The sequence below is a fragment of the Podarcis filfolensis genome, assembly GCF_964270895.1.
Source record: "Podarcis filfolensis genome assembly, chromosome: 4".
NCBI classification, from domain to species: Eukaryota; Metazoa; Chordata; class Lepidosauria; order Squamata; family Lacertidae; genus Podarcis; species Podarcis filfolensis.
In genome coordinates this window covers 57,272,903-57,344,991 of record NC_139607.1, presented here as the reverse complement: position 1 = coordinate 57,344,991, position 72,089 = coordinate 57,272,903, and the positions used below count along the sequence as shown (strand labels likewise).

Sequence of the window (72,089 nt, the reverse complement as noted above, 5' to 3'; positions counted from 1 at the left end):
CACAGTCACCCCTATGGACCAATCCAATATTTCTAATTATAAAATATCAGGGTCCCATAATATGTCAGAATCAGCTAAACACGAATTGGGAGCATCCTATGTACATGCTAACATGTAGCGTCCAATGGTCCCACTCCAGCATTCGGAAAGAATGAGAGAAAAGCAGTGTTTCCTTTCCCAGAGCTCCAGTGTGATTCCACTCTTGAACTCCAGCCCAGAACCTCACTGCTCTGGACTGACTTGACCTGGCTATAAAAATTTCTGGATCAGGTCTTGATCCCAGTTAGTCTTCTTAGTGTGGCTCGACAGTTTTTGTCTATACTCTTCTTCCTCCTTGCCTGCCTGCTTGCGTGCCCCTTGATCTCTTTGCACATAAGGTGCAGATCTCTGTGATACAGATACTCTGGTAGTGGGACAGAACACAGACAAGCTACAAAGAAAGAGCCTGGGGTGGACTTCACTCAGTTTTTATTATCACGGGGGCAGACCTTAGCAGTCTTTGATGGTTCTCAAGTGGAGCCATGGAACACAAGTTGTCAGTTTAACCAAGGTATATGTCTACCCAAGAAAAACAGGTGAAGAGGGGAAACTGCATCTGTACTCTCATTGTTTAGCCTAGATGCTGAGGTCCAGCTCTGAGGACCTTCTGGCAGTCCCATCACTAAGAGATTGAGACTATAGGGAACCAGAAGGCCCTTTCAGTAGTCACATTGGCTCTGTGGAATGCCCTCCCAGCAAATGTCAAAGAGTTAAACAACTATTAATTTTTTTGTAGGCATCTGAAGACAGCCCTGTATTGGGAAGCTTTCAAAGATTGTTGTTGTTTTTCCTGTATTTTTGTTGTAATCCATCCAGAGTTGCTGAGGCAACCCAGTCAGATTGGTGGGGTATAAGAAATGTATTATTATTATTATTATTATTATTATTATTATTATTATTGCAACTGGCCTGAAGGCGGGGAAAACATTTACAGGCAATGAACAATTTGCAATCCTACATGCACACTAACCAGTCCTTCTGCCTTTCTATCAGCCTGGCTACATATCTGCCCAACATTTCCCCATATTACTGAATCTCCACTCCAACCTTTTTTGGACAGACTTCTTGATTCATAAATCAATCAGTTAAGTAAATTAGGCTGCAACACTTGTCTGGGAGAAATTCCCACTGAACTCAATGGGACTTGTGTCTGAGAAAACATACATAGGCTCACACCACTTGTCATATTCAATGCTTTTATGTCTATTTTTCTCCACTTTAATACAACAGTAGCCATAACTGAGAATACTGAAATGTGGGGAAACTGCAGATTGATTTTAGATTATGTGGGACTGTGGATTGATGCTGATATGACCCTTTAAACAAACCTTCCTTTGCCAGCATTAACTAATAGGTACACGTTATATAACAGACCTCCTTAAACGTCCTGGGAGGTTAGATAAAAAAATGGTACTGCCTATGTTGATAGGTATCTCTTTTTGCATCTTACTGTGGCCAATGCACAAAATATTTTCTATTTTGAATTACAGGTGTTATGGCTACTTCTCATTTATTTTAAATAGTATGCTTGCAGAAGGCTAACATATTAATTAGATAAAATTCATATATCATAAACTTAGATAAAAGCAATCATGTTTCCTTCTTTCTGTTTGCTTTTTAAGGAAGATATTTGTGGACTTTGTCCAGAATTGATTTCCTCCTATATGAAACCATGGCTCTTATCTATCTCACTACACTGTAATCTGTAATTATATTGGCAAGCAGCAGGGATTGCAAACACACCCTATTTCTCACAGTGCCCAGTATGATTTAGGATAGCAAATAGGAGAATAGATCCATCTGAGTGCATTGCACATCCTTAACCAACAGCAGACTTGCTGACAATGAAAAATATTCCTCATAATTGTACATAAATGTAGAATCACTGCCCCTCTAATACTATGGCAGTTACTTCTGAGTAAGTTTGCACAGAAGTGGAACATACTGTAAGAATGTCTACTCAGATGGCTGCATCAAATTTAATTGGGTTTACTCCCAGGTACATGGTTATAGGAGGAAATCCTATGATTCTCTGAAACTCTCAGTCTAGGGAACTTTGGGAGTGGCCTTCAATTAACTGCAAGTACCGTAGTTGGGATGACAAAGAAGCACAAAAAAACTGGGATAAAGATGCAGAAGCACTGGCATGTGTCAAAAGTGTTCTTGTTGTCAATTTTGATACTGTTTTCTGACCCCTGAGCCATCTGAAGGCAATCCTGTATAGGGAAGGGGTTTTTTATGTTTAAAGTTTTATTGTGTTTTTTTATATGTTGGAAGCTGTCCAGGGTGGCTAGGGCAACCCAGTAAGATGTATAAATAGTAAAATTATCATTATGGAATGGGACGTCCCTATTTTCATTGGAGAAATGTTGGGAGGGTATAAAAGTGATATGGTTGTATCCAAATTTAGTGATATTCAGAGTAGACCTATTGAAATTAATGGACATGACTAGCAAAGGTACATCAATTCCATTGGGACTAATCTAGTTAGACAGGGGTCAGCAATTTTTTTCAGCAGGGGGCTGGTCCACTGTCCCTCAGACCTTGTGGGGGGCCGGACTAGTTTTTTTTGGGGGGATGAACAAATTTCTATGCCCCACAAATAACCCGGAGATGCTTTTTAAATAAAAGGACACATTCTACTCATGTAAAAACACACTGATTCCCAGACCGCCCATGGGCCAGATTTAGAAGGCGACTGGGCCAGATCCAGGCCCCAGGACTTAGTTTGCCTACCCATGGATTAGAATTTAGTTGGATACATCTCAGGATAGTATCCAGAAAGGATACTATCCTTTAGGATAGTCAGAAAGAATGTCATTTTTATGCCACTAGTATGGCAAAATCTTGAACCTATGTAGAAGAAAAGTTTCAGATGATTGGACTGTATATTAAATTATTAAATTACATGCCTCTAAACAAAAGCAAAAATAAACAATAGCCATTAAAAAAATAAAGGAAAGGAAATTCAAAATCCCTTTAACAAAGAATGCATATTACCACCAGGGGGCATGGGTGCTCTTTCTCAACATCTTTAGCTATCTTGCTATGAAGAAGCTGCTTAAAATTCTCTGAGCTGGGATTTCAGGTTTCTGTTTCTTCATGAAGAAAGATAATATACAGTGCTAGTAATATTATTTCTCAGACAATTCACAGTGTAGAAAAGCTTAGACCAGCATTTGTGCTTAACAACTAGCATATGTTGCAATGTATATGGATAAATATTGCTAGCAAGAACTGGATAAAGGGACTATACTGTCCAATTTTCTGATGAGCTCATTATTTCTGAGTGTCCAGGTTAAGATAAATTGTGCCCAAGCTTCAGAATTGCTGAGGATTAAGAGCTTTGATTAAAACCAATGACTGCTAAAATAGGAGTAATAGCTGGGCACTTGTATGTTTCAAAGAAAGCTATTTTCAAACCAACATCCTTTTTTAGGAATCAGAATTATCTTTCGAATATATTTACCAAAGAACATACTGCACCCAATTTTTAAAACTTTACCACTGACGAAGGTGACAGAATTCAAAAGGCCTTTTAAAAAAAAGTCCTGGTATTAAGCCTAGAAATATAAATATATGAGGTTCTGGAAAATGGAATGATCAGCTGGATATTCAAGAAATACTTCACATAAGGGGTTAAAGGTTGTACTTTGCTTTGGAGGCCAGTTCAAGGCACCCATATTGGTGTTTAAAGCTCTAAATGACTTAGACCCCAAGCATTGAAAAACCACCTCCAAACCTACAGACTCTTGGTAGTTGAGAGGGTGTTCTCTTGGTAGTTCTGTCACTCTCAGAAGTGCGAGGAAAGGCTAACCAGGAGATAGCTTTCATGCTGGCCACATGACCCGGAAGCTGTCTGCGGACAAACGCCAGCTCCCTCAGCCTATAGAGCAAGATGAGCGCTGCAACCCCCGAGTCATCTGCGACTGGACCTAATGGCCAGGGGTACCTTTACCTTTAATTTTTGGAACACTCTCTTTACAGAGGTGCATCTAGCATCTTCATTAGACAGCTTCCATTGTATGCTGAAGACGTACCTCTTATTTTGGCCTTTGGCAGTAAGGTATTTTTGTGGGACCTTCTGCTTTGTTGAATCTATACTCTGCTGCAATTTGGAATTGTTTTAAGTTGTTTTTATAATTGTATATAAATCGTTTTATTTATTTTGCCTGTATAACTCTGTAAACCACTTGGTGACCTTATGGGGTAAGAAACAATGTAACCAAATAAATAGAATTGGGTATGACTTCAGACACACATATACATAGACACCTCCAAGACTTAAGTGAGGAGGGAGCACCTTCTGTTTCCTTTCATCATTATCCCATCCTTTTTTTGCTTTCCATTTCAATCATATTGGCAGGCAATGTGATGCCATAAGAAGACAGCATAAGACCAAGATGTAAGGGCAAACTGGTGTTAAACCATGCCTGGAATAGAACTCTTGATGGGCACTTCTGCATGGGAATTAAGAATATTGTGCTGGATGGAGGTACCAGGGTTTCCAGAAACCAGGTGAAGATATTTAACTGAAATTATTTATCAGGAAGATTGTCTTCTGTGAAGGCTCTTTCAACCCAAAATAGTTCCCATGCTTCTTCTTAGAAAAGAATGGGGGAAATGGTATGAAGCATTTCAAAGCATACTCCTCTGTTAGGATTGTTGGTATAGATTGGTTAATCCACTTTCAGAATCACATGGCAGTCAGATTTTTAATAACTGATTTTATTTCTGCTTTAGTATATCCTGCAATTCTGAAATATTCCACAGTGAGAAATACGGAGAAAGAAATGAGTGTAACAATTACTTTGACTTCTGCTTTCTTGCACTGAAATTTACAGTGGGGAGGAAGAAGGGAAGAACAGTTCTTTGGGAAAATAAATTAGTTTTAATATGAAGAATGAAAACCTACTTCTATTTTCATCCCAAAGCATTCACAATTCAAAACATTAACCCCTCAGTGCCGTGAACTCTAAATCCACAAATTTAATGTTCTGTCATTTACTGTATACACGGTCTCTTTAGCATTAAGTATTGATTAAATACTACAACAGGAACAGTGGCCTCCCTATAACCCACACTTTTCACACCTTGTTGTGGACCTGGGTTCAAAGAGTTGTGTGACAGATGAAGTGGAAGAATGGCAAAATAGCCTGTCGTGCCTCTGACCCAACAATTCCCAGATTTCTTGCAGGGATTTAGGGGGTTGGGAACAGTGGGCAACTTAACAGAACAGGTAAACAACTAGGGTTGATTTAACAAGGGGAGGAGAGCAAGTTGAGTAACACAGATTTAAAAAATACTGTTGTGATAAATCTCTATACAAAAAAATAGAAGAGAATTGAGGCTGATAAAAATAATTATCCGCAGGAGAGCAATTAGAGTCTCTCAGACCTGTCTATGTCTGACTATACAGCCCTGGGCTGGGATGTAGTTGTAGCCACAGTCTCTGTTATTCCCTGGTGCTAGAGCTGCTGCTGGGTGATGGAAGACGGCAGCCCTTTTCTCCCTCGCCCACTTCTCAGGATGGTTCCTTTCATTCACAATCACAGCAGTCTCCTCAGTTTCCTTTCTCTCCCCCCCCCCCCGAATTTCTCTCATTAGCTTTCCCTTTCTGAATCTTTTCAACGAATGCTGCTCAGAATATCTCTGAACTCTTCCTCAATTTCTTCCGAAAGAACCATTCCATCCTGTATAATAGCTCCTAAGACCTTGTATGAATAGAAGCACATTCCTCTAACAGTGTGTGTGTGTGTGGGGGGGGTGTTGCAGCAGTTAAAACCAGGAATTTTCATCTGAGGTAGCCTAGGGTTGCCATATTTCAAGAAGTGAAAATCCGAACACAAACAAATTGTTGACCTTTCTTTAGAAAATTCCCAAAGTTGTTGAATTCTTTTGGGTAAATTGCTCATTTGTTGAGGTTTTTTTAAAGAAAAAAACCCCTAACCCCCTCCCCAATGACTTTTCATTTATGTTGCCGCTTTTCGGAAATCCCCCCTGGACGTCACTTCTACCATAGAAGTAGTCACTAAGGTGGAAATTGAAGCAGGGACAGTCTTTTCCAGATTAATTAACCCAGAACATATTTTCCTCTCTGGCTCCATCCATTATTGACTCTGGCTTCTCTCATGGTCGGTATGTTATCTAGGGCAGATAACTCTTGAGGGAATGCAGTCCTTGGCTTCAAAAAATATTGCCTACTTCTGCTGTAGGGCTGAAACATAGGGGACACCTGAGTTGATTATGTGATGCTAAGAATTGATCTCAATGGGAGATTTTAGGAAAGGCTATTGAAATTATGAGATAGACAGACTTGGACATTCAGTCCATATAAAATTGACTGTGCATGCCTAATAGATTCTTGATGTGGTTATTCTTGATGTTGATTAATCCTATCGATGGCAATACAGTTCAGTGGTTTTCCAAGAAAGATCCCCCTTTTTTTAGTCTTCTGTTTCCCGGAATGGGTCAATAGCCTTGACAAGAGCAGCTAGCATAAATTAAAATATCTCTTCCACAAACTTTGATTAAAAATACAGACACATCTTATACATAACATGATGTGGGCTCCAACTTTCAGTATCCTATATGCTTTTCCGCTAGAAATTTCTGTATTTAGGTGACAGTGCATGCCAAGTCAGAAGGTCACCAGTCTTTAATATAAAATGTAATGTGAATGTAGGGCAGCAAGTTATAAATTCAGATCCATACTCCTCACAGAGGCAGCAAAGGGGAAATAATAATGGCTAGGTTAACTATGAAACAAATTAGCTTTTCAAGCCCTGATACTGGCTACCAGACTATAACATTTTTATCATGGTTGTAACAATAAATTAATGCATTGTTTGCAATCCTGTCTTATGACCATACGGTGCTGATGGGAATTGTAGTTCAAGAGATCTGGAAGACACCAAGTTGGATGCACGAGGCCTTCTTAAATCCACCTAGCTGATGCCTAAAACATCTTGTATGAGGCAGACAACAGATTGTACCTTCAAGACTAGAGAGAACTCAGACTGTTTTATTTGCTGGCGGTTAGTCATGCAGTTCTAAACAGGGCATATTACAAATAGCGCTGAACGTAGATGTTTTTTCCTACTGGTGTGCAGTTTACTAATGGGATTTCACAAAAGAGCATGACCTCTCATCATATTAATATTTAATCAGGCAATAAACATGTCTTGCTCAGAAGCTCAAGGCTGACAGAATCCTCAATGGCTATGTTCTCTCCGTTAAATTGACAGTAATTATTGTGGCACATTTTGGCGGTTCGGTATGGAGAGTCTGTATAGTCATAAACACGCGGACACAGAGGACGTGCACTACTTTTAATGTATACCATGAATATATTTATATTTGATTCAGATCCACACGGCACATATAATTACCCTTTCTTAAATTCTCAGTATTCCTAGATAATGTTGCCTGCTTCCAAATAGAGCTTCCAAGGGAGAACATCATTGCTGCCCTTCTGATCTGTGAATTCTCCAGGGAACTGGCTGTGGGGAGCAGGGCAGGACAGGGGATGAAAGCATACTAGATACAAATGTACCTGAAAAGGTTTTAGCAGGCACTGCTTAGAGGATCATAGATTTCACGACGTTATAAATTGGTAGTTACAAGAAGACAAAGCTGCGAATGCATAACTGGCTGGGCTCCAGATCAGGGCAAGTTCACATGTTCATTCTTCAGTGGTGGCAACATCAAGTGATGACTTGAGTAAAGCAGGTATCACAATTCAAGCATCACAGACTGAGGTGCTAGATTACCTGACATCACCTCAAACATAATGTTTTCCAGTGAAGGCTATTCACACATTTAGCTGCTAGTCTCCCAACTGTTATAATATTCTGCTCACGGACATGATATCCTGAGAAGCTTTCCAACATGCCATCCTAACGATTAAGCATCCTATCTTAGTAATTACCCTGCATTCCCCTAAATCCAAAACCTGTGTGTGTGTGTGTGTGTGTGTGTGTTTGCGTGTTTGCGCGCGCGGGCTATACTGTAGTATAAACAATTTGCTAGAAAAAAGAAGAGAGACAAAAAAATTGGCATTTGAGACTGTTTAATCGGCAGCAGATTGAGAAGGTTATTGGAATGCATGGCTCAAACTGCACTGATGATGAATATGCATACAAAACCCTAAAAATGGCTAAATCAACATTGTAGTTAGGTAAATTTAGACTCTGGATTTAATAGTCTTGACAGGGAATATGGCTTTTTACATGGGATTATTCCCCCACCTGACTTACTTCAAAATATGGCAAGCAAGTGGATGGCTTTCTGTTTATTCTGTCAATTGGACCCTGGATCTCTGCCGCAAAATTCTGCTCCACTGGCTAAATGTAGCGGCACATAAGTTAAAGCAGAGTTCATGTTGTGTAACTATAAAATGTTGTTTTATTCTACCTGGACCTGATTTTTTAAAAGCACCAACACCATTATGCTCCGCAAACATCAGTGGGAATAAAGGGGAAGGGAAGACAAATCAGAAGAAGAATCAGTAGTAAAGGGAAGCAGAAATTTAGAGTTTCAAAACTGCTTTAATATCACTGTTGCCTAAGGCAAGACAGTCTCCCAAATGTGATGGATTGACTTAATAATGAATTTGTGCTGGTACAGCTAAAGCGCGAGGCCTGCTCTACACAAACAACAGATGAGGTGGTGAAATTGTTCTTGGACTGTACCACATCAGAGTGCAAATGTGGTTCACATGACTGAATGCTTTCTCTTATAGGAAACTTCACATATAGTAAACATTAAATACTGGGAAAGTGTTTAGCCTAGCCTGCATGGCATACTATGTGCAGATATTTGTTTTTGGTATTCCCTCCCTTTTCCACTGTCACCTGCAATCTGAATCGCAGCTTCCAGGAGCAGTTTCATTATTCCCACCAATTTATCATTTCTCGTGTTGTCCTGGCCGAGTTCTGCACCCAGGGTGCACCTGACTGTCTGGATGAGGTTTTCAAAAAAAAACAAAACAAAAAAAACATTTTTGTTCCCTTTTACTTTCAGATCCATTGGTGCATCTTTGTTTAGTTTCTATAGGGCAGGCATGGCCAAACCTGGCCCTCCAGCTGTTTTGGGACTACAGTTGCCATCATCCCTGACCACTGGTTCTGTTAGCTAGGGATGATGGGAGTTGTAGTCCCAAGACAGCTGGAGGGCCAAGTTTGGCCATGCCTGCTATAGGGCAACAAGGCCTGCAGAATGTGGCATAACAGGACCAAGGTATAATGGCCCTCAACCAGTACAACTCTTCCATCCTGCCAGTCCTAAGATGCTTGCTGGAAATGTTGAGCTGCTCCATCCTGCTAAGTGGGAATCATAACATTAACAGACGTTAATGTTATATGTGTCACAGGGAAACTTTTTTTCAGGGCGATATAGGGAAAAAGTCATTGACAGGGATGATCAACATGAAGCTTTTAAGTAATAATACAGTAATGATATTTCTCTTTCTCTCCCTCTGGTATTTTGTTACAACTGACTACATTCTTATGTTTTTTATTATTTTTAGTAACAATTTTAGTAGGAAATGTTTAGCTAAACATTTTAGGGGGAAATAATGTGCACTGATTCAGGGACTGTTTAATGCCTTTATAAATATGACGGGTGAGTGATTAAGATAAAAGCATCCCTGAATTGACTGAGATGCTCTAAGAGATTAAAGTAATGAAACAAAATAACATCACAACGTTTAAAAGTCAAAGACTGCCAAAGGTGACTGACTGTACTAGTGGGGCTTTTTTATGGTGGCTTACTCCTTGGGCAGATATAACTAGGGCATACCTATTATTATCTACTTGTGCTCATCTATCATGTACTGAGGGGAAGAGCAAGATTTATAACTGCAAAGAGGTAGAGATTACTGTAAAATCTCTTATGTGAGTGTCATTGGTTTGTTGTTTCAGAGTGCTAAAGGAACAGACCATTTCTGTATATGAAAATGAGTGCAGCTTGATCTTCCCTTTGTGGCTTTTGAAGGGAGTTCATAAGCTGCTCACAGTGCTGTATTGTGATGAAAGAAGCTGTACCTGTGTGTCGATGCGACACATCTATGAAAGCAAGGCTTTCAACAATTGGGCTGCCAGACGTTGTTGGGCTCCAATTCTCACCATTTGTGACAATGGGCCATGCTAACTGTGCAGTCCAACAGCATACGCCTTTATTAAAGACCAGGAACAGTCTGTGCCTCCTGCCAGTAAGATCACTGCCATTTACTGGCAAGGAAAGACAGAGGTAGCAGAGAGGCCAGCAAAGTGCAGACACATTGGCGGGAGTGCCATATTGGATCCATCCGTGCAACCACAGAGTGCCAACCTCCCTGTCATCTTGTCCCTGATTTCCCAGTGATCAGCTGCTCCTGTTAAAGACATGGCTGATCTAAGGACTGGTGGTCTCTTTCTCAGCTCCCATATGCTGGGCTGTAGAAATTTGGGAACGGCATGAATGTCTTCCATTTTCCACTTAAAACTACAACACTATGAAGCTACAAGCTGACTCATTTTGCCGAAACACCACAGATCTACAGGGCATCGTTTCAAGAATCGGATTGATTCTCTGTACATCAAAAGAAAGGGAGACAGTAGCTTAAAAAAAGAGACATTTGTGGCATTTATGAAAGGATTTATAGTGTCTAGGTGTCTCTTTACTTTGAGAAAAATGAATCTTTCAGACACTGGGTCTATATTCATCCTAGAGATTCTTTCTTCTATTTCCTGTCTCATTTAAACCAAGCTTTCCTCTTTTCATTTTTCATTGGTACTTGGACACCACAAATAGAGAGAGAAGCATCCAGGAGCATTGGTTCACTAGAATAAGAGATCAAATAATGAATATAAGTATCCAAGTATTTACAAGCATGATTTTATTCTTGCTATTGAGCTGCCTTGACATAGGGTTGCCATATTTCAAATGTCTAGGCAGGCCTACCTAGACAACCCAGATGTATAAAGTGTAAGGACCAGTACTAGAGTTGAGCTGAGAAGCTTAAACATTTGTTTTTCAACCATTCATTGAGTCAGAGGGGTTGAATAAATCTCTGCCCCAAAGGGAAAGTACATTTCTCATCAGTGTGCAGGAAGGTTGTTGACTACCTAACTTAATCTTACCTGGTAGATGAGGGTCACCAGGTTTGTGTGTGTGTGTGTGTGTGTGTGTGCGTGCGCGCGCTATTCATTCATTCAAAAGCTTTGCGTGGCTCACAGCACTAAAGCTCTCTTCACTTCCCACCAGCCATGTTTCCTGGAGTGCCTTGAGAGTGAAGCCACACCATGTCACATTACAGGGTTGCAAAACTGAGGAAGTACAGCTGGCAGGAAACTGTGGAGAGAGACTTGCAAAAAATAATAAAAGCAGGAAAAAATAGAAATCCCACAGCTATCTTGTAAGGTTAATTAAGGTGCCAACCTGAGCCTCACAAAATTCTTTACCAAGAAAGCAACAGAAAATAGACTTCTGTTTTCACAGCAGAGAAGATTTTCAGGAAACCAATACTTTGTGTGTGTGTGTGTGGAGGAGGGGTAAGACCAGCCTCAGTACTTAGCATTTTCTTGCTGAATACAGCTAGCTCTTATCAGTTTTAGCTACCAGCCTAATCTGCCCAGTTGCCACCCTGTCAGGAATCTGAACCCATATAAAACCCAGAAGGACTTGGTAATAGCATTTGTTGCCCAGATGTCATCTGAGAAATATCTACTTGCAGTGGCGTAGCGTGGGGGGTGCCAGGGGTGCCGGCCGCACCGAGCGCAACATCTGGGGGGGGCGCGAGTCCAGAGGGAAGGGACAAGTTCCTTCCTCCGCCGGGCTCCCCGCTGCCGCCGCCAGCCTTGCGCCCTAGCGCGCGCCCCCCCCGCCGCCGCTGCGGCTGCGCTCCACTCACTGCTCGCAGGAGGAGCAGCCGCTGCAGCAGCAGCCTCCGCACCCCGATGCCGACGCCGGCGCCATCCCCTCGGCCCAGCCACAGGCGGCGGCTGCTTCTGCCGACTGGGAGGGAGGAGAGCTCCGAGGGGCCTCGACGCGCCCTGCCCTCCCCAAAACCCTCCGAGAGGAAGCCAGCGGGCGGGCGAGGGTCTCCCGTCGGAAGGGGGCGCCGCTGGATCCGGCTCTCAGCGCAAGTCTCAGCCGCGGGGGAGGGGGGGCGAGGACGGAGCTCGGCTGGAAGCCCCCGGACCCGGCCGGGAGGAGGAGAGGCGCTCGCCAAGCCCGGATCTGGAGCGCCTCGGAGCGCGGGCTCCACCTACAGCCCAAGGAGAGGAGGGGGCGGGGAGGCGCCCGAGGGGAGGGGGCTTCGGCTGCCTCGGCCCGCGGGGGCTCCGCAAATAATAAATTTAATAAATTCCTGCTGAGCCTTTGGGGGGGTCTTTGGCTCCTTCGCTCGCCCCCAGCCCCAGTGGCGTAGCGTGGGGGGTGCAGGGGGGGCCGGCCGCACCGGCGGCAACATCTGGGGGGGGCGCGCTCGCACTCGAGTGCTAAAATCCACGGGTTAAGGGGCGCAAATTACTTGCCTTGCCCCGGGTGCTGACAACCCACGCTACGCCACTGTCTACTTGTCAGCTTGGCTCCAGACTCATTGCAGGAAAAGCTGAGCTCAGAATTTACAAAGCAGAAGTTTTGAGCTTACTGTTTAAGCCACAGGACATGACCAGTTTCAGCATCTTAGGCTATGGTCCTGTAACCAGTGATCTGGGAGTAAGCCCCATTGTGCTGACATTTGAGTAGATATGTATAGGCAGAAGCAGTTTTAGGGTTGCACAACCAGTGTGATAGCACTGGGTGCCACCCTGAAGGGGGCACCAAAACAATGTCTCAGAATGGAATGCAAGAGGTGCGGCAGAGCACTGAATTTTAGTGTTGCCACTGAAATTTGAGAGCCCAAAGTCCACCACAGGTATCGGATTGTTCTGTTAGTGTCTTTGACTTTCCAAATGCATTTTATTGTATGTAGAACAAAACTGTATGCAGATTTTTAATTTTTTCCCTTGGATTTCTTCATCCCCTTCCCCCCATAACTTGGCTTAAGGGAAAAGAGAACAGAATGTCTGGAAGAAAAGTTGAAATAATCTTTTATGGTGAAGTTCTAAAGGCTCATAAATTTTCAATGTGAAGCAATGCATCAAGCTTCATTTGGGTGGTCCACTGTCTGTCAGAAAAAAATACCATTAAAAACCATACAGCATCTAGCACTTAATATTACACTTGCTAAAATAGAAAAATAATTAAGTGGTTTCCCAAGATCCTCAGCAGTTTTCAAGTGGTCAAAAGTTTGGTCATCCTTGCATTAGATGCTACTTGATTGGATTGGTGCTTATTTTGGCTATATCTCTTGCCTTTCTTAACAAAAAAGCACAGTGGGTATCTTACAAATATAGTTCTTCTGACTGAAGGACTGACTGTCAACACAAAACTTAGCATCAGAACTATCCATAACTTTTAGTAAGAGGTGCAATGCATATTTATTATATATAAAAACACCCATAAATTAATAGAACAGTGAATTTAAAAGTTAAGTTAAAGTGCTTAACAGCTGCACTTATCTGGTGAAATGAAATTACCGAAGAAGGACAGCATGATTATTACTATATAATAAAGAACAATTCTCAGTATTCACATGGCTGAATTGATTTCACAGCAGCTGAGCTTCTAAATAACAATTCAATATATTTAAAAACTCATACTGTGACTTGAAGATGCTGAATGTCAGTCTAAAATGAGTAATCGGTTTGCAGTAGAACTTCAGCTAAGAAGTAAGAAAACAGGTTTATTTGTGTATTTTTATTGGTTCAGCTGGTTCACAATCAAAACCATGGAACAAAATTTATCTGTATAACCAAAGCATTTCCTGCATATACTTGAAAAAAACCTAAACAATTTTTTCACATCTGCAATGAGCCCTGTTGGTGGTGCTACTGGTCTGTCACAGAAGACCTAGCCAATTTTAAAGTCTGTTTGATGCATCTTTAAAAGTAAATTCAGATTTGGCCACAGTATGTTCATGTGAGAGAACATAAAATGGTTGTAACGTTTTTTCATATATATTTTTTGTTATCATGCTCAGGTAAGCTGTTTCTTATAATCTGAAACCTGGTCACGTAAACATGGGAAAGTATAGTAGAAACAATTGCTCATCTGACAGATGAAAGCCTAAATCTACAAGGGAAGCAGCAGTGGGGAAACATTAAATTAATAACTAGATTGCAATGTACAGGACTGAAACAAGAGACGGGGGCTTTACCAGCTTAGTGTATCAGAGGAGTGACAGAGCTAATTTCTTGGCAGAGAGTCAGATTTAGATAAAAGCTACAAGCTGGGCACATGCCGTTTCTCCTGTGACAGTTCCATGGGGATCTTCCCTTGATCCAATGCTTTCAACCTATAGGGTGGCTTTGGGTTGCCTACTTACTGATGTGTCTTTTCAAATGTTCATCCATTCAATATATGATCATTCATTTCTCCATCCAACTGCACATAAAATGTTCATGGATATCTCTGCTCTGTCACTCTTCCATAAGAGGATGTCAGACCTCGTGGTGTGTGCGAGATGAAGAAAGGCCACTCAGAGAGTCAAAATATGAACTTCCAATGTGATATAGTCATTTCTACACTTTCTTGGGAGTGAAGAGGTAGAGCGATGAATGAAACATGGCATGGTGTAATATTGAAATGGTCAGAGTAGCAAGCAACCTGAATCTGCACAAATGCATCAGATTTCAATCTTGGCTGTCTTTAGGAAGATTTTGGAGAAACCTATATCAGGCTTTTAAGACAATGAGGGAAGGGGGAGAGAGAACAAAAAATACATATTTTAAATAAATCATTTGATCATCTCACAAATATAGAAAGAGCAAAAAAAACAAACAAACCAGTACAGCAATAGTTGGATAGAATATAAGGTTGGGTGAGAAGAACCTCAGAGAATCTAGGACTAGGTAGCCATTGTTTTCTTTTACTTATAGTACAGCTTGCTGGTAGTTTAGCATTATGTGATGCATCCATTTTGGGTTGAAAGTGGGCCATCATAGATCTCACTTTTAGAAAGAGCCACTGCAAACTGCAGACATCCTTTTCCTTCTTTCCCAAATAGTTGGCCACTTGGGTTCTTTCTGAACAAACTGTTTACAGAGCATTCATCCTGATTTGTTTGCTGGAAAGTTATGGCTGTGCACACACACAAGCTTTGAAATGTACAGGGGGCATTTTCTAACTTTGTGCAAAAAAGTATTCTAAAGCAGCAGCTATTATCCATGTTATCTACTCACAGATGGGCATCTGTGTGTTTATAACTGATTTTCAATAAACATATATTAACAACAAAAAAGAGGTGTGGGGTACATTTTTTTACTTACATAATGTAACTATTCAGTTAAGAGCACCCCGCCAATGGTATATGGGTGTTTGTTTTTTAATTTATTTTTGTTTTTAACTTGCTTTTAACTTTTTATGATTTTATTGTCTGGTTTTATGTTCTTATATTGTTGTAAGCCACTACGATATATTTTAATGACACAGCAGCATGTATATATTCTTATAAATAAATAAGTAAATTGTAAAACTGGCCACATACAATACCAAAACTTGGTATCGTATATTATAAGATACCAAATCTCTCCATAAAGTTATGTGTGTTGCTGGAGGTTTAATTGAGGAAGTAGATTTATTAACATACAAAATGGACAGGAACTAGGTTGCATTAAACATGTCATTTTTGGAGTGAGCTATTACCACTCTACTATGCTGTATTAATCTCCCTGATGATGCTATCTCCCAAATCCCAACAAGCCAATTTTGAAGAATAAGACCAGATCCAAATTTTCATTTAGTGGCAACTTCCTTGCATATAACCATAGGTGCCATCTATGCAGAGCCATGACAGCCTGGGCACCACCCACAAATTTTCTTTGAACCCAAGGTTCTATTCAGCGGCGGCACATCACAGTGACATCAGCATGTGCCCTGGACACCTGCTGTTGTGGTGGCAAGGTGGTGCGCCTGCATACAGCCTTAGGGTTACGGCCACTCTCTAGCGAATGAGATTCTAGCACTGAGTCAGGAGTAGACTGCTAACCCACAATGGTAAGAGTTTCTTTGGAAGTTATTTTCCAAAAGCACTGAATCACTGTGCGCTGTCACCACATTTGTTTGGAGGAACCCAAATCTTCACATCCTCTCCATTGCTTTGGGGATACCATGCCATTCATATGGAAAAGTTTAAGAGGTGTCCGTTGCCATTTCAACAACATTTTTAAGGTACGAGCTTGAATTTTGGTTGACACTATTTTAAGGAGGGAGGTAACTGGACCTCATTGATCAGGGAAGTGTACACCCAAATCTTTTCTCCATGAATCTGTCAGCACCTGAGAATTTCCCATCAGTTCAGCAATAAGGAGTTTATAAATTAAAGAAGCAGCTCCATCTTGATCTGGATTCGCCTTATAACAAAAATATCCATAAACAGTAAGAGATATTAGACCCCACCCCTTGCATACAAAACATTTCCCAAACGATAACACTTGAACAATTTGGAATCAATTTGGCTTGATTTCCTCTAATTGTGATTTCTCTGTTGCCCTCCCCTCAATTAGTGTTTGCACAGATCTGATTAGGCATTGTGAAACAGGGTGCTGTGCTAGACAGGACTATGGTTTGATCCAGGAGGGTTTTCTTATGTTTTTATGACCATGTCATCTCTGTTGAATTGCTATATTAAAGGGAGAAAAGAGAGAACATCTTCAAAATATAAGAGCTTATATCCCAATAGAAAATCTGCATTATTTACTTTCAATTCTTCAAAGAGATGTGGCACAAGCTACGTTTCAGTACCTCATTTTGCAGAGAATTGGAAAGTGCACAGGGATTTTATCCTTCTAGTGAAGCATAACTGTGGTGACTAATAGAACCACTTATAGTAAAACAAATGACCACATGCTAATAGCCATTTGCTACATCTGAATGATGAATTTTAATGCTTTGAACACAGACAGTCTATAATCCATATAAGCAGCCATGTACACCAATGAAAATTGTAGGCACACAAAATTGCTATTCATTTGCTGAAAAATGTCTTGGGAGCTAGAGATTTAATGAGATTGATGAATCAGTGTCATCTGGGCAAGAAATAATAGAAAACAATTTAATAATTAGAACTTCAAGGTCAGGCCAGTGATAGTTGATCAAGGTATTTGCGTGAGCACTGCACATATATTTAACCACCTTTCCTCCAGCCATTGAATCATTGCTGAAAAGGCTCAACAGCAGAATGGTATGAGGACAGTCAAATTCCATGTGATACACAGAGGTTTAAATATATAATTATTATTTTTAATTCAAATATGCTTTCCTTTAATTCAAATTGCCCATCAAAAAAACACATCACCCTCTCACCAATACATCACATAATGGCTTTTTGTTACAAAAATGAAAAGTACTATGGTTCTTATACCCACGGCCTTTGTTAAGAGCCCCCACTGCCTACTAGAGGTGTCAAGGGCTAAATCTGTGATATTTGGCACGCAAAGGATGCACTGGCCCCTCTCCTACAGATGCCCCAGATTAATCATATCATGCAATGCAACATGTAAATTTGAATCAGGAGCCAACTAGAACCTCTGGGATCAAATCTGAAAGGTATTTATTTAACCAGGTTGCATAATTTGGTAACTCTGTTTTCACATGCACTTTTCTTTACATAGATCCAGTGTGGTATAGTGGTTAAGAGTGGTAGATTCGTAATCTGGGGAACCGGGTTCGCGTCTCCACTCCTCCACATGCAGCTGCTGGGTGACCTTGGGCTAGTCACGCTTCTTTGAGGTCTCAGCTCCACTCACCTCACAGAGTGTTTGTTGTGGGGGAGGAAGGGAAAGGAGATTGTTAGCCACTTTGAGACTCCTTCAGGTAGTGATAAAGCGGAATATCAAATCCAAATCCAAACTCCTCCTCCCCCCCCACCCAGTGCTGTCATAACAATTTGTGGTGTACTGATTATTTTGTTCTATTGCGCAAAAGCTGATAGTTTTAAATTTTGTAACATGTTTTTATTTTAAAAATTAAAAACAGGCAAGGTAGACATGTACTAAAGAAATGCAAGTTCAAAAAGAAAAACTTTTAGAGAGATAGAGACAAGAGATACAAATATCAATATTTGTGCTATTCATAGAGTTTTTTAAAACTCAGTTGGAAATAAACATTGGTGCTTTCAGCTTGTTTTTTGGAGATGGATCATTTTAGATATGCATGACTAGACATCATGGTTCTTTTACAGAAGATGAGGGGGAGGGAGGAACTACTCCAGTATTCACCAGAGAAATACTTTTCTCACAATATATTGGCACTCAGTTAAGCCTTTAGCTTTCAGTATGCATTATGCTATTTAAAACTTAACCATCTAGGTCCTAAAACATTAGTTTTTTCCATGTATCTGTACATTTGGCAAATAGTCTGAGGAACTTACTAAATGAATAGCTGAATTAGACTCCCAATGCTTAGGAAGTAAGAAGGCTGATCTCAATGATTATAATCTCTCCCTCATATTAAAAAAAATATGTCTGACTTGCTTCGGCCTGGTGACTATATATGTTGTGGTAGGATAGATTATTTTATTGAGAGATGCCTACATATCTCACTCTGTTATGGATGGTGAACACATGTTAAGCTTTCTTGAATGGATGAGGATGAATTTGTGTGCAGGTTATACAGTGGTACCTCAGGTTACATACGCTTCAGGTTACAGACTCCGCTAACCCAGAAATAGTACCTCGGGTTAAGAACTTTGCTTCAGGATGAGAACAGAAATTGTGCTCTGGCGGCACGGCAGCAGCGGGAGGCCCCATTAGCTAAAGTGGTGCTTCAGGTTAAGAACAGTTTCAGGTTAAGAACAGACCTTCAGAGTGAATTAAGTACTTAACTCAAGGTACCACTGTACTGGTAGCTGTGATTATATGTGACAACACAAGTTCATCCAAAAGGTGAAAATGGTTCCCTGCTCTTCCTTCTTCTACTGGCTACTTGGTTCCTGCTGTCTGGCCTCTTCCTTCTTTCTCTAGGCCCTGTAAGAGGGATGTGTCCAGTGACATGTTCTCACCAATGGCCTTACCATTAGGCAGAATGAAGCAGCACAAAGGAATGTGTGCCACATGACCTGTCCATTGTCTTTTAAAGTAACCAGCACCCTCAAGTATGGTGAAGGGATGCTGTCCCATCACCAGTGTTGAAACTTGCAATCCAGACAGCTCTGTACCTGGAATCAGAAGGGCTGCCATCTCTTTGACTCAGGCAGCAAAATGTCTTGGGTCAGCCCTGTGATTCATCTTTGATATTTGGGGTTCCTGTGCCTTCAATGCATGCAGTGCTTACATGTCTCCCTATGCTGGGGTATTTCATGTTATCTCAAGGAGCTGCTATGGAAGAGAACATTAGCCCTCCTCTCCCTGCCCAGCTGGACCTGATGGCAGCAGAAAAACTTTTGTTTCTTGGTTTCCATCTCATCTCAGGTTGCACTGTATTCCAGACACTTGCTTGCAGAAGGTAAGGCATAGCTTCCTGTGCTCATGTCTGTCCTGCAGAAGAAGCATGCCAAGGGAGGAAACAGCTCCATCTATACCTTCTTTTGGGGGAGTCATAAAAACAGTGCATCTCTTCCTGTATTCGTGTTTCCTAGGAGATGACACCTGCCCTTAGAGCGACCTCTGCTGTGGCTGTCAGCATTTGGAGGCTCTGAAGCAGATAGTGACAGGGTGCCTGTATGTTACAGGTATGATAATCAATAGAAGTGATATTCTTCTGGAATTAAGATTTGCCTGGGAACTGGAGGCAGATTGGGGCAGACTGAAATAAAAGGTCACATTAACATACCCATCAGTCATGGCCAGCAAGCACAGCCCTGCTCATGGGGGCCCCGCATTACCAGGCACAACCTCCTTTCATTCAGCTCTGTTTATCTCCTCACTCATATGCATGCTTCATGAAGCAAGTCTTCACTGCCACAAGGACAATATTAAATAGATCATTACAGATGTTCTTCTTAATCTCTTTCAAAAGTCCTGATTGTTAAAGAAGCATGATATACAAATTCTGATTTGAACCACCTTGTTAACCTCTCACATTTAGGCCTTTGACTAGATTAAGCGAGAAAGCTACTTATGTTGACATAATGGCTACAGTCCAATACAGAGGTAAGCACACTTAATTCCACTGCTTTTAATAGGCTTAAGGGTGCTTCACTCCAAGTTGGACTGTGGCCAATAACATGCAGGTGCTAGCAGCATTGATCTAGACTGGCTTCATTCATGCCATCAAAATGTATACTCAGAAATTATCCTTATTTTCATCTGCTTTTTGATGCTTTGAAATTGAGGTCATCCTTACATATGAGGAGTGGTGAACCTGTGACTCTGCAGATGGCTAATTGTCTCCAGATGGCCACTGCTCAGGGATGATGGGAGGTGTAGTCCAGCTACATCCAGTGGACACTGGGTTCTTCACCCCTATTCTTTGAGAAGTGTGATATAATGTAAGGCTCACACCAGATTTTCCTTCATTAATACCTGCAATCTGAAGCCAATTTTTCAAAAAGTTGTATCTTGCATCATGCTGAATTGTTCTCAACTTCTAGCCTTTGGTCATCAATTTCTTTTGAGTGGAAAATGTGAGTTAGACATTTTGGGTTTTATTGCTGTGGAAGTCTTATTCATTAAAGGCACCTATTATTTAACCATGAAAGAAGCAAAAATGGATCTGGAGCCAAAGGGGAAGGAATGGCATTTATTACAATGCATCAAACCTGTGAGTGTTGGAAACTTACCTCACTGAAAAAGAAAACAAATGCATATTTCTCCTAGTATAGCGCTAGCTATCTGCCATGCTTGGAAATAGTCCTACCTCATTGTGCCTTTCAGAATCGACTTCTTTAGGAATTTACACTTTTGCTTTGATATTAGACAAGCTGTGTTTCATAATGGGTGGGAAGGCCTGTTCTTCCTAATCATCATGTTACTAGGTCATTATTATTGGTTTCCACTTGGTAATTCAAAGCCGTGATGTCATGTTGCTGAATTCTATTGTGCCCAAAGTTGAATAGCCACAGTAGGTGTTTAGGAATTGTATTTATTCCTATCAATGCTTCATTCAGTTGGTCAGTTGCCTTTCCTTTCTTCTGAGCAGAAATCATAGGTGTCATGCAGAGCTCAATCTGCCTCAAGGCAAGCTATTTCTATATCCCTATCTTATTGTTTAATCTTTTTTTTAGATTGGGCCAATTTTCATTTGATTTTTTCCAGTGTTGATCAATGAATAATCTCCATCTGTTTGCTTGTTTTCATTTTGGACCTTGACAGCACCAGTTCAATGCCTAGTTAATGTGGATATGAAACCCACTAATGACCAACTGATTTTCTTTCCACATTTTTTCATACCTCCATTTCCCCCTGATATTTTATTTTACCATATTATTATTCTTTGACTCAGTAGATGTTCTATATGCTAGACATTAGATGTTCTAATATCTAGTATTTGGAAATGAATGAGAAAACAAGTGACAAAAAAGATTTTTTTGTGAATCTTAAAAGAAGTGAGTTTATCCAACTTCATGATGATCAGAATAAAGGCCCAAGGTTTAGCGCCATTTTATTTATACAAAATCACAAAGAACTGAATGTTTGCAAGCAAAAAAAATCACAGATGTCAGGGCCAGTTATCATGCTGAAGTTTTAAAACATGAAATTGCTACCAGGGGGAAAAAAGCTCTTCTTTAGGAATCTCCTGTGGATCATGTTCTACAAGTGAGGGAGAATGAAGTGACATGCTTGCCCAAAGAATGGTAAACTATCAGGGATGGTCCTTCTCTTCCACTGAGCATTCAGCTCCAGGAGGTAAACACATGGAGTATTGTGAAAGTTTGACCTTCCCTCATGCCACCCACACCAACCCTATCAATCAGGTGACACAGCCCACAATTACATCACCCTTGCACTGAGGTGACACAATGTAGTTTGGAGAAACAAGAAGGAACTCAGCATCTTGCCAAAGCATCCTCAAGCCCTTCGGAGGAAAGATGAGGATAAGCACATTCTGAGACATCCTGATTTGCTTGTGTGGTACTAGTATTTTCCCATTCGTCATTTGCTGGGCCCACACTTTTTGATGCCTTTCTCTTATTGATGCCTTTCCCTAAACACAGAAAATCCTTGAAATAAAATAACAAGGATTTATTGTGTAAACGTATCTTTCTGTTTGGAGGTGCCCTAGGAGTAACTGTGCCCCGTTGATAACAAGCTGCCCAGGTTTGCCTTAGCTTAAGTGGAGCAGTTCATCTGTTACCTAAGATGTTTTTCATTAAATCTGTCTTAAGAAAATCTGTCTTAAGAAAAAAAAAATATAAGAACTTAACAGTTCTTATATTTGGTTTAAGTGATAGCTATCTGATGACAGGAACCAGCCAACATGTGATAAGCTTGTTCCCTGTAGCTTGGCTAAACTGTTGGGTCTTTGCTGATAAGAGGCAGTGAACCAAGATGACTGATGAGAGCAGTTTGACATATTCATTGCTATCAAGCAATTATCAAGTGAGTAATGTAACAGGTGAACTTTCACAAGAGAGAAGGCGGGAGAGTGTTTGGTGTATTCAGGACATTTTAAGGTGCTGTTCAGCACCTTTCCTGTATAAATTCTGTGAAGGAAGTAATGATGTTACTGTAATGATGTTACTATAGGATATATGGGTTGCCATATTTCCGGGACACAGGTGGCACTGTGGTCTAAACCACTGAGCCTCTTGGGCTTGCTGATCAGAAGGTTGGCGGTTCAAATCCCCATGATGGAGTGAGCTCCTGTTGCTCTGTCCCAACTCCTGCCAACCTAGCAGTTCGAAGGCATGGCAGTGCCAGTAGATAAATAGGTCCAGCCACGGCGCCCTGGTTTCCGTCACGGTGTTCCATTACGCCAGAAACGGTTTAGTCATGCTGTCCACATGACCTGGAAAGATGTCTGTAGACAAACGCCAGCTCTCTTGGCCTGAAAGCGAGATGAGCACCGCAACCCCATAGTTGCCTTTGACTGGACTTAACCAGTCATACATATATATATATATGTGTGTGTGTGTTTGTGTGTGTGTGTGTGTGTGTGTGTGTGTGTATATATATATATATATATATATATATATATATATATATATGGGTTGCCATATGTCCAGGAAAACCCAAATATATCTTTTGGGGGGCCAGCATACCCATCTGGGTGGATTTATACATTTTAAAGGAAATGTCTGGGCTGGGGGGGCGGGTTGGGCTCAGGCTCGGGCAGCTCAAGCTTGGAGTTAAGCTGCTCTGGATGCCACAGCTGCTGCTGGCCAGAGCCGGGGAAAGAGGTGAGGGGGTGTGGTGACTGTGGCCTCCTGCACCCCATGCCTCTTTCCCTGGCTTGGTTTGGCAGCAGCTTGGACTGTCCTCTTTTTTTTGCTCTTCAAGGTATGTCAAAATATGTGTATGTGTGGGTGGATGTCTTTTTTCAGCCAGAACTTAGTTCCAGCACCTCTCAGGTGGGCACCATTGCTATTATATGAGAACAAGAAAGGTGTTCATGGTGAGTTCCACCACCTCTTTTTCTTCAACACACACACACACACATACATATATATGTTGCTTTCAATGTGCTAGTGGCTATTGTTTTTTGTATGTTTTTATTCACTTGTAAGCAGCTTTGAAAGATATAAGACCTTAAGCAAGTCCTACTGGGTCCGACCAAAGGCCCACCTAATCCAGAATCTAGTTTCCAGTGTACTTAATGCCTCCAGGAACTACCCAAGTCATGCACAAAGATAGCCCCTTCAGCATTTAAAAAGCCACTTGAAGAGTGCATAGAACAGGAAGACTCTATTCTACCATAATGACAGAAGTTAAGGTGAATGAACTGGTTCAGAGGCTGCTTTAAAGCACCAGAAACTGCAAGCATCAGCAAGGGATGAATTGCAATATATCCCTGATGGAGGAGGAGGCAGGTGGGGTGGCAAATGGCAGCTCTGGAGATCTTGGGTGGGAGGTATTGTGAGGCATCCAGTGGCATGCAGAGACCTCCTGGACAATATTAAGTCGTACAATATACTACAGATGTCAGATAGTGCTTTGAAAGCTTAAAAAAATTTCCAACAGCATATGTAAAACGAAGTATATAAAAGGCCAAGTTTTATATTAAGCTTGTCTTTCATTGTTGATAACTGTAGGAATACTTTGACATGACCGGGCAGCAATATGAACAACGTGGTCCTATCAGTTAGACTTGAGACTATAAGAGCATATGCAACAAAGGACCGAATTATGAGTAATAAGAAGCATAACCCACAGATTTAAAAGCTATTACTATGTTTTTATTTTTGAACTATTACTACTCTGAAGCAATTCCCCTGAATCTCAATTGCAGCCATCATTCTGTTCTTGAGACAGATTATTTTCACAGCCGCAGAGGCTTAAATGCATATCATTCTATTCGGTCAAATTCACTTCTCCTGTTAGTTTTATTTTATAGAATCTGTACTACTTTCCTTGGAGATATTGTAAGCTTAAGGAGGCATAACAGATCATAGTCTCCTTTCCTATGGTGTCTTGTTTTATTATGGTGCGGGGTATCCCAAGGATCACAAGAGTGCCAGAACCTCATTACTATAATGACAATGATAAGATATCATTATCTTATTAAACATGAAGCTCTCTCTGTACCAGATCCCTTTTCTTTGTGGTGGTGATCTGAGGTTCGATCAAGCAGCAAAATTAAACAGATAAAAATATTCATGGTTCAATGGCTTTATCACTGCAGTGTTGTCTTGCTTCTTACAGCATTACCCAGAACCCTCTGTTAAATTATCTGTGGGCCAAGTGTGGTGTTACTTTAACTGCATGGTTAGCAGCCGTGCCTGGAGTTTTATTCTCGTTAATATTTGGCTGGTTGATGGCTGTTTATTTATTTATGGGGAGGAGGAGATTTTCATTGGGATCACAGCACATAGAGAGGGGAGGTTTAACTCTTCCCTCCCAGACTTAAATCACCTATAGACAACTTTTGTTGGGACAATAGCTTGGGAAGAAAGGGGTAAACCCCTGAACACTGCAATTCCAACGGAAATTAGGGAGCCTATTCCTGGTGTTAATGAAAATGAAAGTCCATAGAATGCAGTTAGCCACACAATGACAGTAACGTCCAGTTTAGACCTTGGGGAGAAGGACTGGGAAAGTTCTCTGTCTATTACAGAATAGTCTGATTCAGAATGAGGCAGTTTCTTGCTCAATTATTTGCTTTTCAGAAACTTCTAGGATTATATCCTATGAGAATATAATTTAATTGTTGACTATTGTTACTGTAAAACAGTAACCAATGAATAAGAACAAAATAAAAACTCTCTTAACCCGAGGTACCACTGCATAGCCATCATGACTGTTGTTGTTTAGTCGTTTAGTTGTGTCCGACTCTTCGTGACCCCGTGGACCAGAGCATGCCAGGCACTCCTGTCTTCCATTGCCTCCCACAGCTTGGTCAAACTCATGTTGGTAGCTTCAAGAACACTGTCCAACCATCTCGTCCTCTGTCGTCCCCTTCTCCTTGTGCCCTCAAGCTTTCCCAACATCAGGGTCTTTTCCAGGGAGTCTTCTCTTCTCATGAGGTGGCCAAAGTATTGGAGCCTCAGCTTCAGGATCTGTCCTTCCAGTGAGCACTCAGGGCTGATTTCCTTAAGATTGGATAGGTCTTATCTTCTTGCAGTCCATGGGACTCTCAAGAGTCTCCTCCAGCACCATGGACCTCCTCCTTCATGGATCACTGCCTTGTCATTGTGAAGGGGCTTAAATAACTCAGAGAAGCTATGAGCTATGCCGTGAAGGGCCACCCAAGATGGACAGGTCATAGTGGAGAGTTTTGACTAAGCGTGATCCACCCAGAGCAGGAACTGGTAAGCCACTCCAGTATCCCTGCCAAGAAAACTCCATGGACAAAGACAACAGACATCATGGCTAGTAGCCATTACTATTCTTATCCTCTGCAAATGTGTGCAATCTTGTTCTTTTAAAGCCACTCAGGTTGACAGTGTGGAGAAGTATTTCTTTCTACTGTCCTAAATCTCCCACCATTCAGCTTGAATGGATGAGCCAAGGTTCGTATAGTATTATGACTCAGTATCTAGAACATTCCCAAGCAGAAATATCATGGTTTGGGAGGTGGTTTATGTTCAGTATTATCATCTTCCCTTTTCTTATTTCCTTGTGAACACTGAACTCACTGGTTGCACTATGGCAACTGCCATGCTCATCTTTCTTCAACGTTTTATAAATGGAGATACCTGTGTCTGCCACCTGGTCTCTTGGTAATCTCCATAAAGCAATGATCCTGTCCTTCCTCTTGACCCAGTGGCGATGTGGGCCATTGCTAAGGCAGGCACAAAATTACTCTGATATGCTTTCTTTATATGCTCCCTTCAATTTTGAAAAATGGAAAGTGTGAGTAAGTACTTTAGCCGAAAAGATCAAGCCCTGCATGGTATTAAATGAAGAATACATACCTCATAGCAGTGCCTTTCTTGCCAGTTAAGGAAAATTACTGAATATGTCTTTTGTGCAAAAATCTTTGTAAAAAATGCTCTTTATTCTGACCCATTGTCAATGAACATTCTTCAGTAGTACATAACTGCTTCAGCTAGTTGCCTTATGCATTGTTATTTTTGTTGAACAGCAGCTCAGTCAATCACACCAAAGTTCTACATAAATCTGGAAAAGAAGGAAGTCAATTAAGTCAATTTTTTCATGCATATATTTTAAGCATTTCTCTTTCTCTGCTACTTTGAAAAAGATTGCACACGTTGCTGGATAATTCCTTTCCTCCTTTTAATGTTGTTAATTACTTAACGTGCTAAAGAGAGGGATGCTGTTGGCTGTATTTCTGACACAACAACAAGATGACAGAACCTACTTGAAGATAGTTTTGGTTAGATAAAGTAAACCCTTGCTTAAACAATTCATAGCAATTTGTATTTTATAGTTCAGTCCCCAGTAGATATTAATCAAGATGGTGTGGAAGCAGGATACAGGGCACAACCACAACCATTTCCCCTGAGCTGAAAAGAAATGCAGGCATTTATAACCTCTCCCTGCTATATTACGGTAAAAAGAACTTGTATTAAAAAGTCCCATTCATTTCCAGCCAAGTATATATGTTTGCTCTAAAATATTTTTCAAAGTCTAATCCTATTATTTAAGGAGAGAGAGAGAATTGTCTTTCATTCATAATGACTTTTGGACAGATATGCAGTTAAATAGAATGTATGTGCATCAAAGAGTCAGGATTATGCTCACCAATTTTCTAGTATTGTTTTTATAGATTGGATCTATGCTAGTTTTGTTCTGTGCACACAGGACCCCATTAAAATATGAAGTCTAAAATTAAGATCTCATTCTTGCTTTCATTTTACACAAGGCTGTTTCTTTAGATCACAGAAAGAAATCACCTCATCTTAAAAATTCATTTTAAAAAATGAAGGCATGAGCATTTAATATTTTTTTTAGTTTAGTTTTCTTCCCCATACAGTTTGTGTGTGTTTAAAATAATCTGTGCAGAAATCAGACATCCAAATTATACCTCGAGAAAACAACAACAACAAAGCACCCTTGTAATAAATGCATTTGACTACTGTCATTTGTTGCAGTTTAATGTTGGTAACATTTCCTTTCAAACTGTGGGGGAAGCCAATACAGTACAGTATTACCTCTTCCTATTAAGCTTGCACTATGATCTTAATGAACAGTCATTATAAGATCATATTGCTAAGTAGCACCTTAACTTAGTAATACTAATGCAATTATGGAAGCAGAGGTATCTGTTAAAAAGTAGATACACACATTTGAGTAGGAATGGAAAATGGAAGTGGCTTGCCATGATTATATTACTAAATGCTATGGAGGTTCTAGCAGAGTAACACAATTATGTTCATTCGCTGGTTCTTTATCCATATTAAGCTTAAATTAAGGCTACAAGAAGACTGCTGCTGCAGAGGCTGGTGAGAGGAAGAAGGAGAAGGTTACGCTGGAAATGAAGAAGGAGATCATCCGGAAGCACGATGGTGGAATGCGTGTGACAGACCTCGCCAGGGAGTACGGGAGGAATCCATCAACCATCGGGACCATCCTGAAGATGAGGGAGAAGATCCTTGTGACTGATGTAGCCAAGGGAGTCACCAGGATCGTGAAGAACCGCCCAGCTGTTCTGGAGGAGGTGGAGAAGTTGCTGCTCATCTGGTTAGAAGAGAAGCAGCGTGCAGGGGACACAGTGACTGAGGCCGTCATTTGTGAGAAGGCCAAGGCCTTGCACGCAGACCTCGTCCGGCAACAGCCAGGAACCTCAGGCGAGCCAGAAGTCTTCAAGGCAAGCAGAGGCTGGTTTGACCGGTTCAAGACGAGATCTGGAATCCACAGCGTGGTCAGGCATGGAGAGGCTGCCAGTTCTGATGTTCCTGCGGCTGAAGACTTTGCAGCGGAGTTCCTGGAGGTTGTGACGACGGAGGGTTACGTTCCACAGCAGGTCTTCAACTGCGACGAGACCGGGCTGTTTTGGAAGAGGATGCCCAAAAGGACTTTCATCACTCAGGAGGAGGCCAAGTTGCCTGGCCACAAGCCCATGAAGGACCGTCTGACCCTGTTCTTCTGTGCCAACGCAAGCGGCGACCTGAAGATCAAGCCCCTGCTGGTGTACCACTCAGAGAATCCACAGGCCTTCAAGAAACACAAGGTCGACAAGGAGCAGCTGAATGTCATGTGGCGATCCAACAGTAAGGCTTGGGTCACATGTGTGCTGTTTGTGGACTGGGTCAATCTTGCTTTTGGCCCTGCTGTCAAACAGTACCTGCTGGACAATGACCTGCCGCTGAAGGCTTTGCTTCTGGTGGACAATGCTCCTGCTCATCCTAAAGGCCTTGAGGAGGACTTGTTGGAGGAGTTCAGCTTCATCAACATCATGTTCCTGCCGCCTAACACCACGCCACTGCTCCAGCCGATGGATCAGCAGCTCATCACCAATTTCAAAAAACTCTATACCAAGGAGCTTTTCAGGCGATGCTTCGAAGTGACTGATTGCACCAACATCACCCTGCGGGAATTCTGGAAGGACCACTTCGACATCGTCACCTGCTTGAAGATGATCACCACGGCCTGGGACGGGATCAACCAGAGAAATTTGAATTGCGCTTGGCGCAGCCTGTGGCTGGACTGTGTGGCACCAAGTGACTCTGATGCACCAGAGTCAACAGTGGTGCAGGACATTGTTTCCTTGGGGAGGACCATGGGCCTCGAGGTCACAGAGGAGGACGTCAGCGAGCTGGTGGAGGAGCACGACCGCGAGCTGACCACCCAGGAGCTGGTCGAACTGCAGGCAGAGGCTGCGCAGGAGCAGGCCTCACTGGAAGAGGAGGAAGCAACTAAGGAACGGCTGTCCTCCAAAGAACTGAGGGACATTTGCCAGAAGTGGAAAGATGTGCAGGCTTTTGCACAGCGGCACCACCCTGACAAGGACCTGACATGTGACCTTGCGAACACTTTTGATACGAGGGTCATGTCATCTTTCAGGGAGGTGCTGAAAAGGCGGATGAAGCAGCAGACCATGGACAAGTTCTTCAGCAAGAAGCAAAGAGTGGAAGAGAAACCTTCTTCGAGTTGTCCCCCAGAGTCTTAGAAAATGTATGTACAGTACTGTACACTTTGGTGATTTTTAAATGTTTTTCTGTCATGTTTAGAAACTTAAATTATTGTTCCTTCAATTTTTGAAATGCTCTTTACAGTATGTGTGACTTTAAAGAGCACTTAATAAACTCTTTTTGTACCAAATTTGGCTTTGTTTGGACTTTTTTTGACCATAGGAACGCATTAATTGATTTTCAATGCATTCCTATGGGAATCCGTGCTTCGCAAGACGAAAAATTCGCAAGACGAAAAAACTCGCAGAACGAATTAATTTCGTCTTGCGAGGCACCACTGTACATCCTAAGTACTTGTTCTCAATGGATTTGATTCGATATTGGAAACGCATACAAATGATTTCACATGTCTTGCTGCCTTTTAGTGAGCTGAATGATGCTTGACTGAATGAAAGTTTACCACAGGTTTTCTAATCTGAAAAACATGAAAAAGAAAACCCACACCTTAATAATAAGTTCATATTAAGATGTGAAATGGTTATGCAGTATACTGTTAGATGCCACCACAGTCTCAGAGTAGTGCTACAATCCAGGCACTTACCCAGGGTTCATGTTTCCTTTAGAATGAGGTACTGCAGAGAGTAAATTTCCATCTTACTGTCAGGTCAAGTAACTATGTGCAGGATTCCAGCCTCAAAAGCCTAGTTATGAGTTTTCTTACCCTGAAATTAAAGGGGTCGCAAAGTGCCCCAGATTAATTGATGTGTAAATGGAGATGTCAATTTGTGAAACAAGCAAAAGAAATATCAAGGAAACAGAAACCAAAACACTGCCAAAATATCGAGCCCCTTGAAGATACCAAGTGATTTATTCAAAGCAAACTGCTCTTCTTGTAGGAGGCTAGGGCTCACTAATGACTTCTCAGGAGAATGGAATAAGCTAAATGGGGAATCCTTTTAGACCAGCCAGTAGTAAATTAGTTGTACCAGGATCATAATAGAGACTACATAGAATAGTCAGTACTTGGCTAATTACCTTTCAGAATGAAGGTCATGTTGGAATTCACTTGCAAAGAATGATCATTAGGAAGTGTTGCTGAATTAAAAAAGAAAAAAAATCACCCTTGCTATTTAAAGAGTTTTGATGCATGGGCTTTGCTCCCACAATTTATGTGGGGTGCTGAGGGGTGGGTGCACAAGCCACAACACCTTTGCCAATTCTCATGCCACTCTCTAAGTTGCAGATTACGGGAGCTATGGCATCCAAATCAGAGGCAGATGTAAACCTTACATTGTGCTTTGTCAAAGAGGCATTCTGGCTTACATTTTTGGTTGTGTGCTTAGCTGCAGAGCCCCCCAACCATGGCATGCCCAACTACTGAGAGGTAAATGAATAGATGCCACAACTGTCTGGGATTTGAAATGGCCACAACTTTATTGATTTCAGATGTAGGAAGCCTTGGCATAGGCATTGGGCATGTATCCCTCTCAGCCGCATGCTGGGAACTGAGGCATGACAGGGTCAATTCAGGGGTGGGTCCATCACAAAATGCAGGTTTATGCAGATGTCCCCCAAATGCTGAGGGAAGCTCTATGGCCCACTAGCCCTCCGCAACTGGCACTTTGGACAGAGACTTCCCTCCAGACCCCTCTAACGGGGTACACTGTTATTGCCGCCGCAGAGAACAGGGGGTGGGCAAGTCACCACTTCGCCACACCCCAGTTGAATGAAAGACTGTAGGATTCCGTCCAAGGCCTAAACTGCCAAAGTTGTGACTAGTACTATGGGGAAGGTGAAACCCGCAGCGCAGGGAAAATTCCTTCCCGGCCCCAAACACGGTGACCGGCAACAGACCACAGCAAAGCCCTCCTAGCTGAAAAGGAAATGGTTAGAGCAGAAAAAGGCTATTAATGAAGGGAGGGAAAGTGTGGGTGACGCTCCCGGCCAACTGGGTGTTGCGTTTGGAGGTCTACTGGGCTAAATAGATGGCGGGTGGACTTGAGGGAATGCTGCCTCCCTCAGATCCATTCACCATGCCCCCCCCGGCAGCTACCATGGATTGCCCATTTGAAAGGATGGGTTTTGGCGGGAATGCGTGAGCCTCTGCGGCAGCTGAGGGGGACAGGGAGACAGAGAAAGATGGTGTGGCGTGCCTGAGGGGAGAGAAGGCATCATGTTGAACCAAGTTGAACCAATTTTCAAGTGGCCATTCCAAACATTCTTTGTACCACTCCGCCTTAGAAATAATAGCAGCAAAATAATATTTCTTTATATCACCAAAAATAAAATATTGTGCTTTTTAACCTGTTCATAAATGATCTAGCATTAGGAGTGAAAAGTGAGGTGGCCCAGTTTGCTGAGGTGCCAAATTGTTCAGGGTAGTGAAAACGAAAAGGGACTGTGAAGAGAAAGATCTCTTCAAACTGAGTGAATGGGTACTAAAATAGCCAGTTAGGAAAGGAATTGAAACTAATGCCACTGTACAATGTCAATAAACAAATGCAAATCTCTACAAATCTCTTGGTGTCACCACATTTGGATTGCTGTGTACAGTTCTTGTCACTTTACCTCTAAAAGGGTATTGTAGAGTTGGGAAAAGGTTCAGAAAAAGGAAACCAGAATGATCAAGGGAATGGAGCAACTCCCCTAGGAAGAAAGGTTGCAGCATTTGGGGCTTTTCAGTTTAGAGATTTTTTCATTAATTTATGTATTAAACTCTTAACACTGTAAATGAGAGTGATTTTCACATCCAAACCTGCAAGGCTGGGTGACTTTAGCACATTAGCTACATAAAATCCTTTTTGCAAAGAGATGAATAAGTTGCAGTTTCTCTACTGTCACCTTAACATTGTAAAATCCCACAATTGTTTTGTTCCCAAGAACATTGCATACAGTGCACATTTGCTTTCAAGCTTGCATTCCCATCCCCTAGTAGTGCTCTTCAATTATGATTTATTTTTTGCATAACTTCAAGCAAGAATCAAGCACTAGGCTGAATGATGTCCCACTCCAACATTTCACACCTGAAAAACAGAAAGACTTTAGTGCGCTTGTAATGTATTGTCACTATTCTCACACCAAAGGGGATCTCTGCCTTAGTATTCTTCCCCCACCTCCCTACTTGTTCATTTCACCTGCAATAGCCTGCCCTGCAGGATTTTTAGGAAGCTTTTTTGGCAATTCCCTCCTTAAAAAATTCAAAACTTTAGGATGTACCAAATTCATCCAACTTGGGTTGATCTGGGATTCAGCAGGAGCAAGTTGAGGCAACTCTGAATCACTCAAGGTCAGATCAGGTCCACCTGGAATGAGCCGGGACTGTCAAAAGGAGTGGGGGGGAGATATCTGCCTGTGTGTGTCCCCTTCTTTTCCCCAACCACGTGTCAATTTGGGCTTTTAATTAGGACCCCTGATTCAGTTTGGGGCCCAGATCCAGGTTAAAGCAGCCCTGCATCTTCCTGCATCAGACTGGATCAGGGCTGTTCAGAAACACTGGCTTGGGCCCCAAATTAGGTTGGGGGCACCATTAAGAACAATTGGACACTCTTATCCTTAGGTGTTTGGGATGTTGGTTTATTCTGAGTCCATTCAATGGTCCGCCTAGTTCAGTATTGTCTATACTATTTGGCCACAAGTCTCAAGTATTTTAGGCAGGGGATATTCCCAGATTGACCTGGAGATGCCAGAGATGGAACCTAGGCCTTCTGCATGCAAAGCAGATGTTCTACCAGTGAACTTCAGTCCTTCCTTCAAAATGTTAGATTCCAGTTAAGAGGTTTTTATTTGTTGTGGGTGTTTTTTCAGCACCCCAAACCTAGGAGCTTCGAGGAAGACATTCCTCTTTGAGACTCACAGTATGATGAGCAGATAATACATTGCCTGCATGTCCTTGTGAGGAAGCCAAACAATGCAGCACTCATCACAGGTCAATGTCTTCCTTGCCAGTGAATTGGCATGTGGGAAAGGCTTTATGCCTTCTCTGCAAGCAGAATCTAAGTGGTGTGGAGAAAGTGTGGATCTGGTCTCTTGGCAGTGGCATGGGTGCTGTGTACTGGGGTGGTGAGGGGTGTGAAGCAGGGTGGCAGTGAGATTGGGTGCCAGTTCACCCAAACTTCCCTAACCATACTGCCCCCTGCAGTGCCTTTTAATCATGTGGCAATGCTGTGTCTCCCTGCTGGCCATTCCTGGTGGTGGTGGTGGTGGTGTGTGTGTGTGTGTGTGTGTGTAGAAGAGAGTGGTGCTGTGAGCAGGGCTTTGTGTTTATATGTGTGTAAGACAGTGAAAGTAATAAACTTATTCTGTAAAACTCTATCCAACCTGTATTTGCAATTTATTAATGCTGTGATTAATGCCCCCTCCCCGCCCAGTCTTCTTTTCAAACTCATCAGAACATGGAACGTCCGGGTTGACGCCTCCGGTAATGGCGGAGCTCCTCCGATCGGGAGGAACTTGCTCCGTGAAAAGCAGGGTCTGACCGTCACGGCGAAGGCGGAGACCCACAGAAATCACAGGCGGGAGAAGCCTGTGAACTTGGGATTCGGCTGGCACCTCTTGCGCCTCCCCTACTCGCGGGGAAACCCTGTTTTGGGGATCCGGAGCGACGTGGGGTGAGTGGCACGGTGCTTTGAATTGACTGCTTCTTTCACGGAGTGAAGCCGCATTGCTGTTGCCAGAGAGCGCTGACTTTTTCCTGTGGACAATTGGACTTTAAACAACTACCCGTGAGTAGACTGGAAAATTTGGATCTTCAAATATTCTAATTTGGCAAAGTAGCGGGAAGGCTCTAAACAGGAAGTCCGCCTCCCGTTTTTGTAAATAGAATGAAGCAAAGGCGTTACAAACTAAAGTCTCTGAAAGTTTTTGGATAAAGGATTAAAATTCCACTGGATATCAAACCCCCTTTGGAAGCAGGAGAAGAGGGGGGAAGTCGTGGACCTAGGGAGAACCTGCAGGAGAGAGGGAAAAGTAAACTACCACTGCTCTGAACCTGGGGACGGTCTGCCTGATGACGTTTGGGGAAGGTTCACTGACAGAACGGATTTGACAGATACTTAAAATTAGAAAGATATTGTTTCCATTGATCTCTTCTGAGTTTATTAAAGGGTGAAAAATAACTGAAAATCGAAACTGTTTCTGTGACTGAAAGAACTGATACAATTTGAAACTGCTTCCCTCTAGAGGGAGCATGTGAAACTGTTACAGGAGTGTAACAGGGTAAACTCCAGCTGCAAGATAAAATTTCTGAGAATCAGAGATTGACCTTGGACTATTCAAAATGCTGATAGGGGAAGGTATTGTGACTGCATTATTCAAAATAAATCATTCACTTGAACAGCTGCACAAAAATGTAGATGACATGATATTCAAACTTGACAGCCGGGAACAGAAAGTGACTAACTCGAATCAAAAAGCAAGCAACAACATGGACTTGGTACAGGAAAATATCTTGGCAAGACAAATGGTGGAGGAAAAGGAGAAAGATGCCGTTGTGAAACTTAAAGTAACTCAAGAAGGATCCTCAGTTCTACAGAGGCAAATCGAGGATTACAAATGGAGGCCCTGCATGATTGATTTTAGCAAAAACCAGAGCTTGAGGATGGGACCCTGGCTTGGACTGAAGAACAAAAGTTGGAAAGACCCCTTCATCCAGGGATTAACTGACATCTGGGACATGGGTTGGGGCCTGGAGGAGCTTGAAGCTGTGGGGGCCTATGGACTTGGAGGAATCCTGAAATACATTCTGAAATACCCTATGGACCTTAGTTTCAAGTATGGAAATTTGGCTGAGCTGTTCAGAAGGAACAAAAGTTATGTTTGGTTGGAGTTTTCCCGAGATTTGCTCCTGAGCATCAAAGAATATGAAGAAGATCTGCAGAAGGGACTTGGAAAAGAATTAAGAGCCTCGGACATAAGATCTCCAGGCTGATGGAATATATGGATTTGACGGAAAGGACTGGCAGAATCCGAAACCGGGGAGAGGACAGGGTGGAGGAAGATTGGGAAGCTAAAGCTTTATTTAGAAATTTTGCAAAATTAATGACTGTTAGAAAAATCGTGGAATGTTATTATATGGATTTAGTAGAAATGTTAGAAGAAGTTAAGAATAGATAAGTAATTTAGTTTTAAAGGGAAGTAAGGTTAAAAAATATGTTATTTACAAGACGATAAAAAACAGAGAAAGATGGAAAGGATTTGCTGAAATAATTAGAAGAATGGGAATACAAAAAGGGAGATGTGAGGAAGTCGAGGAAACAAGGAAATGAAGGATAGAATATGGAAAAGGAGAGATGTATTTTAAACTGTTTTGTTTAGATTTATTTATGTGTTTAGCTTAATGGGATTGGGTTGGGGTTTATATTATTTGTATACTGTATTGTATTGTGGTGTTTTTTTCACTTTTCCCCCTCTTTCTTCGTTTGTCTTTAAATTTTCTCTTTTCTTCTTTTTCTGTAATCTTTAAAAGCAATAAATATTATTTAAAAAAAACCTCATCAGAACATATACATCTATGTCAGGGCTTGGCAGACATTTTCCGCCTGAGAATTCCTTTTCTTTCTCCTCACGCCTTCCGTCTCTCTTTTACACTGGAAGCTGAACAGGCCTCCAGCCATGTTACCACCTGTTAGGGAAAAGGTTCGGAGCTGCAGAACAACACACATTATCTGAAAATTACTCTATGGTGAGTACTTTCTTTCATCTGGCACTATGATCGATTCAAATGGGGGAGGCTGGAAGAGAGCATTTCTGCTTAAATGAAAGATTTTGGTTCCTGGGTTCCAATTAGCACATGCACCCCTGAGACATATGACATTAAATGGGCTAGATGAAATAGTTGTACTTTGGCTGGCAACTGGAAGTCGGCATCTCTAATTCATTTCATAGATTTTTGCTTGCAGCAGTAAGCTCTGCCTATGTTGTTGTGTATGTGCACCTGTTAAATAGGGGGTTTGCTTTGAGGATAACAATCAAAAAGTAGAAGTGGGGAGCTCCATTCAGTCCCCCCTCCACATCCCAGAAAGGTGATCAGCCCTTTCATAGCTGAGTATAATGGTTATCCGTTTCACAAGTATATGTGCTGATCTAATTGTAGGAGGGACTTTATCAAACATTTTGCTCATCAAGAGTCTGATGAATGGGATAGCTTTGGTTTCTCTCTTTTTCTTAATTTCTCAGTTCATCCCATTTCCACTTCAATTTCCATTTTTTTCTTTAAAAGGTCTGCATGAATATTTGAATGCCTTTACATCCACATTCCTCCTAATATGTGCATTTTCTATATGTAATGTTGCCCAGTGCACACTTTTTTTAGGGGGTGGGGTCAAGGAAATTTACCTAGTGTAACTTTTATATGCTATTTCCACTAATGTTTGCATTTTTGTGTATGCTTTCTGTTTGAACTGCATCTCAAAAATTTGGAGAAGTGCACATTTTGAAGGATTGCAGTTTTTCAGTTCATTCATTGGTTCCAGAAATGCAAATTAGGTAAATTCACACTAAAGTGCAAACTGAACAAAATTATCCCCCATCCTTCTGTCCATCAACACCTACATATGAAGCATATGTATGACAAGCAGTCTCTTAAGGATCACCATTTCCAGACTGAAATGATCACTTTTAACTTCTCTCTCATTTGTGTGATTGATTGTCCCCCCTCAGCAAAACTACATTAATAAGATATCATTAAAAAATGCTGGCTTAGCTGGGCAAACTCCATTTTTCTATCATGTTTGCATTATTTGTTCCAAGAATATAATTCTTGAAATTCAGTACACAAGAAGACCATAGCTCAGTCATTTAAAAATCTGATTTACATGCAGAAAGTCCCAGATTCAATCCCTGGGACATCTCCAGATAGGAATGGGAGAGACTCCTGTGTGAAACTCTGGAGAGCTACTGGCTATTAATGTAGACAGTACTGAGCTGGTTGGACCAACAGTTTGACTCAGCATACGTCAACTTTCCATGTTCTTAACCCAGGCATGACCCTGGTCAAAAGTTTCCGCCTCCAGTCAGAAGCCTAATCCCAGATACATGCCCAGTGCCTGAACCAAAGCCTACCTACACCAGTAATCAATGAAGTTGTGGCCAATTTTTAATCCCATAAATTTGCCGCAACAATTTGTAAACCTGTCAATATCTCAGTCTTCCATCCATGGGGAGCATGCTGTGCATGGGTCCGCAATGATGTCAACATTAAATGGTGTCTTCAACCAGCATTCAAAATTCATACAGCAATCAAGTCTTCCAAAAAGATCTATGTTGGTTTGATGAACGCTGTTCTTAGGGATTATTGTCTATATAAGAAAAGAAAAAAATACAACTCATCCATCAATAGTTGAGACCAATTCTGTTCATCCATCAGGCACCCAAACTCAGTCAATTTGTCCCTTGAAGCAAAATCCCATCCCCTTGTGTAGCACTGAGCAAATGAGTTATGATTCTTCCATATATGAGCAATTGCTAAATGTGCTGCCAACAGCGACAAAACATACTATATCCTAAGTCACTAATTCACACCCTCAAAATAAAGTAAGAATTGCTGAATGGTTTTCCTGTCAATCTTTTCATTCCCAGAAAGTCTTTAGCTCATCCACATTATTGCCCTGTCTCCCATAGGCCATCCTTCTCCTTGACTGACCTAACACCAGAAGGCAAGGAGGACATGAGAGGGAGCAGCAATTGCCACCTTCTATTTCTATCAAAGAAGATGTATGTGTCTCTGAATCTGGAATTACTGTTATCTTCTGAAGTATTTCCACCCCAACCACCACACACACACACACACACACACACACACACACACAATGCCCCAAATAAGTTTGTCTCTGTTTACAGTGAAAAAGATATGATGGCCAAAGAGATTTGCCTCAGGGAGCTTTCAGACTAGCTGTTTATTGGGCATTCATCTCAATATGTTCATGCAGAGGTTACATGACTTTGACAGCTAGTGGTTGTTATCCCACACTTTGCAAGAAAGAAAAGAAGAAGTGATGAGATAATCTGAACGTTGCAAAATGCAGCAGTTAGGTTGCTTTCCAGGGTGACCTACCAATCATCAGCATATATCACCGCTGCAGAAAGAATTGCACCGTCTGCCTATATGCAGCCGGGCCAAGTTTAAGGACTTGATCTTAGTTTATAAAGCTCTGAAAAACTTAGGACCAGGTTATCTTTGTGGGCTTCTTGCCACAGAGGCTCATGTCTAATCTTAACATCCAGCAGATGAGGCCTTGCTAGTGGTGCCATATGTTAAGCGTAAAGCTTCAGGCAATAGGGGCTGATTGCACCAACTTTGTGGAACTCTATTCTGTTGACAGTTAGATAGGCAATGATTCCCTGTTTGCTGATGCCTATGGAAGCCTTTTTTATTTACTCAGGCTCTTGTCTGCTGGATCGTTGTTAGTTTTGCCTGTGGCAGCTGACACTATTTATAATGAAGAGAGTTTATGTGTTGCCTAGCTTTGTCACGATGCTTTCAATGCATTTGTATATTTTGTTCACGGCTGTGGAAGTTTTATAAACAAGTGGTCTATACATTTGCATATAGATAGATAGATAGATAGATAGATAGATTCTTTATTGTCATTACACACGTGCAACATTGCACAAGTGCAACGAAATTGGATGCCATCCCTTAAAAACAACAAAAGCAAAACAACAACAACAACCCACAAACCACATTCCAGCCACACCACATGAATAACCACATGAATAAAAATGAAATTGTATCTAGGCTCCTGTAGTATACAAATTCTGTGACCTGCAATCATCACATAAAAAAAGGAATAAGTAACATAGCTTGTTTTATATATTGGTGGGGACTTGCAACAAAATAGCTCAATGTGGAGTGCTTCTGTTAAGGCTGTTTACATAATTTCAATTTGCCTTCCCCGCAATTCTCTCCCCTCTCCCCACAACAGTTAGTCAATATGCCATGCCATTGACCATTGAAGTCTGGGGTATGTGTGTGTTGAAAACAATGGTGCTCAGTCTCATGTACCCTGAAATGTTTGATTTCTCATTTGATTTCTATTGGCAGCCCCCCCACTTTGTCTTTGAGAAAATTTTAAAATAGCTTCTCAGTGTGAACTAGGAAACAACCTATCCAGACAAAGAGATTGTTTTTTCTACCCTTTCTATATTTCTTTCCAGCAACTCCATTCAATTTCTCCTTCTACCCAGCTGATACCCAAAAGATAGCTCAGTTGGTTACAGCTTAGTCCTGATAACGCCAAGGTTGCAGGTTCAATCCACATATGGGACAGCTGCATATTCCTACATTGCAGGGGGTTGGCATAGATGATCCTCAGGGTCCCTTCCAACTCTACAGTTCTATGATTCTGTTTTTTCTCAATATATCAATAATCTATTCTATGCCATTAGGTTCCTATGGGTCTGTGGGTCTGTTTGGTGTGTCCCCCCCTCGCCTGCCCCTTAAGGTTTTTTTCTAAGGTTCATTTTTTAAGAATTGGTAAACCTCCCCAAGGCTGCTTATAAATCTGTTTTGTGGGTGGGGCTTTTTTGGCTCACACACATGGGATGACCTGAATCAGTGTTATAAGGGATCATGATTATGAGTGTGTGTGTATGTAAAATTAATGGAATTTGAAATATGTCTTGATGAATTGACAGTTTTATAGGAACCCTATAACAATTAATTAACATTTAAATAAATGAAAAAAATAACAGCCCATTAGTCATTTGATGAAACTGGCCCTTATTCAAAGCAATTTAGTAATGATTAGGACAGCCAATTCAGCTAATAAAACTGCAAGATGATAGATGAAATTTATTGGTAATTTAATAAAACCAGAGGGATAACATGTGTGTATCCCAAATATTATGGACTGAAAAGTTGCAATCTAGTATTTCTCATGTTTTATTTTGCAGTGTTTTCATTTGCTTTAAATTGTGTATATTGTGTGTGTATGTGTGTGTTTCTGTTTTAAAAGCTGCTTTGAGATCCAGAAGAGGTGAAAAGTAGTGTATAAATGTTTAAACAAATACACATTAACTTTGCAAAACAAATCATAAAACGATTCCCCCTTTAGAAAAATAATCATATTACTGTTCTGTGACATTATTCTGCTTTCAAACACATGGCATGCCTGTAGAAGGTTAGTCCATTGGGTGCCATGCCTACTGCCAGACATGTAGTCCTCAAGAACCTTGAAAGGCAGGCAGAGGCCCCTGAACCCAATGCTGAGGATACACTTCAGGGACCCTCTGACACCTGATAAAGAATCTCTCAAACTGTCAGGGGAAGAAGTGGAGCCTCCACCATCACAGGTGCTGGCGCCAAAAGCTTTGCATCCATGCTGAAGAACGATGATACAATATACATCCACAGATCCAGCAATTCCTAATATGTCTTCACTGCTGGCAGCTGTAGATGCTGTGTGAGTAAGATATTCAGAGAATATAAAGCCTCCTTCATAAGCCTTGCAATTGTTGGAAACAACACGGGGTCTGCTTCTAGGTCTCCCCACCTTTGCTGAACTCCCGGTGATACTGAGTTTGGACTGTTTCCTGGCCTTGTTTTTGGATCGTGTTTTAAATACAACCCGGAGCCACTATAATTCCCAATAGCCACAGCTAGCACAGCTAACAGAATCTATAGCCTAGAACATTTAGGGGATGGCATGGTGAAGAAAGATGATGTAGAGTAAGCAAACTTTCCAGATACAGGCAACTCCCAATTTATGCAGGAGTTACATTCCAATATGCGCAGTCATGCACATATTGGCCTTGCCTATAACGGTTACTGTCTGTATACAGATGCCACCAAAGCAGTGAGTGAGAGAAACAGCCCTTTGTTAGTTTCTAAATGGCATCCCTGAAAAGGAAGAGTTGGAAGGAATCATTTGAGAATTTTAGTCATGAGGGTCTTGCAATAGTTCTGAAGAATAAAGCTTTTGAGGAGGGATGTAAAGGTGACTAGAGTTCATGGACAGAAAAGGGGCACGGTTCATTCAATAAGGGACTTCTACACAACAATGTGAGATTCTAAAACAGAATTTTCTAGACTTTGCCTTAGTGGTACTAGTGAGTGAATGAGCTGTTTGTTTGCTGGTTCAAGGATTGTGATTTTAAGGTGCAGATGGTTGAATTGACTATAACAGCCGTTTACTGCTCCTGCACTCTCCAGAGCTTTAAGTTCAAATTGCACCTATAAAAATGGGTAATTAGTCCTTTCTGCTTTATAACTGTTAGGGGGAAAGGAGCAGTTTCTGTTAACTACCACCTCGACACCACTCCACCTTAAATATCATAGGTTCCAATCCTTTCCTTGGGCCTTCAAATACCAAATAGAGTATTCAAGAGAAAGTAGAAAATGTCACCTTCCCAAATATTATGAAATGTTAATTATGTCTTTTCACTTTAATTTATCAGGGGAATTAAATGAAAGATATTAATATCATTCTTAGGAAATTATGTGGCGGAGACAAGGTTAATTCCAGTATCATCTGTACTAATAAAAGAAATAGGACATGGAAGAAAGCAAAATTAATGTGCAATGGAATTGTTAACAGCATGTGCTCTTTCAGTAATTACCAATATGCATATTTTTATTACTGTTCTAAGTTTTAACAGTTTGTAACTAGAAGCTTAAGTTTCCAAACTCAGTGTCTGTTTATAGATGCCCCCTGACGCTATCCTTCAGGGTTCAGTCAGCTGAGGCCACAGCACAATATGAACTTGATTCAACACTTCAGCACTAAATATGAGAGGTCTTTTGCTGGTGCTGAGGATCTTACTGCCAGATATCATGATCTTAAATAACCTGGCTCAAATGTGTTGTGGAAAATTTATTTCTTAAAAAGGAGTATTTTTAAAATAAAAATGAGGCTTTAATATAGGAAAGGATGTGGCTGTTTAGACTAACGGTCTGCTGTAAGCACATGTTTTACTCAGAGGACCTTGCCATTTCATTTACTTTGGTGATCAACTTTAAACATTCCACAGGCAACTGGAAGCTTGAAAGAACTAATACTCATCAGTTAAATAACTAATTCACTAATATACATGCCTAATTGAATATGTATTTCTCCCAAGAATGGTATACAGGAGTTACAGAAGAGAGCACTGTGTGGTTGGCAGTTCCACTCACCTAGCAGGTCAGAAGTCAGTTTCCCTTTAAATTAGCTTGGAAACCTGCACTTTTCTTTCAGTTTTTTTTTAAAACAACAGCAGTGCTTGCAGCATTACAATCTTTACAAAGCTATTATGGACACATGAATAATGCCATTCAGAAGTTTGGCCATCTGCTTTCCGAGTTTGTGTCAGATAAGCAGCAGGAGCAGAGAAAAATGTGAGACACGCTGATTCAGTGATAGAGGCTGCAAGGTGTTGTTTATATCATTGCCTGAAAAATAAATAAAGCTTCATAACATATGCCAGAAACTATTTTCCCATTTGGGTGTGTAAAGGCATTGCAATTGTATCTCCAGTACTGGCATCACCACAGCTTACCTGAATGAGGCTGGACTGGTGGGAAAGCGGCAGCAAGGTCTGTGCTTTGTGGCCACACCCGTAGGAGGGCCGGCTTAACTTTCCTCATGTGCCCACATAACCCTGACCATGCTGTGTCATGCCAGTTCAATTCAGGTAAGCTGCAGCAACCTCAGAGCTGAGACTGCAGCTGTGTCCCACCACATGGGGCCTCCATGCAGAATCTCTGTGTGATGACCAATGCATGGAATTCCTTTAACCTGTTGTAGTCTCCCTCTAGACCCGTGGTTCCCAACAGGGGGGCAATCTGATTTTTAAGGGAGGCAATTTGAGAATGAGTTATTAACAGTTAAAGGCCTTTTGGCTTCCTCCATGTGAATAGGAGTTCACTTTTTGAATAATAAGAATTATATGTCACGGGGTGGGGGCATCAGGATTTTAGAGATGCTTAGGTGGGGTATGGCCAAAAAAAGGTTGGGAACCACTGCTCTAGACCTTCTCAGAACTTCTTTCACGTGATATAACTAGATATAGGAATAAGATCAGAGGGACTTAATATCATGATTTTATTTTTTTTCTGGGGGAGGAATTCAAATATCCAAAACAGGGGGGGAAATGGAAAAGAAAGAAGGAAGTGTAGTCAAGAGATGAAGCCCTTTTGCGAGTCAAGTACTTGCAGATGGCGCTCTCTTTTCAGACTTCACATACTACATTGCATGAAAAGATTAGTAAAAACATATTCATTAAAGTACTAATGTGAACATATGGACAAAATTCAAAGTCTTGTGAGTGAATTTTGCAAGTGTTGAAATAAACGCAAACTGCTGAGATTAGAACAAAAATATTTTGCATTCAGGAGATGGCAAGTGGGCTTTTCAATGAAAATGAATGTATAATATAATCTCTGCTGGAAAATCTAGATATTTTAGGTGCTTATCAAGCCCTCCTGTTTCATGCTGCAGGGGTAGGGCAACCAGGGATATGTGACCTAGGAAAAGGATACATAGTTGGATTGGCATTCAATCTTGAACTGTGCTTTTTTTTCTAGAAAAAAAAGTACTCACCATGAGCATTGAGGACCACCAATGTGGTGCCCGGTGCACTCCCCTGAGGAGGTGTTTGCACAGGGGGGTTGCCAACTGTGGGGGGCGCCCAGGGCGGCAGTGCCTCTTTGCAATAGCAACTTCAGGTGCTCACCCGGTTCCTTTGTATGCTGTGTTTCCAAGGGGTTGTACCCTGCAAGAGCCAGGTAAGGAATCGAAGTAGAGTTGCCTTGGCACCCAGACATGGCATCTGCTTGGCCATGGAGCAGGTGGAGCAGGTGCAGGGCTGGTGACGGGTCCTCTCCTTGTGGCTCACAAAGAGTGGGGTGGGGTGGGGCAGCAGGCAGCATGGCAGGGTGATTGGTGCAAAGTTTGGGGGTTCATTTTTAGAGTGATTGCCTTCAACTCAGAATTTGTGCCCATTTTGTTCTTTGAATGCTCTTACTGGTTACAGTACAGTTCCTAGATACCACAGGGATGAGCAGATTTCTTCACGTTATTATATCCACTTCGTTGTGCCTTGGATTCTGCTCTAGTTATCTTCTGACCAGACAAGAGAATTTCTGAAGGTTGACAATGGTGTATGTGTGTGTATGTGTAGATTGCAATCTTAAGGCTTAGAGTGGTGGAGAACCAAAGAAAGTTTGTCTACTTAATCCAAGGGTCACCAACCATTGGAGCCAGTGGGCTCACTTGGAATTTTGTGAAATTTTGTCATTCAAAGTAAATAAAGAAAAAGTATGTATGTTCTTATGTTTGTGCTTACAAGGAAGAAGCCATGTTTCCTTTACATTTACAAGTGTTATTCCATTTACAATAGAATATTTGATATCTATAATGAATCTCATAATAGCTTTCAACAAGACTACATTTTCTTTCTATTCTTTTTTTTTTTGGCCTTTCTTCATCAGAACTGTAGAGCACTGCAGTTTTTAATTTCTGCTGGGGGGGGGGAATCATTTGAATTATTTAATTATGTACTCCTTGCCCTAAGGATTTACTTTAATGCAATGACTTAAGTTCTTCCTCTTTGAGTTCATTTATCATTTTTTATAGTTCAGATTCTTGAAATACAAATGCAGAAACTGTTACAAATTCAGATAAATTCAGAGTTAGATGAGCCGAAGATGCCTACAAAAAGTAAATAAATAAACCAAACCTTAAATCTTGACCCTGCCTGTTAAATAGGAAGTAAATGTCTGACATTTTGGGCAAAATACTGTATTTTGGATTATCAAAAGGGTAATTAACCCTGCATGTGAAATCCTCACCCAACACCCCAGGCTGCAATGTTAAGACAGACTGATGCATAAGCAATGACTTTGGCTAGACCTAGTTGATGCTCCTCATTGAAGACCTGCTGTTGAAGCATCTGGTGCTTATTATTCTACTGCTAAACAGCCACTTGGGAGGCAATGACTTAGTCAGAAGAACCAGATTACTCATTCAATTATGGATAGACCATAATGTCCTATGGCAGCTTTGCTACAGTTCTGTCTCAAGACCCAAAGAATTTTATCGACATTATTTCCATGTGGCCGCAGATTGCCAGAGGTTTAATCACACGTGGCATGCAATCATTTACATTATTAGCATTCAAAATGGCATTTGGAGCTTACACCAAATTTGTACTGATGCTAACTAGAGACTTTGATGAAAGTGCTCCTGAATTATGGTGGTTCCAATTAAGAGGACTCATTAAGGAGAGATGATTGTGCCTGTGCTACCCAGAATGTTTGCAAACCAGCAGGCAAACATGTCCAACTCAAGAGTAATGAACCACATTGTAATTTCTAAACTAAGATGGATTACTTATGAACTTTAGAAAATGGAGGGCCATAGGTTCTCTAGCCCTACCCATTGCTAATAATATTCAAACTAAAGCGAGGGATATGTGCGATAAGCAACATATTTAGAACTTAGTGGTGGTCACAATATGATTCGTGTGAAATTAAATAAATTCTGTAGCTGTTAGATGGTAGGGAAGGGGGAGGGTTCACTTTGTGTAAAATTATGTATTGCTAAGGGGAATCTGGAAGTCTTCCTTAATTGTAGAACTGCAGGAAGCAGAAGACTAGCAGGAGTTAAGCCTACACTCGAGTAGGACCCTGGCAGAGACACATGCCCGACTGGCATGATCCCTCCTTCCTGGTCAGTTGGGAGCTTCATAATGTTACTTCAGCCCGAACATCACAGCGACCGATGCCAACCAACACCGGCACACTTAGGGATCCACAGAGTTTGTGAATCTCGTGTGACAGACCTCAGCAACTCAGCATTATGGCTAATCTACTTTATTTACATATAAACACACATGGAGCACTGCAACATGGCTCCCTCTCACTCTAGTATCAGACAGCAAAGAGAGAAAGAGCAAAGGACAATAGTCCCACTTCACGGAACACAGTAACACAAACATCCTGTCTCTGTCACTTCCCATTCTGTGGAGTCAAAACATATACCGTCATGTGAAAGACAACAATCCCATGACTGCAATCACGGAGCAGGAATTCTAACAGCCCACACTTGCTTTGCTGTTCCTATCAGGTCCTGTTGGATGATAGATTATGGTTACCAGATTTTTTTTCAATGAAGCCTGGCTCCAGGATGCTGAGGCTGCCGCTGCTGCTGCCACATTTCCCGGGAACATTTAATAAAATCTGGGGATGGAATTTGTCCAGGGACATATTTGCAAATCCAGGGACTGTCCCCAGGAACTGGGGACATCTGGTAAGCCTACACTACACAAGCCAAGAGCCCAACAGTCCTACCTGAAATAAGTCAGCAGCTTAATTTACTGGCTTGGCTGTGCAAATATACAAGCGATACTTGAATGCATTTGGAAGAACAGGTCTCCACAAAGGTGTTCCTCTGATGAAGGAAGACCAGGGCCAGCTCAGTAACTTTTTCTGCCTGAGGCAAGATGGCACCCTCCACCAAGGTGCGTACAGAAACCAACTGGACTAACAGGTGAATCATACCCCAGTTCTGGTGAAAGTACAATTTCTTGCAGTACATTTTAGGGCAGCAGGTTGGCAGAGGGGGTACAAAGCAGGCCATGTGGCTCTCACTGCTCTGTTCCCTCCCCACCCCTCAGTATCTGCCACCTGAGGCAGCTGCCTCACTTGCCTCATCATAGGGCCAGCCCTGAGAAAGACCACCAGCCACACATTGCAGTTTGCCCAGGGCAATTGCTGCCTGGAAGCAAGACCAGAAAGCTTATCAAGTCCCCTGGTGAGCTACTACAGTGGTACCTCGGGTTACATATGCTTCAGGTTACACACTCCGCTAAACCAGAAATAGTGCTTCAGGTTAAGAACTTTGCTTCTGGATAAGAACAGAAATCGGGATCTGGCGGCACAGTGGCAGCAGGAGGCCCCATTAGCTAAAGTGGTGCTTCAGGTTAAGAACAGTTTCAGGTTAAGAACGGACCTCCGGAACGAATTAAGTACTTAACCTGAGGTACCACTGTATAGATTTGTAAACTTCTCTGGGAGCCTTCCTCCACACACCCCCACTGAAGTGTGGGATACATATTATTATTACTATTAATTGTAATAAGGACATAATATATGGTCAGTTGGCTGTATTCAACATGGTGCTGGGTCACATCGGGGCCTTAAGTGCTATGTAAAATTGACCAACTACAAAGAAGTTGCCTCTCTGAGTACAGTGGTACCTCGCAAGACGAATGCCTCGTAAGACGAAAAACTCGCAAGACGAAAGAGTTTTTTGTTTTTTGAGTTGCTTCGCAAGACGAATTTCCCTATGGGCTTGCTTCGCAAGACGGAAACGTCTTGCAAGTTTGTTTCCTTTTTCTTAAAACCGTTAATACCCAGGGTGCATTGCTTGAAGAGGTGCAGTTCCGTGCTTCGCAAGACGAAAAATTCGCAAGACGAAAAAACTCGCAGAACGAATTAATTTCGTCTTGCGAGGCACCACTGTAGTGGCATTTCTGTCTATTATGATGCTAATAAAATGGGTGGCAGTTTTAGAGGCAGGATAAAATCTTGGAAGCCAGAACTGGTCCAATCCTGTGCAGATGGAATAGGAAAAGTTGCAGCAACGCAAGAGAGGAAGAAACCGCTCAACTCCCACAATACCATTGACTCAATAACTGAATTAATTAATATGCAGGTAATAATTCTCAAACACTCGTATGAATCGTTGAATATTCAATGGCAGCATTTAAAACACTATATATATATATATATATATATATATATATATATATATATATATATCGTAAACTGCCCTGTGATCCTCAGATGAAGGGTGGCGTGGAAATTTATTAAATAAAATAAAATAACCACAAGGTGCACTGTAATACTTAAATTTATGTAAGTTAAAGGTTTTTTTAAAAAAAGTAAACGGAGAATGAAAAATAAAATATATAAATGAGATAAAATGCATTTAAAACAGAGTGATATACATACTCAGATAAATATACGTATACTAAGGTTACCAGATTTATTTCAATGAATCCAGGGACATAATCAATCAATATATTTTTTTAAAAAAAGAGAGAGGGAAAAGGTTATTAAAAAAATAAAGAAGTAATATATTCTCTTCTGTGGTCTTCTCTGTTGCGTGGCCTTCCTCTGGGTCCTGGCCTTTCTTGGAATGCTAGGCATGCTTCCCCTCTCCCTCCCTCCTTGCACTGCTATCCCCTACAGGCTTACTCAGGAGTAAGCATTAGCAGAACCCCCTCCTCCTGCTGCTGCCCTGACCATCTGTCTAGGCATCTCCTGCGCTGGTATCATCCAGCGACCGCCCATCCATGCCATGGCACGCCCAGTCAGCGGGTCTGGGGCAGAACCGGCTGTGAGCGAGCGGGAGGAGGCATGCTTGGGCCAGATCAGCTCGTCTTCTGCTCGTACATTTCCAAAAAAAATTAAAAGAAAAAAACCCTGGGTGTACATTTCCAAAATATAAGATAAAAAACAAATAAAATAAAAGCTACACAGCAACAGTGTTTTGTGTTGTGTAGGCTCCTATGATCTAAGTAATGGGCCCTGCCTCCTAGCCTGCTCCCTAAAATATCACTGGTTTGCTCATTTCTATATATAGGGTGCCTACACTCTGCATGTACAAATGGCTTTAGATACCTATTAGGTCCATAAATTACCATATAGCATATATTCAACACCAAAAAAAGCAACCATTTGTTGTAGACAAAGGACAGCTGGACATATAAAGGGTCCCATTACCTTCAGTAGCTTAGGGCCTCATCAAACCTAAATCTAGCTTTGCATGGACTACCTGAATGAATGTTTTGGACCAGCAATTTGTTCTAGCTCTCCCAGCAAATTCAAAATGAAAATATAAGTTTTTGCTAAAAGATCCATGAGATGGAACCAGCCTGATCTATGGTTGTGTACACATTACCAGATAAAAATGTGATTAGGTCATTCTTTTTCTCAACGTAGATTGAAGCTGGTTTGGGGGGAAAGAAAACAAAATGTAGTTTTTCATATGAAACAACAGGATAGATACGAATGCATCTATCACCATTTATGCACCACTTCCCTGACCAGCAGTGAGAGTGCACTGGATGCAGAGAAAATGGGAGTGCACAGCATCAGTCACAAGTGAATTCCACAATGTGGGAGTTGCTGCCAAAAGTGCCTGATTCCATGTGCCTGCCATCCTTCATCAACGGGCATTGCAAGCAACAGCCTCACTGACATTGATTTTAAGATATAGGTAGGACAGTATGGATGCATACAGTCCTTAAGTTGCTCCTAAAACAAACTTATGATGTACAAACAAGAAAACAACTACAGTGGACGTTCGGGTTGCGAACGTGATCCGTGCGGGAGGCACTTCCGCAACCCACAGCGTTCGCAATCTGCAGCGGCGCGTCTGCGCACACACTGGTCGTGAGTCGGTGCTTCTGTGCATGCGCAAAGAGTGATTTAGCAGTTCTGCACATGCGCGAGTGCCGAAACCCAGAAGTAACCCATTCCAGTACTTCTGGGTTTGGTGTGGTGTGCAACCCGAAAACCCACAGCCTGAAGCATCTGTAACCAGAGATATGATTGTACAATTTGTTTTTGAAATTGCTGTTTTGCAATTAATTGTCAGGCTGCCAGGCAAGGCTTACCTTCTCCCTCTCTGTAGACAACAGCACAAAGCGAAAGCAGTCTTTTGCAGCAACAGACAGGTTGCTCCTAAAACAAACTTATGATGTACAAACAAGAAAACAACTACAGTGCAGCACAAACATTCAGTGTACATTCTCCCAATTGAGTTCCTCCCACTTCCCTCTAGTTACTTCCATATTCCCATCTCCTCACCATGTAATCCCTCTACCACTGAGCCTTCTGAGAGGCTACCCTATCCAGACGCCGAGCTCTAGTGCTCATGGGATGCATACTTTTTAGTGAGGGAGATTCAACCAGCTCTCTCTCTCCCTGTTCCTCTCCCCTTGGTTGCTCTTCTGGTTCCTCTCCTCTTGGTTGCTCTTCTGCTGTTCTCCCAGCTCAGCCCAACTGTCAGTTCCCAAAATGTGTCCTTCCACAAACCACTGCTCTAGGTTGATACTATCCTCCTGCTCCAGAGGAGCTTCAGGATTAGGCCCTTGAGCAGAGGGAGAGGGGAGCTCCCACCATTCTTCCTCAGAGCAATACCCCTCAGTCTGGTTCCTGACATTAATCAATTAATTTTTTAATGTATTCTTCACTGTACAGTGTAGCTGCCCTTGCTAAAATTTAGAGTGCTGCCCTGGAGGCCCTTTCAAGTTGTTTAGCAATCTGCAAGTTCTATGTAAATCTATTTATATCTCTATCTTGCATCTTTACATAGCCTGGTGGTTGTTACTATGAAAAATATGTAATGTAAAATTGTTGAGTTTTCAAGCTCTACTGAGCATTTCATTAGAAGTGTGCAATGTAAGGGCGGGGGGAGAGGCTTGCATAATTAAAACTCCAGGCATCACCAGTGAAATTAGCTCATGCATCCAGATGTCAATGTGACAGTGGTTCTCCCTCCAATCTAATGAACTTTAATGATTATTGCTAAGTTGTGCAAGATAAATCACATAAATTACCGCAAAGCAACTACAGGGTAAAAGTCTGCAGTGACATTTTACTGTGATCCCTTTGGAAGATACACATCAACATGCTTGCACAAGGGTATACTCTACAAGTAAAATGCTAAACTGCATGGACAATGTGTTGGTTGCGGACAAAAATAGGCATGAAGGGTGGTCTTTTAGTAACTTGTAGTTCATTAGGTGTGGCATTCCGAGACTCTGTTCTCTGGAAAAGGAATGAAGAACTTGATCATGAAGCTTTAGAGAAGAAGAATTAATGCAATTGAACCACAATCTAACAAGTCTCTTTAAGCAGTTCTGTCACTCTCTTTGTTTAAGAAGCAAAGGTTCGCTCTGGGATCATGCATATAAGTACTTCTTGCATCACAAATTATGTCAAGTTATGACAAAGGGAATTGACCAGTAGCTTAGGTAGGAAACTATGTGACAGAGAATGAAATTAAAAGGGCTTCAAAAGCAGTTTACTTCTTTTTTATTTCTACTTCTGTGTTGACATTTGTTCTCTTCAACATCTCTAGCTGTATGGAGAAAATGGGATATAAGTTATGCATTTTCAAATAATAAAACAGATGTGAAATACCAATGATACATATGTTATCATTACATGATATCTTTTACAATAAAAAATGCATGGATTTCTTCCAATGCACAACAAAAGTATTGTAATTATGATAACAGATACCCCAAATAAAAGCAGAGTCCATTTTCATTTAGATCATACTACATATTTGCATTTCCCTTCCCCCTATCCCTTTCTATGTGTAATTGGAACATACTGATGTTCCTTTCTTTTAAAATTGAATACTCAAAACATGCATGTCTCACTTGAGATCTTAGAAGGTTAAATGCAGGAAAACAAATAGTCAGCTGGTGACAAGAGATCCTTTGCTCCACACTGTTCAGTTCAGCTTCACTGAAACTGCATCTGGCTGATGTACCCTATTCTCCTGAAAAATATATGCACTTCATTCATTAAGAAGAATTTTCTGCTTTTAATTTCTATGGCTTACCAGAAAGCTTAAATAAAATTCACTAATGTAGGCTAATGTAAGTCCCCCTGTGTTGGGAAAGCGGTTTCATAGTATCTTCACAACACAATGCAAACATCTTCTTTGGATATATTCAAGATTAAATAGAAAAAGAAATGTGTATCAAATGAGTGACATAGAATAGACCTATTCATCTTAATGAACAGAACCTATTTAGGTTTGATAATCTTAATGGCTCTACTCGGAGTAAAATATAGTTAAATAAAGCTTTTATTTTCTTCTTTCTATGTAAAAATTATAACTGTTATCAACCTTAGACAGGGCTTCACCCCTCTGTTTCCCTGCCCCTTTATTGGCACTAAGGGATTGTGTATGTGTGTCTGGCTTTGTGGTTGAGTAGCTCTGTCTAAAATGTACCAATTTTTGTTTTAAATTTGAGTGGGTTTTTTTTTTAAAAAAACAACTTTGCTTGAACTGTAGTCTTAAGGAGTCTGGAAAGTGTGCTTTTCTTGTCTAATTTGTTTCTTAATTCTACTTTGCCTATTTTACAGCTGAATTTGGCATTCTTTCCCATTAGGTATTGTGTGGAGGGTGTCCCAGAACAATTTGGTATGTAATTTTGTGGTCCCATTTTACTAAATATACCACAATATTTTTACAGTACATATGCAAAACTTCCTTTCCCCACAGTTTCAGCTGATAGAATTTCCATGCAATCATGGGTCGTATTTTAGCAATGAGCATCTTCTATTTCATTGATTAATCTTAGGACTTTAACAAGCCAGAAATACCATTCCCAGCTAAACAAGACATCAAAATACTTCTGTGAAGATAATTTAATTTTAAACTTGATCATCACTCATTCTTGATTGCAATTAGACTTTAACTGATTAGATACCATCTGTTGTCTAAACATCCAGAGGTAGACTGAAAAAATATCTTTCTAGAGGGAAAAATGATCCCATGCCAGCTTGTTTATCACTGCTTTGGATCCTGGATTTTTAACCTTGTAACAACAAAAATTATAGTTGACTGTAGAAAGTAGTAAATGAAGTACTTAATGTGAGGAGAGCTCTATGAATAGTAAACAATTTCTTTCAGATTTGTTATATCCACATCCTTTTAATGAAGCTGTGAAACAGCTAGAACAACATATGGGTTTGAAGATATTTTTGAATGTTGCAATTTATTTCTAAGAAGCCTATATTGAGTGCTGAGAAAGTGTAAAGGGGGCTTTCAGCTTCACATGGGAAAGGAAATTTAAACAAACCATATGTTAAAGGCTCAGGAGGTATTAAGACAAACGTTTTCCTTCCAAAAGTGTGTTGACTTTTGCAGTTGCAATAAATTGAGAATCAAACAGAAGCAGTTTATAAAAAAAGAACTACAATGGACTCTACATTTAATCTCCATTGAGCAAGCTGGAGTTTATCAGCCTTATCTCATAGATATCAAACATTACACTGAAACACTGCCAACAGTCATTCAGATACTATTGTTTTTGCCAGTTGTTGGGACAGAGGAGAAATTAGTTCCATCTGCAGTTTAAAATGGACCAATCTAAGTCCCAGATGAATATGCTTTCAATTTGAGTATACCCTTTTCCAAATTTTGCAAAGCGATTTTGCTTGAAAAATGGGTACAAACATGCAGGCCCAAAGTTATGGAATACTCAGCCCACTGAGGTGTGTTGGGTATCTTCATTATATAGGCTGCATTCACAGGACAGATTATTCTGTTTTTAACACTTTCCTCTGTTAACTTCTGCGTTATATCTGAGCTTCCACATGGCATATTGTGTCCTTCCTAAAAGAGGGCACGTGATGTGGTGAGACCTGGAGACTGACCTCCTGGTTGTGGGTGGGTCTGTTGGATAGCCACAACACCTGATTGGTAGGTCCCTCGTTGCTGGGTGTAATCTGGCCAATGTGTGCAGTGTAAAAGGATCCCATGCACGTGTCCCAAAGCTTCCTCTTTTGGCTTGTGCATCGGAACACCCGCCCACCTCTCCCTAATTTTAGGGCATTTTGCAATTGACCTTGCTATGCTGTTGTGTGTCGTTGGGACAGGGGCATGGCAGGAGTTTTCCCTACTTGGCTGATTGGCTGTGGCCATTTGGGTTTCGCCTGCCTCATAGCAATTCGTCACAACTTGTAAGGTTGCGGATAGGCACTGGTTCAGGTGACAGGGATGGGAGAACGCTCTGGGTCAGCGCTACCTGCAAGGGTGTAGGGAGCTAGTCGAACCAGAACCCATGCAACCACTCACTTTCCTGTAATCAATAAAGTTGTGGCCTAAATTCTGCTGAAAACCAAAACTAAAATTTGAGTCAAATGTGTCTTTATTTAGGGGGGAGGTCTCTGGGTCGGAACACGCAAAAAGCCATTCCTGGAACTATAGTAGAATTTAGTGTAATGTTAGTGTACATTTCCTTGTCATTTGATCCCAGAAAAAAAATCCATTTGCAAATAATGTGGAAATGAGTGCTAAACCTGTGCTATATTCCTATAGTCCTTTATTTCACTTTGTTCAGAAGCTCAAATATAATGTGGAAATTTAGAGTTGGGGAAACAGTGTGAAAATGGAATAAACTGCTACCTAAATGCAGCCACTGTTTCTCTCATATTTGATACTTGATATATTTTTTTAGGACTGACCCTATTCTACTGTGACTACTTTGTTGTAGACTGCTTTCAATTATGCATTTTAAAATTTCTGGGACCTGCCCTGGGTCCTTATGGTGAACACTAGGGTAATCAATCAATCAATCAAACAAACAAACAAACAAAAATGTATTTATGTATCACTTTCAATGAGGCTTCCTGAAGCTGTTTACAATATAATAACATATGAAAACATATATGAAAAACAATTTTAGGCCCCAGGCTATATGGAACTTTGTACACCAATACCAATACGGGAAGAATACATATAAAATGTTTACAAAATGCATACAATGAAAATTCACAAAAAAAAAGGATGAAACATGGGTGCATGAAAAACTGACATGTCTAGTTCAATGACATTTTTTGGGCTGGATTTCGTGGGTTGCTGCATCAAGAGTATCTATGCACTAATTCTAGACCTAAGATTGAATACCTAATGCATCCTATCACATTTCTGAGAGTGGGTAGAAGACTATGCTAGAAGGAAAAATGGATAATTTGAGCAGATTATTCCCAGAATATTTCATAAAATAGCAAGGTATAATTTTACTGCAATAGCACTTCAAAAATAAGGGTTGTAACCATACCAAGAGGGGGAAAGGGGAGGAGACCCAGAGATGTTTTTCCTAGCAATTTTACACATTACTGATTTTGTTACATTCTATTCTGAAAAGCATCAAATCATTAGAGATTATGGGCAAATAAAATAAGATAAAATGTAATTTTTATGCCTTTTGTCTTGCTATTTTTTCCATAAAGAATGTGTAACAATCCGGAAAGTTTGAAGTATACTAATGGTACTTCTAATGAAAATTACCCTAGAGAACACCATAAATCACCAGGGCTTTCTCCTCCAGAGGAAAATGACATTGTAAAAGCTGCCTTAACTACATATTGAAAGGGAAGGGGAAAATACCAATAAGGAGATGCAATCATTTCTGATAAAAATGCATGCCAAGGCACCAGATTTCAAACCTATTTGATCCTCATATAGGTAACCAAAATCCTTGAAATTGTAATATAATCCTGGAATTTCTGGGAATCTTTGGCAGGATAAGATGCTATCCAGAACTGTACTTACAGGAAAACATGGTCTCTACACAACAATCAACAGTATGCAGACTATGTATTGGAAGATCTGGATGTTCCTCTCTCTTGGCGAGCTGAAGAATGCAATCAACTCTCAGGAATGTGGTAAAGCCCCAGGACAGGATGGAATCCCAACAGAGGTGCTGAAAGCAGGCTTACATTCTTCCCTCATGACACCTCCATAGCCTCCACTTGCAGTGTTGGGAACAAGGACCTGTGCCATAAGACATGTGGGACTCCAGCATTGTGACTCACAAGAACAAAGGTGGTCACCAAAACTGCAACAGCTTCCATGGATCTCCCTGTTGAGTACCATGGGGAAAGCTTTCCCCTGTGTAGTTCTCAACAGATTACGGCCACTTGCTGACAGGGTCTATCCTGAGTCACGATGTGGCTTTACAGCTCAGAGGTCAACAGCCAACGTGATGTCCGCAAATGTGACACGAAGGGTGGCAACATCAACCCTACCATTTTGGAATCCTTTGCAGATGACTGCAGTGCCTATAGACAGGCAGTCAAGTTGTGTATCGATAGCAATGACAAGGGGAGAAATGACCTGTAGAAGGAGCGCAGAGAGAAGAAACACCATGGTGCAACAGAATGCCTTCATCTGCCTCAGCTGCAACAAAACATGTCTCTACATGTGTCTGCAGCCACAGCAGGCGCTGTAACCATCCAACAACTTGACCTCACCCACAAAGGCACACTCCTCCATTGTCTCCTGAGACAGACAGATGCCTCCTGAGACAATTCAGATGGACAAATCATTTGACCCGGTACAGTATAAGACAGCTTCCTGTACTCCTGATTCATAGCTCACTTGTGCCACACTAGCTCAAATCTTTTGGTATATCTTACCCTGTCCCCCCCAAATTGTAATGGAGTCAGACACAATGGGCTATCTCCAATGCTGTTTTTCCCCATAGTAGACCCACTGAAATTAATGTACATGAATAACTTAGGCTTCGTCATTTCAGTTGTTCTATTCCAAGTAGGACTAGAAATGGATACAATGCAATATATATAGATTCCATCTCTTTGTGTATGTCTGTCGCTCTCTCTCTTTCTCTCTTTCTCTCTGTGTGTATTCCCCATGTGCTCAGTCTCCCAAGGTTTGAAAGCACATGAAGCTTGCAGAAGCTAAGTGGGTTCAGGCAGTGCCTGGATGGATGAACACCTGGAAACCACATGAGTTCCATAATGGGATTTCAATGTAAGAAAATGAATTTAAGAATATGTTTCATTATGGCTGGAAATGAAACATATTTCTCAACATTATTTCTTGAAATTGTAAAAAAAGTGACTCTCTTATTGAGCCCAGAGAGGTTTGCTTTTGTAGAAATGTAGTCAAGGACATCTCTTCTCTTTCTCTGCTTCTACTGGAAGAAACCCTTCATGAAGAATTTGACTGAAGGTGGAGAGGGGAAGAATCAGCAGCCCAATTTCAAGCAATTCCAGGCATTTACATCCCAAAGAAAATGCTAAAGTGCTGCAGTCTGAACAACCAGAGTGTGAGATAATGAGAGAGCACCTGCTGACAAAACCCTATAAATAGCCCGCAGCAACATATTCATATCTTGTTGCAAATCAGAATGGGAGACTAGCAAGCATCATAAGTTTGTTCTCTTGCTGTTTCATAATACCTTCCATTGTTGATTCTTCTCTGTCTCTCTCACATGGGGAGCATTTTGATTTCCTCTGTGATGAAAATACTTCCAGATGTAATGGTAAGAATAACAATAAAAGAAAATACTGTTTTTAAAGCCTGTGCATTTAGGATTGCTTCTAAAAAAATAAGTGATAATATAATGAGGGACAGATTGTAAGGTATGCCTTTAAATAGGAAAAAATAGGAGCACTCTGTGTGTGCATGTTTGTGTGAGAGCATTTTTTTAATAATGGGTAAGTCAAAAAATTAGGCTGAATGATTTAACTAGCTGCTACTTCCTAACCTGGAGGAGAGTCTCATATGATATCAGTGGTCAGGTAAACCAATGAGAACAAATATGGTCCAGCAGCTACCAAAGTCTAATAGTTCCAGCAAAATAATATAATTTGGGTTACATCATTGGAGCTAACCAAGCTCGATACATAACTGGATGAGAGCTACTGATCTTAGTTTGAATCAGGGTTAGATTAACCATTAAGCAAAGTAAGTCCATGCTTAGGGTGTCAAGGAAAGGGGGACACCACAAAAATTTTCCAATGCCAGATTTTTAACATTAATGGTCACAGATTGCTCAACTGAGTGTTCATTTCTCAGTATATTAAAGTATTTTAAAAAATCCCAAAAGAGCAACCATGCAACAAGGCAGGCAGGATTTCTTATCTCTACTAAGTATAGAGGCAGATGTGTTATGTAAGATTAGTTTGAGGTTCTGATCAAATACTTTGCAATTAGAAAAAGTAGGAAAAAAATTTCGAATATAAATAAAGTGGAAGTATACAAGAATAAACATTATTTTTTCATGTTACTGTAGGTTTGGTTCCATTTTGAAAAATAAAATTTTATTTTACAGTTTATTATTGTTTATATTTTAATTTTTTTAAGTGCTTAGGGCCACTAAAGGTCTTAATATGGCCCTGGTATGAATCCTGGCAACGCTGTGAGTATGTCTGAGGTGTGAGATGTCAGTAAGTTGCCTGCCCTGGGTTGAGTTACAAGTTCCCTGAAGAAGCAAGTGTATAGTTTGGCAGTGCTCCTGGACCCAACTCTGTCCCTGGAGGCTCGGGTGACCTCAGAGAGTGGGAAGCACCTATTTTCAGCTTAGGTTAGTGAACTGGATTAGAACAGTTTGACCACAGTTGTCCATGCATTATGCATTAACCTCATGGTTAGAATACTGTGATACACTCTATGTTGGGCTACTCTTGCAGTTGGTCTAGAGAAGCCTTTCTCAACCTGTGGGTCCCCAGATGTTGTTGAACTTAAACTCCCTTCACCCCTAGCTAGCAAGGCCAGAGCTCAGGGATGATGGGAGTTGTAGTCCAACAACATCTGGGGACCCACAGGTTGAGAACCGCTGGTCTAGAGGCTGCAACTGGTACAAAACACAGTGGCTAGGTTGCTTGTGGGGCCAAACTGCCACCAGCATATAATACCCCAGTGGTGTAGCATGAGGGGGGCCACAGGGGTGGTACTGCCTCAGTACAGCTACATGCTTACATCACTGGGCTCAGTTGAAAATGGCTTCTCCATGTGAACTAGGAAGTGATCTCTCCAGACAATGGAACAACTCTTATTTTCTTATCTCTGTAACTGTAATCTTCTGAGTGATGCGGATGTCTAAGGCAGCTGAATGCACATGCATACTCTGTCCATCCCTGGGCACTGGCAACACATGCTACACCACTGTAATACCCTGTTTGTGGGATTTGCGCTGGCTGTCAGTCTGCTTTGGAGCCAAGATCAAGATGTTTGTTGTAACATATAAGGCCCTATAGGGCTCAGTATCAGGTTACCTGAGAGACTTTCTTATCCCTTATATATCCTATAGGTAACTGTGGTCTGCAGGAGAGTTCTTCCTGCAAGTTCCAGAAACCTCAGAATTCAACCCCACACCAACCCAGAACAGGGCTTTTAGTGTGGCTGCCCCTGTTCAGTGGAATAGCATCCCTGTTGGGATACAATAGTCACCCACTATCTTCCTGGAAACAACTGAAAACATTTTTGTTCTGGCAAGTTTTCCCAGCTGGATAAATAGGTCTTTGCCATGAGAGTCTATTTGGTTTGGGTTTTGTTCTGTTTTAACTGTTTAAGTGTATCTTTTGTGAGGAGGGGGGTATTTGAACTTTTAATTGTAGCATTATCTGCTTTTGCTGTTTTTATTCTAAACCACCCTGTGACGATTGTATAGAAGGTGATTAATAAATTGATAAGCAACAACAGCTCCAGTGAGCTGCTAAAATGTCCTACATCTAAACTAAAACAGTGGCGAATCAGATTGAAAGACCATTTATTTTCACACTGTATCAGCCTTCAAGAAAAAGCTTGAGCTCTTGAATTATATATGAACAGTTCTGTCTCAGTAACACAGAAACAAGAAGAGATTTCAGATACTATAAACTCCTTAACACAACGTTCTAGTGCCTTACACATTTATTTCCTTTCCATGCTCATCCGGTGTGCATTTTGTGTGGGTGTTTGTTGGAGGAGGAAAAGAAAGCATTCCCCTCCCAAAGATTCTGGAAGAGACCCTGTTTCTAAGAGACTGTGATAATACAAAACATCTTAGCAACTGAAATAGCATGTTCTCAGTAGAACAAATCAACTACACCACTTAGTTTAGCCAACAAGAAGGTTTTGTTGTTGGAATCACGATGATATATTTATTTATTTTAAAGAACTCATGGTGGGAACGGATGTGTGGTAAGCTTTCACTCAGGATTTGTTCCTAACCTAATAATGAGAGCATAAGCAATGTGTATTAATAATAGTCCATTAGACTATTATGCTGCTTAGAATGCAGTCCTATACACCAAACATGGGAACCTCAGGAACCTCAGTCCTGGTGGCCACTTCTCTCTTGGGCCATTGGAAGTCTCTGCAGGAGTCACCCCTCACTGGTCTTGCTTTGCAACCAAAATGGTTCTGCCTACCAGGAATGTGTCCTTGAACTCTGAGAATGTCTCTTCGTAGTGTGGATTGGGGGTGTAGGACATAGAGGTGTGTGAATGTGTATAGAAGTGTAGCATTTGCATTCATTGTTCCACCCACTGTTGCCTCTCGCTCTGGCCACCACTGGCATGTGACCCAAGTAAATCTGGCTATATGCCATTCCAGAGCATTTTCAAGAGTATTTTAAGAAAACATGTGTGGATCTGCTTCCAGAAATCCCCTCCCCTAGCAGGGGATATATCTTGACTGCACAGGAAAGGTGCCTGAAGTTTAACTGTTTTGCACATTGTATTTTTAAATTGATGTAACTCATACTGTGATCTCATGGTGAATGCAGAGAGAAATATAATAACTTTGTGACCTCATGGTGAATGTTGGGTAAGATGTCCTCACAATGACATCTATAACCTTGTGTATATGAATCCTCCCTGTTTTTTTAAAAAAAATATTTTATGAGCCAAGGTTGTTGGATTTCATTTTGGTTTGTTCTCTAGAAACCTGTTGTGATTGATGACTTGCAGTAATAAAGTGAAGCCTCCTTGAGTTACCCATTTTATTAGGGCAGTAACAAGGTGTTACTTCCAAGCCAGCATTTTTGACAATTGTCCTGAAGGTGGCAATAAAACCATGAATGCTTACTAAAAATATAACTGGCCTTAAATAATACATACCACTGCTGTAGTGCAATGCTACTCAGAGTAAGTAAGGCCAGCTCAAACCATTTTGACACCAGAGGCGGACCCAAGATTGGCTTCCCCCTCCTCACCAGTGAAAAGGGGGTGAGGGAAGATCTGCATCTGGAACAAGGGGCAGGGGAGAAGCTCAACATCAGGATCTGCTACCCCAGTAAAACTTTCTGCCTGAGGTAGTTGTCTCCCTTGCCTCATGGTTGGGCTGGACTTAAATAAATATGTACATCAGGATCGGCTGTGCCAGTGAATCCTGCCACTTGAGGCAGTTGCTTCCCTTAGTCTCATAGGTGGGCTGGCCCTGAGTGTAAGTAATGTTTCAAGCATTCTTCTTTTTTGAACAAGAACAGAATAATGTCAGAGATTTGATAAGATGCATGGTAGTATTACAACCTGATCAGTCTCTAGAAGAACCTTGCAAATAACACTGAATATAGACTGGAAATATGGGTTATGCTTACATAACCAAAGTATTTTACAGTGTTCTGATAATGAAAGATAAAAGAAAGATAACACTGTTAACCAATAAAATGCCAGTGATGTAATTTCCTCAGTAAATTATTCATCATTTCTCCATCAATGGTTGGAGAGGGAAAGAGAAATTCCAGCCCTGTCATAAAGTTCTATTGTATCCAGGTACAACTGGAGATTAATCTAGTGTTGCCCTTGTGATAGTCCAGGTATGGGCAGTCTTAGGCCCTGGGTTTAAATGCAGCCCTCTAAGCCTCTCTTATCCGTCCCTCAGAGTTCTCTTCAGGCCATAACCTTCCCAAGTCACATTCCTCAGCAACTCCATACTCTCCTTGAGTATTTTTGTGTAACTGGAATGTGTCCCTGAACTCTTATCATGCTCCTTAGTTACCGGGTAGAGAGGGATGTGTAAGTGTGACTAAACAAGCCTACTGTACAAAAGTAAAATATTTTTTTACTCTGGCAATGTTTGCTTCTGGCCCTGTCCACCACTGGCTTGCGGCCACTGGGGGCTTCTCATAACAGAATGTAGCCCTGTGATAGTGTTTTGACTGTTGTTCCTGAACTGTACGGTTCATTAAATTAGGGCAAATCAACAAAGATAATTCTGGAATCAGTGCAAGCAAAAGGGATTAATAGGTGGAAAGCAGGGGGCAGGCAAAGCCATGAGACATTCACTGAATGAGCATTGTAGACTCATTGAGTTTTGGTTGTCATTGTTTGCTCCCACCCTAGTTTGCTAGCACAGAGACAAAGGCTGTATACCCATGGCATATGGTATTGAAGCAGTGCAGACCATGTATTAGCTTAATCTGTGTAGTCCACACACAGTGTAATGCTATTGTGTGTGTGTGATATGCTGAAAAGCACGTCCTGAAAAGCTAGTTTCATTCCAAAAATAAAAGCTCATTGCAGCTTGATTCTTCATTACCCTGCAGTATGTCCATTAGAAAACAGAAGTAGGTGGTCCCAGGTGACAATATATCCACACCTGGCCAACGACATTGTCGGTGAACTTATACCAAGATTGCAGTCAGCATTTCCTCTTCATTAGCCTGGGAAATGTGATGGTGTGGATATCCTAATCAAGGGGAGGGCTTTCAAATGTACATCAAGTAACCATACCTACCCTTGTATACAGCATGAATGAGAATCATTCTTGTTTGAAAGTAGCATGTCGAGGACAAGCACGGACAATTCCAGATTAAGAAAAAACTACATTTTTGGTGCAACAAACAGGCTAGCCAGCCCCAAAGAGTGGAGCAAATGCAAACCTGGTCTCTTCCTTAGTGTGCAAAAGTAATGTAAGATCTTGTCATAGCAGAATATTTGCAGAGTGCACTGCTCATTTGGAGTACAAAACAATTTCAAAATATGTCTAACAGCTCTTTCTGAAGATCAACCATAAAAAATGGTGCAAGATGGTTTACACGCTGAATCAACTTTAAGTGGAATGGTTTTTAACATTCTCCAGGAGACAGGTCTTTAGTGAAGATATACAGAGTCTATATCTGTAGATATCTGGGAACATTTTTCTTACAGTAAACTTTAGTACTGGTGAGGAGCCTTTGTGACTCAGTCCCATAATCTACAGAAAAGGGAAGCAGGGCACAGATGTGCATGGCCTCCATGTGGCTTAGCAATACTGCATCCTTGACAAGCGCAGGGCATCTCTTGGGACCAGTGGATAGGTTAGTGTCTCCTTGATGATAATGTCTTTAGTTTGTCTGCTGAGACTGTCAATAAAAGAACCAATTAGTGCAGTATTATCATTACATGGACATCTGTATAGGAACTGGAACCGAGCCAAACGGTCATTAGATGATGACTTTCAGGTGTTATCTGGACCAGATACTGGATTAAACCTCATTTCTATAGGCCAAGTGGTATGCATTCAGAAGCAACATGAATAGTGTTCAAACAAGATAGAAAAGTCCATATATTCTATTGTCAACATAATCAAATTAAACATGCTCAGGGAAAGGGGGTAATATATCAAAGTATATTAATTCATGCAATCTCATACAGTTTAGTGGAGCACAGTTGTACAGAAAGGCCTTTCTATAGTGAGCAAAATGAGGGCTCAATTTAGAAACCCCAGCTAGCAGTTTGCAAATGTGCAATTAAAATCCTGGCTCTTGTCTAATTATAGAACACTTAAGTTAAATGATCTTAATAGACACATAATGATAGCTTTATAAACCTACTGTTACTTATAATCCAAAGTAATTTGTAGTTCACTTTAAAAAGCATCCATTAAATGCCTATTATGATCTTTATGTAATTTAAGGAGACATTTAATGAATGCTTTATAAACCTAAATAGCAATTATTCCCAAAGACAACTGGTAACCATCTAGAGAAACACAGTCATCAATGTAAATTGGCCATTCAGATGAAATTGGGGAACTAATACTTAAAGTCCATTGAACTGTATGAAAAACCAAATTGCATGTATTTTTCTTGATACAAAACCATTGTTCTTCTTGTCGTTAATAGGCAAAATTGCTGGGATATCAGTTCTGACCAGTTTTGTTAATTACAAATCTGATCCACCTTTAGTCTTAATCAATCAGAAGGCCAACTCTGTGTGGAAGATGCTCCAAAAATTGTTGAGCTGCCAGCCAAGCAACTACAGTGTCTCTCCAAGTGCAAAGGTTGTATCGCCTCAGATTATAACCTTGATAGTCAATCCTGAAGTAATTATCAGCATTATTAAACATGACCAGCTTGTATGGGCCAACACCCAGTCCTCCTCTGCAGCTAGCATAGTGTAAATCAGGAGCAGCTCCATTTAGCTGTCTAGGTTATTGCTCGCTCCAAAGCTCCAGCAGCAATTTGGAACTAATCCTCCCTGGGCATGACACCAAACTAAAGATTCCTAATGAAAATATAAGGATCCCATTACACCTTAACGGTGTTTTAAAATAGTCATTATGCTAAAAGTCTCCAGCCAGCAACTGCATGTTTTTATTATCATACACGTTTGACCAGATAGTCCATTAAAACCCAGGGAGGAATGCTTCCTAAGGTGGTGGAATTTACAAATGGCCATTCTGTCATCAAGTATTGCAAGTGCTCTTGTTTGATTCTCATCTATGACTGAATTCATCTATCAATATAAAATCTGTAGTTACGTAAAATCAATGAGCACACAGTTAATGTGGGAGGCAGCATCATATCTATAGGCTTCTTCAGTGAGCCCAAAGCCTAATGCAGACAGAGTTAGGTATGGAGCACTGAAGCCATTTTTAACAAGAGCTGAGCTCAAGCACCCTCATAATTAGAAGAGATAAGGAATAAGGATCACCATTAGCTGGTTCCACCCACCTTTCATCCTCCATAAGACTTCCCAAACTGCCCGTGTTCAGAGTTGTTTCTTGCCATCTGCCTAGGATTGGACCCATGCTGCCCATGGAGGGCTGATCTGGATGCTACTTCACCACTGTGAGAGAAATGAAAGACCTATAGCAATTCAAGGGTGAGTTGCAGCCCTGTTACTACAGGGTGTCCAGGGAACTCCTGCAATATTATGCTACACATAGCAAATCTGGGCTGGAGGCTGAGATCTCAGGCGTCTGATGAGAGACATGTCTGAGTACAGTGGCGTAGCGTGGGGGGTGCAGGGGGGGCCAGCCACACCGGGCGCAACATCTGGAGGGGGGCGCTCGCACTCGCAGCTCTCTGCCCCCTGCTAAAATCCACGGGTTAGGGGGCGCAAATTACTTGCCTTGCCCCGGGTGCTGACAACCCACACTGCGCCACTGTCTGAGTAGGACAAGGAGTAGTGGTGCTTGCTGACCCTTCCACTCCATTTATGAGGCCAAGGGAATGAGAATCCAGGAGGACCAAGAGGGAACCAGGACAGAGGCTGTGTTTAATTCTACCATGACTGGAATAGTTCTAGAGCACTACAGCATCTCTAGCAATCCTCCATTTTGTTCTGCATATGGGAAAGCACAACAGTAGCACATATACAATGGGCAAGATCAGTCAAGAGGAGTTAGTAGTTGGTTGTCCAGAGCCAACAGATGCTTCGGTTGGCCCTCCGTGCCTGGCTCTAACTCCATCCATGCCCTGAAGATGCTGGAATAATATCTTCCTGTCAACTCTCTCACACAATCGATTTTGACATTTGCCTCCCAGCAGAGGCCCTTCTATCTGGAGGCTATTGCTGTTGCTTTGACGGGCAAGTGAGAACTAAGTTACTAGAGCTTCAGTTTGTGTCTTTGCTGCCTGCTTTCCTCCCTTCATTTAGTTGGTATGGCAGCTGGGAGTGCCACTTAAATGGGGAGAAGGACACAGAGTCACCAAAGGAAGCTGAAATGTGAGCTATTCAGGGAAAAAAAACAAAATGAAGTCCTTCTTCACACATAGTATAGTTAAAATATGAAATTTGCTTTTGCAGCATATGGTTACAGCCACCTATTTAGACACCTTTAAAACAGGATTAGACTAACTGATGGAGAAGACTATCAATACCTACTGGTCATGAAGACTATATACCATCTGCAACATGCCTCTAAATAACAGTCACAGGGGAACAACAGTGGGGAAGGATTATTGAACTCATGTCCTGCTTGGAAATACAATGCTGGACTAGGTCTGTGGTCTGATCAAGAAAGGCCATTTTGTGTTCTTACAGTCTCCATTTCTGGGTGACAGAAGCAAAGGGAAAAACTGGACAGTGAATTAGGGGCTCTTCCTTACAAATGAAATTAAATGGATCCAATTCACTTTTATGGTGGAAAGTGACACAACTGGAGTAAGGGCAAATTTTGTACCCTTATACTGCAGTCACCAGAAACTGTTGGCCTCCACAGTGTTCCAGAATGTAATGTTCCTTTCCCACTCACTTGTTCTGACTTATTATTGTTAGGGGAGAAAAATCATTTTTATGGCTGATAAACCTGCAGTTTGATGACCGGAATCCTCATGTAGTACAAGAATCACTGCTGGTGTCAGGCTTTCTGCCATAATGATGGTGTTTGGACAAGAGATATGAACAGGGACGGCAAAATGGATTGTGCATGAACAGCTAATTAAAAGTTTTAATAAGTCCACCGAAAGCTCTCTGACAACTTTGTAGACTTTCTTAAGATTGTTTACATTCATCTAAAAGAAAGCTGAAGGACATTCCCAGGAATACATCACCATGCTCTGCCTGAAACTTGACACCTCTTCTATTTGTTATATTTTACCTGCTGTGCATTTCAAAGGAAATGAAGGGAACTCAGCTGTTGGGGCCTTAATGCAAAGATTCATTTGAATTTTCTCCTGGTTTTGCAAGAACAAAACAGAAGTAGCTTACACCAAGAATATAACATGAAAGTAAGTCCCACTGGCAGGTGATGATCATTATCTAGCAAATATTTATTTTGTGACATAAATCAAAATTTAAAATGTGAATAACACAGAAACATGTTTGTTTTCAGTGATGTCTCAGTTACGATCATCAACATTATACATAGTACAGCCAAGAAGAACAACAGGGTAGGGAAAGGACAAAACATTTCTTTGAAATCTGACAATTTATTTTTCTTGCATTTTTACCCTGCTCTCTCTCATGTGCCAGAGGGCCAGAGAAGCCAACAAAGCAGAAATTCATTCTACTAATTTGTATAATAAATATTGCAACATAATTGCTAAGACTGAGAAGTAGCTCACTAGGTGGGAGGCATCTGCTATGCTACACTAGGTTCCTGGCAGGTGGGTCACTTTTGGTTACCAGGAAGAAGGGAGGAAGGGAAAGGTTAGGTGAATGTGGTGCAAGTGCACTGCTGGTGGCAAATCAGCATTCCTGCAGATGTGCTTGAAACATGCCAAGCTTCACAATGCCTTGCCCCTCTACTTCCCAGTAGCAAGCAATGGATGTCCACCTGTCAGAAAGCTGGGGTAGCAGCTCCATCTCACTCAGTGAGCTACTTCTACTGAAACCAAATACAACAGCAGTTCAAAAAAAAGTAAAACACATGTTTTTAAAGAAAATCCCGGTCTTTCAAGATAACACCCACACAACACAGTCAACAGGTATACAACCTGTGTGGCTGTGTTTGTAAATAGCTGACTTATGCACTCTTACAGTTGTTAGCATGTAACATTCAACAACTGTGCAGACTTTGGACCTGTGTACACAATCAGTGAAATGTACTCTATCGCACAAACACTTGAGCACTGTGTAATGTGTGAACAAGCCTAGTGTCTTCATCCTTTTGCATTCTAAATATTGCAGTGTTGAACACAGGTAGGCTTTCGTGGGGAGAGGATTACCCTTGTAGAACCACATCTGAGAAGGCCCTGCTGTAAATCCTCACAAAAGACCCATCCTGAATGGAAGAATACAGAACAGTACTGCAATGTATTTGACTACTGCAATGCATGATATTTATGGAGCCACATCTCTGACAAGGAGTGCAATAATTCCAGTAGGCTCCAAATTGTTATTTGGGACTTCCTGTAGGTGTATATTTCCTGAGTACTTTAAAGATCATTACTGGCTTCCAGTTTATTTCCAGTCACAACTCAAATGGTTGTTATTGTTTTAAAAAACCCTTAAAGCCTGAAATACAACCAGGATATCTTGTCAGTTCTGAAGCTGCCCATTAATTAAGATTGTCACATGAGGTCCATCCCTGGGTCACTTTCCAGAGGCTGGTAGTTACAGAAAGAGAGAGAAAACCTTCTCTAGGTTTGCATCCTGCTGCTAAGTTCCATCTCCCAGACAAATTTCACAGATTCCTCCTTTTAATCGCTATTAGTTGCAAATCTTGATAGTTTACTAATATTAATGAAACACCGATTGAATTTAATTAGGTTTCTCTGCTCTCTGCTGATTTTTCAGTTTTTCATAGTGTTTGACTTCTATTCATTAGTCCATTTTAATTATTTTGTAAGACAGATTGAAGACTCCCAAGTGGAAAGACCTGGTTATTTGAATGAGTTCCTTCACAGACCTGTCAGGTGATAAGCATCTCAGGATGAGGCCCTTCCAATTGTTCCACACCCTGCTGGAGTACATCTGAGAGCAACCAAGGTGAGGGCTTTTTCTGCTGTGAGGCCTAGTCTGTAGAACCATCTCCTTCCTGAAATAAGGCAGACAGAAACTGCTAAATTTATATTGCCTCCTGAAAATGCATGCATTCATTCAAACCTTTGTGGGCTATATAGGACCTTATAGACAGAGGCGTAGCAAAGTCAGGTGGTACCCAGTGCAAAAAAAAATCCCCCCCATTGCAATTTTTGGGAATGTTGACCAGAGTTGTTGAGCTTTGTTTAGGGAGGGTACTCCAAAGTTTTTGAGGTTTTTTTTTAGGGAAGGCGGGCAGCACTCGCATCCCTGGCGGGCTGATTTTCAGGACTGGCGTGATTGTTGTCGTGAAAGTCCGCCCAAGGAACTCACAGATACGCCCGGCTGTCCGGATCACGAAAATTTGATCGCTGATTGCATAAAACCGCCTGCCGGGGATGCGACCGCCTCATGCCAGTGGTGTGCCAGGCTAATCACCAGGCATATTTGCGCGATCAGGGGGCAGATTTTCACAACCACAATCACACCGAGGGGATTTTGCCACCCCTCTCCCAGGCATGACACCCAGGGTGGACTGCGCCCCCCTTGCAACGCCCCTGCTTATTGGTTCCCATTTGTCTTGCCTTTTAATTCCTAGGTCATCCTGACTATTGTTCACTTCAGGCTCTGGATATGGCTGCCCATAGTGCCAGCCTTTGGCTCTGACACTATTCTTCACTCTTCAGCTTGCACAATTTTAAGAAGATATATGATTAGGATAAGATATGCCAAACATACTGATAACGAAGAAATATTCTATAAGTCATAACCCTATGCCAACATCATAGCAAATTTCAGAAGTACTAATAGGCACATAAGCTGCCATAAATGGTTATGATCAATGAGCTGATCAAATTAAAATCTAATATTTCAGTTTAACTCACTGGTGGATTCAGCAGTTTTTTTTTCTTCAAAAAACAAAGTCATTTGCCTACACATTCCTTTTTCAAAACTCACATTTGACACTAGAATGGATCACATTTGCATTATTTTAAATATTACTTTTAATTAAAGACACTATTTTCTGTTTTAAATAGCAGTGGATTTGATACAGGCCCCTTGCAGTGGGTTGTTGGGTCAAAAGTGATAAGATTAATTAGCAAAGTGTTCAGCCAGTTCCTTTTATGTCAAAGGATATAATTAAAGTGGCAAGGAATAATATAATTTATCAGTTGAGTCATGCTGGATGATTATGATCTGCATAATTAAAACATAACAGTAGGCCATGCTGCTCACTGCTGGCAATACAGCAAAACTAGCTAAAGCTACCTATTGATGTATTTTCGTTACCATCTTATCCAAATTTATTGTGTGGCTGGATTGGGAAAATGTTTACTGCATGAAGAATGCATTAAAGTTCCAGAATTAGAGAACAATTGTGCTGATGAAGCTAAAGGGCATACTTAATTATTTAGAAAACATTTTTCATAATATTTCTAAAATAGAGAGGGAGGTTTTTTGGGGAACATGTGTCATCTTGAACTTTTTCTAAACTCTGGAACTTTATCAAGTATTCACTGTAATATAATGCTTTTTTTCACTATAGGTATGGCTGCACTCATTACTTGGTTAAGCTAAGTGGGAAGTGATCCTAATTAAGATACCTCTGTTCTATGGCTTGGATCTGGAATCAAAGAATCACAGGATGGTTTCCAGTGCTGTGGTTCCACTTGCACAACAGACGTCCACTTTCTTCTCCTCTGCAGCAACTGTGCACCCTTGGGAAACTCTCTGGAGCAGAATTTGAAGGTGCATGGAGGGAGGAACCCCATTTCATGAGTGCAACTCCATACCCTCATTGTTGGATACAATTTATAGGGTTGTATTCAATGTAGCACTAAGCAAGCTGTTCCGCTGGCACAATGATTCTTTCCTTGTGCAATGGTACAATTTTCCTCTCTTCTCCCTGTGCACGCCTATATCTGTTCTTGTTAAAGTTGCAAGCGCAAAAATACAAAATGTGAGAAAATACAAAAAGCAGCTGGAAAACCCCACTTTCTTAAAAACTTAGAAACTAGAAACTGTAAACAAACAAACAAACAAACAAACAAACAAACAGCAGCCTCCTGACCCACCCCCAAACGCAATCTGGAGCAGATTTGGGGACAGCATAGAAAGTGTGGGAGTGGGTGTGTATACACACACACAGATACATGGATTAATGATACATTATTTAAAACAAAAAGCTACTGTCAAACTAAATATGACTTTTTAAAAAAATTTAAGCATTTAAATGTATCCTCACCAATTGATTCACCATCGCAGACGTGTCTAGTGGCCATGACTGCCACGTCTAGTGGCAAATATATATATTTCATTCTGTGTGCTAAGTCAATCCACACATATGGCTTTTCCAAATGGCAACTACTGCAACATGGAACAATTTCAAGTGGCTTCCACATACATTGTAGATCAGGGATGGGAAACTGGTGGCCCTCCAGATACTGTTGGACTACAACTGCATGATCCTTGACCATTCTCCCACACCTGAAGGGAGTTGGTGTCCAACAACATCTGCAAAGCCCCAAATTCCCTATTACTGTCATGGGCCCTTGCCCTGAAATCAGATTGTGAAAAGCACTAGACAAATGCCAACAAAGCCTATATTTTATGTCACTCATCTACTCTAAATATCTATCATCTATCTATATCTATCTATCTGTCATCTATCTATCATCTATCTATCTATCTATATCTATCTATCTATCTATCTATCTATCTATCTATCTATCTATCATCTATCTATCATCTATCATCTATCATCATCATCTCTCTCTCTATCATCTATCTATCTCTGTCATCATCATGATCTATCTATCATCTATCTATCATCTATCTATCTATCATCTATCTTATTTTCAGCCAATGTAACAACAATAGCTTATTCATTGTTCTCACTTGTATTACTAATATTCTTCTCCATTAGGAAAGGGGTTAAATATTTTAAGATAACCCTTTATAATTCAAAACACTTCCATTTATATATTTTCTTCTATAAAACAAGGACTGGTTTTAAAAAGTCATGCAGAACATTTATTCTGACAATAATTTTGTACTGGGGGAAAAGAAACTTTCCTTGAGACATTTGTGGATGGTCAATAAATCATTTAATCTACTTGAGTTTATTTTGCACAATAATGTCCAACCAACATGGGGATATGCCTAAATCTTCTATTGACAAATAGTAAACTCTCTCATTAAACTTAATCCATTGTACTGCAAATGTCACTCCCTCAAGCGTTGCTTCCAATC

General features: G+C 41.1%; 1 protein-coding gene across 1 annotated transcript; it reads left to right on the top strand.

Moving 5' to 3' along the window:
* The first annotated feature begins 28,054 nt into the window (after positions 1-28,054).
* On the top strand, positions 28,055-29,888 carry LOC310761682 (tigger transposable element-derived protein 1-like). Its single transcript, XM_083611804.1, has 2 exons — positions 28,055-28,557; positions 29,443-29,888. The coding sequence occupies exons 1-2, from the start codon at positions 28,102-28,104 to the stop codon at positions 29,734-29,736; spliced, it is 750 nt and encodes a 249-aa protein (XP_083467930.1). The 5' UTR covers positions 28,055-28,101; the 3' UTR covers positions 29,737-29,888.
* Positions 29,889-72,089: the final 42,201 nt, after the last annotated feature.

What these genes read in the sequence shown, in the direction of transcription:
- LOC310761682 (XM_083611804.1), top strand. Translation starts at nt 28,102, where the DNA reads ATGAAGAAGGAGATCATCCGGAAGCACGATGGTGGAATGCGTGTGACA. An exon ending in TTGCAGCGGAGTTCCTGGAG is followed by an intron (nt 28,558 to 29,442) that starts GTTGTGACGACG and finishes CTGCAGGCAGAG; the next exon opens with GCTGCGCAGGAGCAGGCCTC.